Source organism: Papaver somniferum, chromosome 3, assembly GCF_003573695.1.
Source record: "Papaver somniferum cultivar HN1 chromosome 3, ASM357369v1, whole genome shotgun sequence".
NCBI lineage: Eukaryota > Viridiplantae > Streptophyta > Magnoliopsida > Ranunculales > Papaveraceae > Papaver > Papaver somniferum.
Window position 1 is genome coordinate 22,195,947 of NC_039360.1, and position 70,994 is coordinate 22,266,940.

The 70,994-nt window shown below is 35.8% G+C and overlaps 3 protein-coding genes, 1 long non-coding RNA gene, 9 other non-coding genes and 2 pseudogenes across 19 annotated transcripts; 3 read left to right on the forward strand and 12 right to left on the reverse strand.

Annotated features, from left to right (window-relative positions):
* The first annotated feature begins 14,005 nt into the window (after positions 1-14,005).
* On the forward strand, positions 14,006-16,309 carry LOC113355524 (probable beta-1,3-galactosyltransferase 8). 2 transcript variants are annotated; one of them, XM_026598395.1, is made up of 8 exons: positions 14,006-14,401; positions 14,592-14,656; positions 14,757-14,956; positions 15,050-15,307; positions 15,406-15,493; positions 15,597-15,722; positions 15,815-15,924; positions 16,009-16,309. In XM_026598395.1, the coding sequence occupies exons 1-8, from the start codon at positions 14,093-14,095 to the stop codon at positions 16,158-16,160; spliced, it is 1,308 nt and encodes a 435-aa protein (XP_026454180.1). In that variant the 5' UTR covers positions 14,006-14,092; the 3' UTR covers positions 16,161-16,309. The 2 variants fall into 2 exon arrangements, with proteins under 2 accessions (XP_026454180.1, XP_026454181.1); XM_026598396.1 differs by having other exon boundaries at positions 14,595-14,656.
* A 95-nt stretch (positions 16,310-16,404) lies between these two features.
* Positions 16,405-20,556, reverse strand: LOC113355525 (survival of motor neuron-related-splicing factor 30-like). Of its 3 annotated transcripts, XM_026598398.1 has the most exons (9): positions 20,355-20,442; positions 19,689-19,757; positions 19,304-19,377; positions 18,861-19,158; positions 18,590-18,672; positions 18,409-18,484; positions 17,310-17,495; positions 16,938-17,066; positions 16,405-16,795 (listed from the first exon to the last, which is right to left on the reverse strand). In XM_026598398.1, exons 4-9 carry the CDS (start codon positions 18,993-18,995, stop codon positions 16,634-16,636), a joined length of 771 nt encoding a protein of 256 aa, XP_026454183.1. In that variant the 5' UTR covers positions 18,996-19,158; positions 19,304-19,377; positions 19,689-19,757; positions 20,355-20,442; the 3' UTR covers positions 16,405-16,633. The 3 variants fall into 3 exon arrangements, with proteins under 3 accessions (XP_026454183.1, XP_026454182.1, XP_026454184.1); XM_026598397.1 differs by lacking the exon at positions 19,304-19,377 and having other exon boundaries at positions 18,861-18,989; positions 20,355-20,556; XM_026598399.1 differs by lacking the exons at positions 19,304-19,377; positions 20,355-20,442.
* Positions 20,557-21,147: 591 nt separating this feature from the next.
* LOC113362322 lies at positions 21,148-21,253 on the forward strand. The gene has a single exon (XR_003365697.1). It is a non-coding gene; the product is annotated as a U6 spliceosomal RNA (small nuclear RNA).
* A 2,498-nt stretch (positions 21,254-23,751) lies between these two features.
* LOC113362287 lies at positions 23,752-23,934 on the reverse strand (annotated as a pseudogene).
* A 3,244-nt stretch (positions 23,935-27,178) lies between these two features.
* Positions 27,179-27,293, reverse strand: LOC113362477. Its single transcript, XR_003365731.1, has one exon. It is a non-coding gene; the product is annotated as a small nucleolar RNA Z278 (small nucleolar RNA).
* A 376-nt stretch (positions 27,294-27,669) lies between these two features.
* On the reverse strand, positions 27,670-27,756 carry LOC113362532. Its single transcript, XR_003365780.1, has one exon. It is a non-coding gene; the product is annotated as a small nucleolar RNA snoR116 (small nucleolar RNA).
* Positions 27,757-27,815: 59 nt separating this feature from the next.
* LOC113362534 lies at positions 27,816-27,893 on the reverse strand. The gene has a single exon (XR_003365782.1). It is a non-coding gene; the product is annotated as a small nucleolar RNA snoR117 (small nucleolar RNA).
* Positions 27,894-28,492: 599 nt separating this feature from the next.
* LOC113362478 lies at positions 28,493-28,606 on the reverse strand. The gene has a single exon (XR_003365732.1). It is a non-coding gene; the product is annotated as a small nucleolar RNA Z278 (small nucleolar RNA).
* A 68-nt stretch (positions 28,607-28,674) lies between these two features.
* On the reverse strand, positions 28,675-28,764 carry LOC113362472. The gene has a single exon (XR_003365727.1). It is a non-coding gene; the product is annotated as a small nucleolar RNA Z223 (small nucleolar RNA).
* Positions 28,765-28,794: 30 nt separating this feature from the next.
* Positions 28,795-28,881, reverse strand: LOC113362526. Its single transcript, XR_003365776.1, has one exon. It is a non-coding gene; the product is annotated as a small nucleolar RNA U36a (small nucleolar RNA).
* A 253-nt stretch (positions 28,882-29,134) lies between these two features.
* Positions 29,135-29,221, reverse strand: LOC113362533. Its single transcript, XR_003365781.1, has one exon. It is a non-coding gene; the product is annotated as a small nucleolar RNA snoR116 (small nucleolar RNA).
* A 30-nt stretch (positions 29,222-29,251) lies between these two features.
* Positions 29,252-29,326, reverse strand: LOC113362535 (annotated as a pseudogene).
* A 1,114-nt stretch (positions 29,327-30,440) lies between these two features.
* Positions 30,441-30,506, reverse strand: LOC113362525. The gene has a single exon (XR_003365775.1). It is a non-coding gene; the product is annotated as a small nucleolar RNA U49 (small nucleolar RNA).
* A 1,815-nt stretch (positions 30,507-32,321) lies between these two features.
* On the reverse strand, positions 32,322-32,682 carry LOC113361015. Its single transcript, XR_003364911.1, has 3 exons — positions 32,633-32,682; positions 32,477-32,530; positions 32,322-32,385 (listed from the first exon to the last, which is right to left on the reverse strand). It is a non-coding gene; the product is annotated as an uncharacterized LOC113361015 (long non-coding RNA).
* A 28,917-nt stretch (positions 32,683-61,599) lies between these two features.
* On the forward strand, positions 61,600-65,327 carry LOC113355527 (uncharacterized protein ycf45-like). Of its 4 annotated transcripts, none has more exons than XM_026598400.1 (9): positions 61,600-61,928; positions 62,016-62,159; positions 62,246-62,466; positions 62,663-62,735; positions 63,014-63,298; positions 63,671-63,814; positions 64,068-64,118; positions 64,797-64,900; positions 64,994-65,327. In XM_026598400.1, exons 1-8 carry the CDS (start codon positions 61,686-61,688, stop codon positions 64,866-64,868), a joined length of 1,233 nt encoding a protein of 410 aa, XP_026454185.1. In that variant the 5' UTR covers positions 61,600-61,685; the 3' UTR covers positions 64,869-64,900; positions 64,994-65,327. The 4 variants fall into 4 exon arrangements, 3 of the variants coding, with proteins under 3 accessions (XP_026454185.1, XP_026454187.1, XP_026454186.1); XM_026598402.1 differs by having other exon boundaries at positions 62,019-62,159; XM_026598401.1 differs by having other exon boundaries at positions 65,082-65,252.
* The last annotated feature ends 5,667 nt before the right edge of the window (positions 65,328-70,994 follow it).

Below are 70,994 nucleotides of genomic sequence, written 5' to 3' on the forward strand. Positions count from 1 at the left end.
GATACATCGACTCTAGGTGTGGCATCCGCTTCCTCGGCTTGTTGTTCTTGTTCAATCGATGCGGGTACCTTCGTCAGCCTACCCTTTTTCTTTAGAACCGGCACTTCATCAACTTGTGGTGTGGATACGGAATCCGCCATTTGTTCTTGCTTGATAGCGGTAACTTCTTCGGCCTACCCTTTTTCTTTGGAACCGACACTTCATCGACTTGTGATGTGGATACGAAATCCTCTGTTTGTTGTTGACTTGATGGCGGTTCCTTCCTCAGCCTACGCCTTTTCTTTGGAACTTGCGCTTCCGCGAACCTTGATTCCGAAAGCTCACATCCGGTTGGATCTCGTTTCTTACTTGCCTCGAGTTCACATTCACGTTGCCTCATTACTTTTAATTCTATTCTTTCTTCTCCTTTCCATTTTGGTTTGTGGCCTACCGTTAGGATCTCCATTTCTTGGCTCTTCACTTTGTGTTGTCCATGGGAGAGTAATTATCCTTAGTTGTCTCAACAAGACTTGACGGCTAGCCTAGTTTCCATGTGAGTAAGCTTGGTAGAATTACTTTGCTTCGGGCGTATCCTATGGTGATTGTCCGGGATCTTCCGTAGGGGGAGGGGTGAAAGATAGTTGCTTCCAAAACGGATCGATAACCTCCATAGGTATCACTTCTTCATACCTCACTAGCATATGGCGACACGTAAGGCCCAATGAATACATGTCAGGACAAATACATACATCACCCGGTTTGCCGTAGTTTATCTCATTTTGCATTTCTTTCATCATATGTTTTATTGCCCAATGAGAGACGTTGAATTATATTCCTTGGAGCAACTTAAGATACGGAATAAATTGAGTCATCCTTTCCATTGAGATTTTCTCAAAAGCCTTCTTGATCCTATCGATATCACTCTTGAAGTATTGCTCAAAAGCCTCCGTGACCGTAACCACGTTTCCTTGGTTATACTGGATGAGATCTTTAAATCTCCCATGAGAGGACTCCGTTATGATAGTTGCTTCATTCCCGAAGTGTATATACCGGTTTTTCCATGCACGCACAAATTTTTCCTTGTACTTATCCAACCATTGCCTTCGACAATACGAGACGGCACTTGGATACACTTCGTTACATTTGGCAAAATAAACATGTTCAATCTTTTTCACATATATCCTCGGTAAGAGACCAATAAAATTTCTCCAAATCCTTTAGAAATTCCAACCACTTTTTATGATTTTCATCGTATTCTTTGTCCACTCGCTCTTTAATCTCTCCTCTTTCATCTTCTTCTATTTCGGGTGATAGTTTCTTCATGCGAACGTCTTCCTCTAGTTGAGCAATCATTATCTTCTTAAAATCTTCCTTAGAGGGTTCAAACAAAGCATGACAATAGTTTATCACATTTTGACCTATATGATACGTACACAGGAAATTTTTTGCATCCGGGAAGATGTCGGATATTGCATTCATTAATCTGTCATCGTTATCGGTTATAATGACCCTCGGAAGATGATTTTCCCAGAAGAGTAATTTCAATTGTCTTACTGCCCAATTATAATTGTAATCCCTTTCATTATCCATTAAACACCAAGCCATTGTGAATGATACCTTGTCCGATGTTTGCCCCACGATGTTGAACAACGGCATATTGTATTTGTTTGTCTTGTAGGTGCAATCCATCATAAGTACACTATAACATGTATGAGCCAATTTGGCAAGAAAAGGATGCAAAATGAATATTTGAAGAGGTTTGTTGTCCGGCCCTCTTTTAATGATACGCGTGTAGTTGTGATCCAAAGCTATTTTCTCAAATTCTTGCATAACGGTCCCACCTTCCCATTCTACCTTTATAATAGTTGCTTGTGCGCTATAAATTGTATTTAGAGAACAAACGTTCGTCCGATCCTTTTCCTTGAAGGTTCTGAGAATCACTCTTGGTTTGATACATGCTTTGGTCATTCTCTTTACATCCTCAAATTTATGAGGTTTTAGCTTTGCAACTAGGTAGTGACCAACAAAATCTTCCGGATCCCGGTGGTTATGGCGTCCGAACCACACTACACAATCCCATTCCTTCCCTTTTAAATAAAATGCAAGCTTAAATGGGCAGTTATCCTTCCTTGTATGAATCTTGTATACCCCATTAATCTTCTTTGGATATACATAACCCTTTCTATTGTGGCTATTCTTCTCCTTGTATACCCCACTTCTCTCGCAAGACATCTCAAAACGATTGTTTGAACCTTGGGTGTTCTTCACCAAAACACACATGTGCTTGAGAGCTGTCTCTTTAGCCCAAGCAATTGCTTCCTTTTTATCTGTTATTCCCTGCATAAGGACAAACACGGGAGAGTATAAGGTTCATTATAAACAATCCCCCCGTAAAGTTCAAAAAACTAGGTGAAAAGTATTGTTTGGTAACATACCGGTGGCATTTTAGTATTCGGACGTATCCGGACCAAGCGGTTTGGAATTTTTTTGATCAATCTATGTCACCATCTAAGGAATGAATGAAAATAAATTAAAATTACTTCCAAAAAAAATAAATTACTATGCCGGATACTAGTTTCGACATGCTCAACTAACATTCCGACATACAAATTTCTAAACAAACTATGCCGGAAACCAGTACCGGCATTCTCGAATATTGTTCCGGCATGCTCGAACTGCACCATAAATGAGGACCTCCTACCGGCATTTTATTTTTTTGGGGAACAATGCCGGAAGCACAGGTGCTGGCATGCTCGTTACATAAGGTTCCAAGCCGGAACCAACTGCCGGTTTGGTCGATAATTTATAAACCACGTCGGTATTCAACTTCAAATTTCTTTAACTTCTGGATGTTTTTATTGTGGTACCGGCATGGTAAAGTTAGGAGTGAACCATGCCGGTAGAATATTCCATAGAATATTCGGTGGTAGGTAAAAAGTTAAATATGTATCGGCATGGAATTTTTGGTCGAATACAATGCCGACAACAATTTCAAAATGGGGGATATTGTTTGCCGGATTAGATATTTTATGAATACTATACCGGTATTAGTGGTGTCGGCATGGTATTCATACTATTTCTATGCCGGCACATAGCTTTTTCAGAGAGAAAAATGGCGGATGCAAAGAAAAAAATCAAATTTTCAACCTCTTAGACGCTTTACCTGTGTATTGAGGATGCTTTTATGTTGAACTTGATTACTTTCTTGGGTTGGTTCTTCAAAAGACACTTCATGCTCACAAAAATCATGATCTAAGGGTGTTGGTTTATCATATAAGTCCAACTGTGAGTTGTTATCATTAACCGAAGATTGAAGATATGCTTCTTATTGCAGTTGATCTAAAGATTCAGTATCAGCAATCTCTCTTTACAATCATCCTCCATTTTCACAAAAAAAAGTTCTCTCTCAAATATTTTTTCCCTTCTTCTACTCTCACCTCACTCACCTAAATTCAAATAAAAATACATACTAATCACTTAACAAATACTTAAGATTTTTATTAATTTTAATAAACCAATAAATCTATTAGTGAGGGGTAGATTAGAAATTAAAAAAATAATTAGATAAGGGGTGATCCTGATTTGATATCTGGATCCAATTTTTGTCTTTTTCCTCTATCCCCCAATTAGTTTTGATATCCCCCAATTGTGTGTTCATAAAAATATTCATGCATGGCAAAAACAAATAATATATTCATATTATGTTAATATATTTTTATTTTGTGCATTGGTATCAACTAATTATGAAATATGTCTCATATGTTAATAAAACATGTAGATAACAAGAAACCATTGGCAGTCTAGATAATACCAACATTGTACTAGCATCCACAACTCTACTTTGAATGTCTCTTTCTATGTCTCTCATAAAATTTTCACGGAACTATTTATTTTTATTTTGGTAGCTACCCAAATAGAATTTTCGATAATGGTTGTTTATATTAGATTTTATTTACTTCAGATAGAATAATTTTTTTCGGTTTTAGCAACAACAAATGCAAATTCGTCGAGTCTCCTCCACCTTTTTTCATCAAAGAGGATCAAGTGCGACCTGAAATGATGTACCGTATATAACTGATATTATTGATCCTTTCACCACTCGTACAGAGAAGGAAATTATGTTGTCGACTATATGGAAAAAATAAAAGATTATTCCAAGATTAATGTTTTGCCAGAAAGCCAATGTGAATGGAGAAAAGATGATGTTCGGACACAAATCAAAGGCAGTGTGAGAAATGATGCTTACTTTGACGATGTGACAGATTATCTGTACAATGCGGATAGGGAAGTAGAAGATAGGCTTTATTTAAGGAAGATCGACCTTTTAGAAGATAATATCCGGGCAGTTTTAGCAAAAAAAATGAAAGTTTACATATGACGACTTAAACGGTAAAAAAAGGACTTTTTTGAAGGTAAAATTGAAACAAAAAGTTTCATCAAGTGCGTAAGTGATATAGGATTAGGATGTTTCCACATTGAATTACCGAGGGAGTGGCATAGCAATTCAACATATTGTCAATCAGAACATAAACAAAAGATCGACAGTGATGAGTTGGAGTTCGATAGACAAGAAAAAAACAGGGAAAAAAAGATAAAAGAAAGGGCCCTGAATAGAAGTCAACGCCCACCAAAACCATCTTCAAAACTAGATGAGATCCATTGTGGTGGTCCAGCTGCAACAATGAGTGCTTTCAACATCTGAAGATATTTTTATTTATAAGTTTCTTATCTTCTTTTGTAAGATCTTTTTTTTTCCATTCTTTTCATGTTTTTCATTGTTTTGTACCAATGCCTGAAAAAAATTCATAATATATCAAATATAAAAACTTACTATATGAATTGACTGCTTCAATATAATTCAATTCTTCACCTCAAATCAATATTCCATAATACAAAGATCACAAATAATAAGGCCTCATTAGCTACGCTAATTCCGTTAAGGAAAAGATTCTACTGACAAAGACCAAGGTTAATGTATGGGTGTTGCTGACATGGAAAGGAGACATATGATCCCATGAAAACAAAACCTTTGATAAAACAGATGAACTTTTATCTCCATAAGTAACAACCCCAGGAGGACAAGCTGAAAATGATGGGGTTATTAGAACCTGGATGCACTTTGAAACAAACTGGATTGAACTGTTTCGTTTTTCTCCAAATGATTCTCAACGAAATCCTTTGGACTTGTGTCATTGTTAACGAGGAGTATAATATATTTTCTTTTATAAATGACTGCCAAGTACTCTATTGGTACGATCAGAGCCATGTCAACGCTTTTGATAGTCTCAATAATATAGAAAGTACAATATTTGATGACGAATATAAAATACACCATGGTTGTGTTCTTCACACCCATATTCATTATTAGCAACAAAGTAATGAATCTATTTGGGGATGATGCGCTTGTGTCTGGGATGAACGGATCGGGAGATGAAACTGGTATACATTTATCATCTTCTTGTATTTTGTTGTTTCCAATCTATAGCTGAAATCTGTAGAAATCAATTTTGTAAATGCGCTTATATGTTATTAACTTATTCCAAAATAACTTAATAAGTAATAAAGTTATATTGTACATATATAATAATTTACTCCAAATTCACTTATAGTGGCGATTGATTCTACTTATTTCATGTTTCACATACAGATAGAGTCAATTCTATTGCTGGAGAACATCGGCTTGGAATATGAGGACTTTCTAACTGCAAGTATTCTTTATATGAAAACTAGCGAGGTTGGCCAATACTTCTGATTGACCTTCCATGTTGAATAAGATTTTATGAACTATGTCAATAATTTTAAGATGTATCATCTTATACTATGTGTTTTAGTGGTTCCCGGTACCTTAGTTTCTAACTTATCAAAATAAATTACAGATATTGCTCGGTTCTGGAATTTCTATGCGAAATCTAGGTTAAGGATATGATGCCAAATGAAATTACTCTTCAGAAGAAAGATCCTGGATTTCAAGATCCACCTTTAGAAGATATTGATTATAGTGCAAGTCACTTGGGTATGTAAACTAGTAATTTCCTTTTGTCTACCTTACTGGGTCTGTGTAGCATGTTCGACTTTGAATCATGCAGATAAAAAAAAAAATCTTAAAAAGTTAAAATTTTATTAAAAAAAAAGTACAAGATGGGAGGTGCCTATGCGCAACAAAAGAAGGCAAAAATCTGACCCAACACACAAGATGGGAAAAAAAATGTTTAACAACATAAGTGCAAGCCTAACACACACAGACTAACCAATACCCATAGTTTCTTTTTCTGTATAGGGGTAATTTTCCCTCTACCCAATTTATCATTGCTAGAAAGTTCTTGATTGCTTTCGAGGAACAAAAAGTATCTACAATACGTCCAAGGATTTTTATTTTATTTTTAACATCGGATTTTTTACTTCTACGAGTAATACCAAGCGATTAATTATTTTGTTCTTTAGTTACTGTTTTCCATCAAGAAACCTCCTCAACTGTCTTTACCTTTGTGACATCCATGACATCATTGTCGGTCTCGTATTCAGACTCTTCATTAAAATACTCAATGTATCTACTTCAGGTTATTCAATATATATTTTCTTTTTTAGGATACAAATTTCTTTCCTGTTAATATCTTACAAATTTCCTAACAGATCTTCACTAAATATAGCATCTCCACCATCAGTTTCTAACTCCAGAATGTTGAATGGGTTCAAGAGACAAATAACCAACAGGTACAAGATTAGACATTTCTTCCTTTCTACCCGATCTTTTTTATCTTCTTGTACATCATTTCTTAGATGAATTAGGAAACATCATTTACATTATACCCTCACCACCCAAATCATTCTCATTTGGAAACAAAATTGAGGCGCTAGATGACCCGTTGACCTCATATTCAATTATAAATGTTATGGGAAATGTTCCGGGAGCATCGACACCATCACCAGAATCCAATTTCTTATGTTCTAGAACCTATAACATAGATTCTTTATCCACTTGTGCAATCTTCCCAATATCATCCTCAACTCTCCCTTCACTTTAGGTAGCCAAATCTTCTTCAAAATCCATTCAAATGGCCGAAGGTGGAGCATGATTAGCATCTTAGAGTTTTACAATTGTACTCGATAGGAACTTGCAACTCTCCTAAACCAAAAGATACAAGGATAAATTCAGGATAATCAAAATCTATATATATTTCAACACATATCCTTGCAAAACGCATTCTTCTTCTCTTAATGGTGTAATGCGATCCCCAAAACACTTGTAATCCAAATGATGACTTTGAAACTCCATGAGTGAGTTGGAATATTGTACATATTTATCCATATAGGAATTGTTTTCATCTGCTTAACGGATTGTTCAACGAATTAATGCCGGACGAATAAGAAAAAAGTCTATTAGAGGTGAAAACAGAACTTCCATGGCTAGAACTCTGTTTTCATCCAAATCAAATTCAATAACCAAATTAGAGTTCCCATTAATAGTCATACATTTAAGATTCCGGATTTTCTTCAATGTTTACCAATAATTTCTAAAGAAGAACTTCTCTCCGCAAATACCAAACCAAAATTTGTTCACAAAACCTAGCTTTATCAGTGAAATCAATGGAAGAAATCACGGAAATTATGGTTTGAAGCTGATGAAAATGTAGTTTTTTCGCATAAAAGAGTCTTCTTTGTCCATCTTCTCTATTTTTAGTGCACTACTCGTTCGAACTCGTAATTTATGCTATCTCAAGCTTGTTGTAAATGATAGAGCATAAAAATAAGTTAAGTATTAGACTAGGATTAGATTATGGTAGTTGAGTATTATATATCATTTAATAACCCTCGAAGATTGAAAAGCGAAGAACAAATGAAGAAATTTAGAGAACTTCATTTAACATAAAGTCTATGAGATAAACGACCTCCATAGCAAGTACACTCAGTGTGCTGATGATCTCAATCAATCTCCCAACAAAAAACATGATCTCTTTGAAGTGTTGAATCTTTTTTTGACAACATCAATAAACTCATTCGAGAAATGAACCTAAATAGAGGAGAATTTAGTATACTTGAAGATATTGTCAGAGAAAATATTGCACGAGAAAAATAACTGTTTGAGACTCACTCCTCATAAATAGGTAACCTCCTTTTTGTTGAAATAAAGGATGAATATGATCACACCTTGGTTCATGATAAGTGTAGTTCCTTAAAAAACGAAAATAATGACTTAAAGTACAAACTTACATCGATATCTGATAGAATCTGTGATATTCCCTCAAAGACATTATCTGATAATGATAAAGTCACTCATGTTTCATATGATAAACAATGGCGAAATACATACAAAAAATCAGCAACAAAGAGAGCTTATAAAAAAGATCATGTGACAAATACCTCTTCTGGTATTTCGCAGTTTTGTTCACATTGTGGAAAAAAGGGTAATCTTGCATTGGATTGCTTTCATGGGAAGAAACATACCAACAATCTCCAAAAACTTTTGCAGTCAAGGAGGTAGTGCAAGAATTAATTTGCAGCAGCAATCTGATTCCAATGTGGGTTGAAATTAGCTGGGACGATTATGAAAGTGAAAGGGGAATTACAAGGAATCGATAATGGAATGCGATTGAATTTTTATTTTGAAGATTTTGATCTTGAGAATTAATGCATTATGTGGCACAATTTTTTTTAGACTGATATATTTATAAATATTTAAAATTCTAGTCTAATGATGTATCACAAAAAAAACCCGATATACTCTTTTGTACACTTGTATCGGATACGGAAGATACGATATCGGTACACAATATTAACTACTTTGGATGCAACTCATTGTGGCTTCCTGCGTATCCTTCTTCGTGCCTTGAAGGGATCAAGCACAGACCGTAGTTCATCAATGTTAGAACTATAAACTAAATCCCACTTGTGTTGCACGGACAAATCTAAGCAAAGCATAGCCCGTAAAGCCCAAAGGGTCTTCGGCAAATATGTTATAATAATGTGCATCATTGGGGCCATTTATTGCGAAACTATGCATTACCTATCTCAAGATATGCGAATTACTGTAACGTTCACCTTTCCTTCGTTTTGCACCATCCTGATCTGTTCTTGGTTTAGCAACACAAAGAAAATGATGCTTACGCATCAAGAACCTAACCCGAGTAATAAACAGGGCCAACGGATGCTTCCGCATCATTATAATGCTTCACAAGCCAAGCTTTATAGGGTACACCTCTGCTTAATGCACCTTAAACCAACGCCCTATATATATATGTCTTGTTGATTTTTACAGTTAAAAATTCTAGAGAGGATGAAAATGTACCAATTCCATATGCTTACGTGACAACAAGTTACGGAAATAGTACCATAGCGGTGCAATATTAATTCCCGAAAGATGCTCAACTTATGAATTGCACCATATGATCTAATTTCTCTCTTAGTCAGCATTTCCTAAAGGCACAACACAAGCGTGAGATGAAGCTTCATCTGATTCAATGACACATTTTTTGAGCATGCATCGTGCAAAAAGTGCGGGTGTCACACTATTTCCCCCTTTAAAGAAGTTTGTTCCGAACATTCAAAACAAAAACTATTGTTGACAATCTTTCTCGGTATAGATATTCTGAGCATATGCCTCATTCCATGATACTCAGAAACCACAATAGGTTCTGCAGTTCGTAGTAATCACTAAATAGGAATTTATGAGCATACTACCCATATCGCATACCTGGGAATCCCAAGAGAGTTCACAATGCTATTGAAAATATCGATTTAGATCCCCTAAGCATGTGTCCCCCACCACATACTCAAGATTTCCAAAAGGATATCTCAACACGGGATCTTAAGTGCGCGTCCCATACCATACTCCTAGAATCCCCAAAGTTCACAATTTGATAAGAGTCATCGAATATGACAAGTGATTCTTAACGCAAAACTTTGAGGATCAAAAATGTTAGAGCATTCGGATGAAAGCCTACCGTTACATCTAACAATCTTCCAGTTAGCTCCATCCTGTTAACGCAAATTGATACATATAACGGGTGGGGATGATCAGTCACATTGTCTACCTATCATTCTGAACGGTCCGGGTCACCAACTATCTGGTAGGTCCCATTTTCTTGGAAAAATCACAGTACTAAATGAGGTCCAACACGATTTGCAAAGTAACTGGCATAGCAGTTACATATTTTCTTCACGCGCAACAATTAGTCTACTCTTCCAACTTATCATTTTTTTCAAGAAAAAATTGTAGTCTCAATACAAATGAACACCAACGAGTCTATGACTCATAGTCCCTATTGTTATCTCGAAATTTTATCTAATACCAACTATAATGGACCGGAAAATTAGGCCTCTGGAACCACAACCAGCAGGCCGAAACTTCCCGATACGCCACTCGTAACTCAATAACCGGGACTTAATGCTTCTAGGCTCACCAGGAAAATATACTTCGATTTGTCATTGTAAACATGCTTCGAAATCATGATTCCTTAAGTGTATATTTTATATCGTTCCAACTTACCTTCGTTTTCTGAAGGGCGCAAGGTCATAAAAGCTAATGCTGATGCATTTTGTAGGCATCACTGATTTACGAGTCATGTTCAAGCATAAGGCATGGCTTGGAATTGCACATATGCTATTTCAGGCTTATTTACATCTTCCTTACTTCCGACCGGTATTGTTGAAAGAATGCACGATCTTGCTCGCTATGTTATTGATGATGCAAGTGGCTTTTGCAAGCTTCCCTCACTTTCATATCGGTTAGCTTGCTTTCCCGTCTATGTACAATTCACAATTGGTTCAATCCCCTACATCAAATGTCTTGATCGTAAGTATGAGCATCCACCGATTGGACTTCATCAAGTATGGCCAAAATAATCTCTTTCTTCCTATTGGTGATCCAGATGAGAGTTACCATAATATCACAATCACCTTGCAATTATATGATATGTGCGATAAAGTGATGGACCAAGGATGCCGCAACTTATTTCGGTTGCCTGCATATTCTTCTCTGTACTTGAAGGGATAAGGCACAGACTGTTCATCATCTCGGAACTGGAAACTCGATCCAACCCGTATCGTAAGGCCAAAGCCAAGCAAAGCCTAGTATATATAGGCCAAAATTCTTTTGCATATAATGCGTAAGAGTGTGCATCATTGGTGCCGTTTAGTTCGAAAGTATGCGTTTTCTAGATCGGGCTATGCGAATTATTGCAATTCACCTTTCCTTCTTTTTTCACCTTTCCGATGAATCTTGGTTTAGCAACACTTCGATGATGATGCCTAAGCATCATGAAGGTATCTCGAGTAAGAAACACATAAAGATGATTTCGTATCATATATGCTTTATCGGACAAACTTTATGACTTAAGGATGCATTTTTTCTTAATGCACCTTCAACCAACACCCTTTCCCTCTATGTTATATTGACTAAAAGTTTGGGTGAATATGGGCATGTACCAAGTCCACCTGCTTTCACAACAATGAGTTTCAAAAATTGCACCGTAGTGGTGCAATATCAATTTTTAGCCAATGCTCAACTTGCGAATTGCACCAAAGTGGTGGAATTTTTCTCTTGGCCAGCATCCAACTATCATAATGCACCATGATGGTGCAACTTCTGTTCTGGGTCAACATTCCCTGAACGCGCAACACAAGCTTGAGATGAAGGTTCATTTCATTCAATGATGCATCTTTGAGCATGCGTCATGCGGAAAGTGAATTAAGTCCGCTTGCCTAGGATTCGATCTTGGTGTTACAATATACTTATGTACATATTAAATCAATGTAAAGTTGAAGGTAACGAAGAACTTTTCTTGGTTAGTTTTATTTCCGTTCCTGATTGACAAGATCATCTCCCATCGACTAAACATAAGCTTTCCCGCAAATTGATAAAAGGTTGGCTTTTCTCCTGATTGATTTAGCTTTTCTTAAATATTTAGAACATTTAAATCCACTAATGTTATTTTCTTATGATTTAATAATTACAGCAGTCTCCACCAAATAATAATTTGTTCATCCGATTACAAGCTCACAACATTTAATTTGGAATTAGATGAAGTTGTTTGGTTTGTACAACCTGTAATTCAACGATTGGGCCTTCAAATCCTTCAAATCCATTTTTGTTACCGTTGCAGACAACATTACTTGTCAAGCTTCCACGAAGCAACTTGTGTAAAATTAAGAAAATAATGAGTTTTATTTTTATTCAGACTATGAATTTCTTTTATAATAGAAAAAAAATCGTGGTTTTAAAGTGGGCTTCATTTATTCATCGAGAAGAAGATATTTGTAAATCAGCCTGATAAAGTCTTTCAAATTCGTAAAATGCTAGCAAGCAACTCTTTAAAAGATGTACGGTGCTTCATTTATACTTGTTATTCATTTTTTTTTCTTAGCTGGGTGAATACTGTAGACCTCTAAAATTCTGAAAATCTTTAATTAGTCATTTATTTATTTTCTGTTTCATGTTTAATCCTCCCAATTTTAAACTTTAGTCCTCCTATTTCTTGAATATAGAGTTTACTCAATCTTGTATAGTTTTTTTTAGCCCCCTTACCACTGACCATATGATTCTTTTTTTTTAGGGGGATGTACATTGGTATATTTGCTAAAGACACTTTGTGCACCATTGATTGCATTATGAAAACAGCCTGAAATGTTTTTGTATTTTCTTACATCAATTAGTAATTGATTGTCAAGCTGCCACATGGAATTTGGTGTAAAGTAAAAGCTTGACTTACACACTCCCCTGCTATTACACTAAACAGATGTCAGCGACTTAAGCAAGGTCACAATAAAAACCTTGATAGGTAGTTTATTATCATGAAGTACCAAACCATACTGTTTTTTATGCACTGCACATGTTTGGTCTAGTTCTATAATGCTATAACAAGAATTTGGCCATTAAAGAGGTTCAAATGTGTAAATTAGTAGATGAAAAAGGGGCATTGCATTGTTAATAATAAATAAAGTTTGTTTCGCCATGAGAATACATGATTCACCTGTAAACCTTACTCTTTTCTTGATACAAGTTGAGGAAGAAAAAGAAACTGAGAGTAAATAGTAGTGATATTCAAGTGTTGATCATCAGAATTCATCATAGAATAGGCGGTGCGTATTTCTTTTATCTTAATCTTTAATTCGGGACTGTTGCTAAGTTTCGAACTCATATCAGTTCTTATCACTCCATTAAAGAGACATCTTTCTCGTAATTCTTGCTTTCTTAATTTCTTTTTGTTTCTTGGCTAGATGTAATAAAAATATAATTAATGCATTTGCCAATCTCAACCATTGAAGTTATGCAGTAGTACTACTCATTATAAGAAAGTGCAATGAACACTATCATATGAGGAAAATCGACCCAGCTAGTTTACACTATCTCTTCTGTTTTATGTCATGTCACATTTTTCATTTGTGCCCAACATAGAACAAAAAAAAAAATGAAAACCTATGTTAGGGTTGATACTTACATTTTAGAGTTGCTAGCTAGGCTTATCTTTATCAACTATGATTAACCTCCCTACTAAACTAACCAGTGCTCTAAACAGTAGGATGGTTTCTTGAGGGAAAGTAGAACTACCCATTCATAGAAATATTAGCTATGAATTTTAATTTCATTTTGATCTTGGCCGTTACCTCTACCGATTTTTCAATTATTTTAGGCTATGCTAACTTTTTTTTTCCAGTAGTTTTAATGCGTATGGTATACATTTCGAGGGATCGTATAGGTACCTAATAAGTAATCGTATTTAGGATTTCAGTTTTCAGACACGTATCGAATTATTATGACTACTCCAAGATAAATATAGCCTTCATTTTTTTTGCTTCTGCTTTTTCATGAATCACACATGTTATGTTTCAAGTAAAAACTTAATATAATAAAACGTATGATAAATAAAAATGCAAAAAAAAAAGTAAAAAAATTCATTAATGTCATTTTTAATGGCCTAGGACTGGTGAAAGCTATGTTTAACTGAACCATCATTTAATTTATTTATTTATTTTAAACCCTCAAAGCTATAAAAAGAGTTTCATTTCATTTCATTTAGTGTGCATCAAATGATATGTGCAGTTTTGAAACAAGTTATACGTTTTACAGACGCTATAAATTTACTCCTATTGTCTTCTGTTTCTCTCCTCTTGTCTTTTCATGAGGGCTGTGAGTATTGAGAAATTACTCCAGCTGGGAAAGACAACAGCATTGTTTGGATTCCGGCAGCAACCTTCGTCAACTAAGAAAATGCGAGGAAAAAATTTGCCAAGTAAAGTTGTTGTCATCCTATGCATTGCAAGTTTTCTTGCCGGTTCGCTTTTCACTAACCGGACAAACTGGAACCGGACATCATCTTCTGAGAGTAACAATGAGCATGGTGGTAACAGACATCCGATTGCAACTGTAGATCATCTGGAGAATAAGCAACTTTCACAAATCAAGACTGCAGATTGTGATCACAAAAGGGTAAGTTTTTTTTTTTTTCTTAGTAACCTGTGGCATTCAAATATGCGTTAGTGGTGTGTGTGCACCGTTGGATTGCAGCAGCATTCATTTCAATGGAAGAAATGAATGCTGCTGGAAGAAACTCCTATGTGTCCACTGGAGGAAAAAAAACGCCGTTCATGGTCTAATTGAAATTGTTCTTGAATATTAGAAGCTGGCTGAAGGAGATCCTGGAGATGTCATGGGAGAAGTGTCAAAGACCCATGATGCAATTCAGTAAGTCCATTCCTTTACTAAACTTTTACCATGTAACTTATATTTTTGATTGGGCTTATAGTTTACCATTTAAGTTACTGACATATAGTAATGTTGGTAGATCACTTGAAAAAACAATGTCAAAGCTGGAGATGGAATTGGCAGTGAACCGTATGTACCATAATAATGATCCTGCAACGCACGACGACGACGCTAGTAAAAACCATACACTGCAGAAAGCTTTTGTTGTCATCGGTATTAATACTGCATTTAGTAGCAGAAGGCGTAGAGACTCTATCCGCGAGACATGGATGCCCACAGGTACATAAACTTACCCAAAATGTTGCTGTAATTTCAATAGAACTGTCCATTACGCAATGTTTATTTACAAGCAATTTGGAAATGTTAATGAAGGAGAGAAATTGAAGAAATTGGAAAAGGAGAAAGGGATTGTCATCCGATTTGTCATAGGGCATAGTTCGACTCCAGGTGGTTATCTTGATAGAGCAATTGATGCTGAGGAAGCACAATACAAAGATTTTCTTAAACTTGAGCATGTAGAGGGTTACCATGAGCTGTCTGCTAAGACTAGGACTTACTTTTCCGTGGCATCTGCTATCTGGGATGCTGATTTCTACATGAAGGTGGACGACGATGTTCATGTCAATTTGGGTGCGTCTTTTTCCCCTATAATTCTTGCACTTCTATTTAGAAAGAAAAATCTTTTACATTTGCTTCCTTCTAGTGATTTATTTTTCTTTTTTGTATAGGTATGCTTGTCACTAGATTGGCAAAACACAGATCTAAACCAAGAGTGTATATTGGGTGCATGAAGTCTGGTCCAGTTCTATCTCAAAAGTAAGTTGGTTTCAAGGTTTGCCTTATATTTCGTAGGAACTAATTGCTAGAATTGGCCAGTGGCTTCTCTTCGCATAATATGTACTGCTGTTGGATGATGCAGGGGAGTGAAGTATCATGAACCAGAGTTCTGGAAATTCGGAGAAGAAGGGAATAAGTACTTCAGGCATGCAACTGGTCAAATCTATGCCATCTCCAAGGATCTTGCTGCATATATCTCTATCAATTCGTAAGCTTTATCTTTCTTCCTACCTACTAGTTTTGCATAGCAGAGAATATGCTTTTCCCCTGAGCCTGAGGGTTTGAATTACTCGAGTGCAGGCCTATACTGCATAAATTTGCAAATGAGGATGTTTCACTTGGCTCATGGCTCATCGGATTGGAAGTTAACCACGTTAATGATCGCTCTATGTGTTGCGGGACTCCTCCAGGTAATATTTTAAAAGCATTTGCAGCTATAACAACAATTGCAGATTTTAATGTTGAAATGAACGAACTCAACAAAATATTTGCAGAATGTGAATGGAAGTCGCTGTCTGGAAACGTTTGTGTTGCATCATTTGATTGGTCTTGCAGTGGAATATGCAAATCTGTAGACAGAATGAAAGATGTGCACACTGCATGTGGGGAAGGAGATGAAGCTGTGTGGAAGGTTGACGATCTTTAGATATCTGACTCTGATCAGAAAAGAAAAAAGAAAATTTTCTTCTCCCAAGTTATTTAGTTATCTTGTTCCTTTCATGTTGTATTTCTTAGATTTCATCTTCCAACCCCAATCGCATTTTAAGGTTTGTATTCTAATCAACTTTCAATATTGTTTACTCAGTATTTTTCCTGAGTATGCTTTTACTGGTATGTTCAACCTACAAGCCTGTCTGGATCTGGGTTAATGGTTTGACGACAAGTAAATAGAACGAAAACCTAGAATGATGGAATTATAATAAAAGTGAAACTAGAAGTACAGACTAATGATTCTACAATTACATAAACCATCTGCAAGCACACATTCATGTGTATATGTCGAGCACAAAGGTTGACATAAAACCGACTTGGTTTCACCATCCAAATTGTTCATGTGCAAGCAGAGGAATAATTTGAGAGGCAGAGAGAGAAGGTCGAAAGATGAACATCAACACTTCTTTACTCTTCTGTTTCGCCACCAGCCCCTTTTAGATGCAAGTGCTTCTCCCTCCTCTGGAAATCCGTTAATCCTTTACCGCTGCCAGTTACACCAACTTTTCCCTTTGGATCTTCTGGTGACTTGAAAATGCTTTCACGTTTGCGGCCAGTGAAGAAACCGGTCTGGAATATCATAAAAAAAATTGATAAACATAAGTTCCCGAAGGAAATATAAATCAAAGTAAACTTCAAGAGCAAGAGTTGTGTATTTGATGGAAAAGCCAGGAAATCACATGCAGGTGAAAAAGATAGTTGGGGCCCTAACCTTTTTAGCCTGCCCTTTAGTTGTCTGAAATTGCTGCCAAGCATTCTGGCGCTTATTCTGTGTGACTTCAAGCTGCTCAAACCTATTTTTTGACTTGAAGGCATGTATCTTCTTCCGCTTAGCAGCTTTCTGCAAAAAAGAATAAAAATATAATTAAACATAAGAGAAAAATCAAAACAAGTACAGCAGAATGTAGAATGCAAATGGGCACCTTCTCCGCTATCCATTATTTTAGATATGAAAAAAAAAAAAAAAAATTGGGCATGGAGATATTTTTTTTGTTATCAGGAGCCTTTCCCGAGGTGTCAAGACGCCATATAAAGTGACCAGAGCACAACTTTAAAGAAAGTGTATGTAACTAGAAGTTCTTACCACATTTTCAGAGTCATCAGGGTCTACTTTCAGTTTTGCTGGTAGGGCCTTCGATTGGTAGTCGACAGCAGCTGCTTGTGCAATTTTCCTTTTGAGGGCTTGCTTTGTAGCTTCAGCTTCTTTTTCAGCTTCAACCAAAGCATTGACAACCCCTTCTTGGATTGGCCTAACATTGTCAGGATCCACCTATTCACACCAATGAATGTCAGGAATATATCTCAGAAGCGATTAACTTAGGAAGAAAGATCATAACAAGGAATATTGGGAGGACAGAGAACATAAACATTTGAATACAGTATTTTATCAAAAACCATTTAAAGAGAAACATTTCAGATTTGTGTGGCTAATGAAGGAATATTTAGCTGATATCCTCCAATTCTACATGAACATACTACCCACATGCGCACACACTGGTGGGTCATCAGGGAATGTGTCCACAGATAGAAAGAGGAGGTCAAGGAGGCAGAACCTCAAAGGAAATCTACAGCAGGAATCAGGGATTTTTATTATGTCAATTACTGGTTCCTTGGTTTATCAAATAAGGGCACCTAGAACACCTTCTGGGTTCTAAACAGGTACCATATGCAATAATGCATGTAAAACCAAAAATGACTGGTTGCATTCACATGAAAGTTGAAACACTAATGGTATTCTTCGTCTTTCACTTAGTCAGTGAGATTGAGTTACGGAAAATATTGTTTAGACCAGTTGAAAGCTTGCTATATCAAAGCTTGTTTACTCAAAGCTTGCTTCTCTAGGCTTGCTATGTCATCAGATTATGGCACTAAAACCTACTTTGGAAGGAATCCCAGCTCAAAGACAGATAGCTAGAACACCTAGTTTGTGAATTCCGTGTTTATTTCAAGTAAGATGTTGCATGTTATTTTTCTATTAGATCAATCATATTTATGATAATCCAGGGGCGGGATTTTGGATATGTATTACTACACTAAGCAGATGACAGTTGTTAATACTACAATAACCTCAGTCTACTCTTCCCGTTTGCTAATAGAGTCCATTACTCCATTTTATCGTCTAATGAGAAAGCATAGTTTTCAGAAAACAGTATAATAAAAGAGTAGGGCCAGACAAACCATACCTCTTCTCTGTTACCCCATCCCTCGAAATGCACATAGTACCCATTTGGAGTCAGAGCTTCAACTGTTGCGTCATACCTGAACATTCAACTAATCAAACATACAGAAAGGAAGAACATGTAAAACAAATTAAAGAAATAACTAGAAAGATGAACAGTTTGAATTTCTCTAATAAGTACATACCATTCTCCATCGTCACTCCAAACAGCCTGTATTTTTGTGCCAACAGGAAACTTCTGAAATGATTCGGACAAGTGGTTTGATGCCTAGGTATACAAATGAGTGCAATAGGCATCAGTAGACAATAAAAGGGATTACAGCTGAAACATTACTTTAAGGACTGACAAGCTCTGAAATACTCAAAACAATCGAATTTTCAACCAACCCCAAATTATTTTTCTTTTTAACCAGATATCCACAAAGATTAAAAAACAACTTAACAAGTAAAAGCTACCTGTGTATACTCGGAAGCCCCTTCAGATTGGGGCAAACTGGGAGAAGCACCAGCATTGGTCCCACTATCAAGCCCAGTAAATTCACCTTGCTTAGCAGTTGCCAGGAGTTCCTCTGTCAGTGCAATTACCTGCATTAACAAAATGTCTTGCAAACTAAATCAAGAATGTACTGTTTGAAAAAATCAAGCATTTCATTGAATAAACCCCAATTTATATAAATTTCAAACTTATAATCTCAGCATGAATATCCGAATCTCGTGGAAGCAAGCAGGCAGACCATCACGACACATAGCACACCTGCACAGGAACCAAGATACGAGTGATGGGCATCCATGATTGTTCTAGATATTAAGTCTTCTTTCTTATTTTAACTGTCTCTACTGCTTCCATTCCGGACCAAATGACCAATCTTTTAATATAAGGCTATAAGCACTATCCTCACCTTTTTCAGATATAAACAAAAACAAATACCACCACGGATATTCCTCAGCCATTATGCAGCCAAATCATGCTGCCCTGCTTGAAGACATAATAATTTCTTGAAATACAGCAGAAAGGAGAAAAAAACAAAAGTAAGGGGAATACATCACGAGAGTGTAGGTCAGTTCTCCTAATAGGTGGTTTCCTAGAATGCCTGTGGCTAAGAAGATCTGAATTTCCAAATGAGCATCATCTCATATACCAGAAACAAATGTCACATATACTATAGTGTCGAAAATTCTCTTATTAGACTCGAGAACTCAACGACAGATTAGAGAAGCAAGAACAAAGAAAAAGAGAGACAGAAGGTTCAAAGGATCTACTAAATTAACATTGACAAAACTCACCTCTTGAAGCTCCTTTTCCATGTCTGCATATTCAGAATTCCCAGGGTCATCCACCAACAGCTCTCGAACCTTTCACATAAAAAAATAAAATAAAACAAAATCAGTAAAACACTACACTTGGAATACAAATTTTCTACTTTATAAACACACTACTGAAATAACACCAAAGATTGTGGTTCTCTTTTTTCCCCGGCCCTCCTACTTTCCTTATCCTCATAGTAATGGGAAGTGGTTTTCATCCCACAAAACAACTTAATCCTCATAACAAGATTGAACTGATATTGATATATTCATATACGTCTCTATCGCCCATTGAATTGAAACAAGACACTGCTATCAATTTAAGTTTATCAAACTTTAGACTAGTTTTTCCCCCAAAATTTCAATTGTTTTTAAATTGAACACAAAGTGTCACCATCAAAATTGTTAATCGTTAAATTTATTTAATTCTTTTTTTTTACATTGAACACTAAAGGGTATCTCCAAGAACTCTTAACAAAGCTCAATTCATAGGAGAAAACAAAACCCACTACTAACTCATCTGTTTCTTTCTAGGTAAAAATTGGTCAATTGGGATGAATACTGTCCCCAATTAACAATTGCAATGATTCTCCACAAGTAATCTATAAGTAAACCCTAATTTTAAACAAGAAAAAACGTACGAACCTGTTGGAGCTGTTCCTTGTAGGTAGAAAGATTGGAACCAAGTTCCTCAATGCTTAATTCTTCTTCGCCTTCCATTCTTCTTCAAGTTTCGTTCTTTGTTTCTGGTTCTGATGGTGGTTTAAGAGATTTTTATTGATTTTGATTGATTTATAAGTGAAAGGATTTTTGGAGTTGCGGAATTCCCCTCTTTCCAAAATCTAGTCTAGTATATAAAGGTCGGGTGTGGTTTTATACTCCGAACTCGATGGTTAAGGGCTACCCAGGCAACACTGGGCCTGGCCCTTATCAGAGACTACGGCTGAGTCGGTCGGTATTGTAGTCCGGCGGTTAAATGCACGTATTAACAGCAGCAGTATACGGTCGCAATTGAACAGATCGCGAATCGATGAATTAGTGGGAAAGCGCCATGGAGAGCAACAAAAGGCCATTGGTGACAGCAGGACTTGGCGAGATGAGTAGCAAAGGGAGTTGAAGTTGTCCCCTTACAACAGCCTACTGCACACAGACTATGTATTCACGTACCTAGTTGTTCTACTTCAGGAATTTATTCCACTATATTGTACTAAATTTTAAGTGAAAAATATCACCGTACACGGAACCACAAATCTATTCCCATGAATGTTGAGGCTTAGTTATAGAAATTTGTGACTAGAGAGATTCCAACTCTTAAATGCCCCGGAAAAGGAAACCAAAAAACTGTGAACTGTAGCTGTGTTTCGGCTCTGTGGGCGTTGATAGTCAGTTTAGTCCCACATTCCCTAGTTTATACAAAACAGAGATTGGTTCAGATAGGCTGAGCTTTCACTTAAGTTCCGATAAAATTGGAACGATACATAGAAGATTAGCATGGTCCCTACGCAAGGATGACACGCACAAATCGAGAAATGGTCCAAATTTTTTTTAATTTTTTTCATCTCTGGCGAGGCGGGCAGGATTACAGATTGTACTGTACTTTCCCTACTCAAACTAAAACAAGCTGGCCAATCCAGTTCCTTTAAAGTGAGATGTAATTGATCATGTAACTAAACTGCATACCTTTTCGACTATCGAAGAAGAGGAATGCTGAAGAGAATAATAAGAAGATCTCTTTAGGTATTTTTGAAACTTTGGTTTTGTTAAAATTTGTTTATTTATTGGCTTTTGTTTACATGATTTTTGAGGTTTAGGTTTGAGTTTTATGTTTCAGTTAGCTCTCAATCCATTCAAAGACATGGAATTTTAAGTAGATAGATGTGAATGATATGGTGATCATGTGTAATCCTGCAATGCTTTTTTTTTGTATAAGCTTAGTTTGGTTACTTAGAATTTGAAGATTAATTTCAGTTGGTCTTTTCACATTTTGCAACATAATTTCTTATTGTGTTGTGCTTTGATATCAGCTGCAGTTTGGAGCTTACCTTCATATATTATTTTTAAAATTGGAGGCTTACTCGCAAGCTTGCTGTTGTCTTTGGACTTTGCGAGAGAACTCCTGCTCCGTTCTCTACCACATTAATACCGGCATTTCCTTTTTCCTGTTGTGAGAAAATCGCCTAGGATGAGCGAAAGTCCCCTTATCAATGCCCCCGCAATTATTCCAGGCCGGCTTCACTAGCACCCATCTATTTCTCCATTAAGGTCTCAAATCATTTGATATCTAGTTCTTACCAGAAAGAATCACCCGACTGATACAACATTCTGCTTAGGCATGTTTTGAAAAATTGAGATGCTAACTAACTGGTGCAGGTTCCAGTTTTGAAAAGAGCACACAAATACAACATTCTGTAAGGTTTTTACTGAACGGGAGAATAGCGCTCAAATGCATCATGTCGGACCTGTTTCAAACTGCGTCACAAAGAAGAAGCCTGAATGTTTTTATTAGATACGGTGCGCACCAGGCCATTTGCAGAAATGCAACGCTTTATATTAGTTTTGGAGGGGGTGCACCAGGCCATTTGCAGTAGTGCAACGCAAAGGCGACGCGTGAGAACCTATTACGGTGATGCAAGTGACGCATAATGATGACGCGTTACAGAGTTGCAGGCCAAGTCAGTATAGCCGTAATGGCGCATCACCGAGCCATAATAGCGGTATACGGTATAGATTGTCAAGTGCCAAGAATGGCATAACCTCACAGGGCCAACGAAGTGCAAGTGCAGCACTTCATTGTAAAGACATTTGGCTAAGGGATGAAGCTATTGACCGACACAATGGAGCTTCATTAAGGTAAAGGCAAGACCATGCCAAAGTTGCAAGATGCAAGATGCAACATGCAACATGCGAGTTGGCATGTTGGCATGTCCATGGAATTGAGTTATCCCAAACTCGAGGACGATGCAAGCAAGTGGAATAGACTAAGAGTTAGTCTATGCATTAGTTCCAAGCAGGGCCAAAAGCTTGGACAAGTGCAAACAAGTTGGTAATGCAAGAGTGGCATTGTCATTGTCATGCAAGTTGGCATAGTGAAGCATACGACGCCAAGAGTAACTAGAGTGAGTTTAAGGAGTTGGCATTGGTGATGAAAGCATAAGGGTGGTACGAGCATGAGCTTAGAATTTGGCAGTGCCAAGGTGGCTGGCATCAGTTTAAGGCCAAGGTCCAGTATGGCGCAACAAGTGGCGCAATACAGTTCAAGTGACGGTTATGGGTTGGTTGAGAGCTTCACAAGCATGCCAAACACGCGAGACAAAGAGGGAACGGTTGTAAAGGGAGTTTATGATCGTGGGAGAAGGTTGCCAACTGCAAAAAGACAGGTGTTGAATGATTGGCGAGAGTTAGAGAAGAACTGGCCAGTTAGCACAGTTATTGGCGGTTATGCAACTGCTCCATGGGATAGATGGCTGTCCCTAGTGTGTGCATCAGTTGTGCACGGTTTTGGTAAGTAAAGTTGTTGGTACAAATACTCCTAAGGCAGGGGAAATTCGGCGGGCTAGCACATGAGAGTGTGAGACCCGAATTGAGAGTGTTTTTGTAAGGTTAAGGCTTGGTTCAAGGTGAACAAGTCTGTGCAAGTCCCTAAGTGGGCAAGTTTTGTATATCTTCCCTTTGATGCAATAAAATGAGATGATTGTGTCATGTTCTAAGTGTTTTTGATTGGCTGATTGTTGTTAGTAAAGTATTGCATGAATTGAATGTATTATGGGATACATTTGAGAAATTTAAGTAAAGAGAAAGAAAAGTACTAGCGGAACGAAGTTTAAGTAAAGAGAAAAAAAAGTACAAGCTTCCGAAGAGTTGGTTGTTTGCATTGGTGCAAACATTGGTGCAAATTTATAAGACTGAAGTGCAGGTGGGCGAAGTTTCATTCTCAGAACCACTGTACTGCCGGGTTACACTTTCCCGCAGAAAATACCGGGTTACACTTTCCCACAGAAAATATCTGGGGTGTTTGAAGATGCTATCTGGGGTGTTTGAAGGTGTCGAGTTACACTTTCACAGAAAATATCTAGGATGTTTGAAGGTGTGACAGGATTCCAACAGCTTGATGGGAACTCCCCCATGAAAAAAATAAATTTAATACCTTACTGATGGCTCACATATCAGTAAGGTATGTGAGCTCACATACTACACTTAATCTTAGCCAAAAGGCCGAGAAAGGTATTCTTCTCCAAGTCTCCAAGTTCAGCTTTTATAGGTCGAAGTATTCACAAGGTCTTTGAGCATAACCGCTGTGGGACAAAAGCTAAAACTCTAAAGCTGTTGATTCAGAGCTCCAAGAGTGAACCGAGATGAGTGAAAAGAGTTAAGCATAGATGTGATGGATGGGTTTGGTACAAGGTGATCAAATAGACCTGTGCATCAAGCTTTCCGTAGATGCCAGTGAACCAAAAAGTATAGTAATCAGTTATCAGGAACCAGGATGAAATCCAATGTAAAACATGTTTGCTGGCTGCACGAGAGGATTTGAAACACCTGAAGGGCTATTCCAAACCATACTGCCTTCGCAAAAGGATTATGCGAAAACTATATGATCCAAGTTCTCATCGGCAACACCAAACAAAGGGCATAAAGGATCTTCTGGAGGAATATACTTTATAGCTAGCCAAGAAGGATTTAGTGGGCAAAATATTACGAAGACATTTTCAGAATTTTTTTTGGGGAGAATGCAAGGCCAAAGTCTCAACCACTGCATTTTTCCTTAAAAGACTAAAAATGAAAAAAAGCTCTCTATGTTTTGAAGAGGGATTCTGATTTGCTATATTATTTTGGATGTTAATCTGTGAACAATTCTTGTAGTGCTTGAGCATCCCATGAGTTAAATGCATACAGAAGAGATATTGTTGGTCACAGAGGATGATGGTTTCCTAATTTGGTAATCTTTTCCAGAGACATCATCATATTATAAACAAGCATTGACAGTCAACTCCTAAAAACAGGACCGAAGTAAGATTCTACATAATTCAATTTCCAAATCCCTCAAAGAAAAACAAGAAACTAGGAAAAGTTCCTGCAAGTTAGAGAATAATCAGATGAACGGAGATATATATACCCTGAGAAGTCTAGCGGTACATTAGCTGAGAGATCTTCCCAGAGAAATGAATTACGGGTATATAAAGCCACACCAGGAAAAAAACATGACATATGAATGAAAGAGGTCAAAGAAATTCTGAAGCAGTATATAATTTTGTTGGATCCATGTTCAGCATCACATACGCCGCCTACTGGAGGTACTCTGCAGCCAAAGGATGCTCTCAGTTTCTCAGTTTTACGTTTCAACGAAATTCAGTTCAACAGCACATAATGACATGTGACATGACTAAACAGCTTCTAGTACTGAAACATATCATATTTTCTTTTTACAGTTTCCAGTGCAGAATTTTTCACCAAATATAATTTACAAACAGTAAAGATCATTCTTGAAATACGTTTTCCCAAAATTTCTTTATGAGCAGAGTGCAGAGTAATAAAGAACCTGTGCTAACAACAATATATCCTTGGTGAAACAAGAAAATTAAATTGAAGTTTTTAGTCAAGAACTTCAATGCAGAAAATGTGGCGCCGTTATTAGACTCCAGTCTCGTCAAATTCACCAGGCACCTCTACAGCACTACAATACCCACCACCAATTCACTTCCATGATTTACCTTGGTAACAACAATATATCCTTGGTGAAACAAGAAAATTAAATTGAAGTTTTTAGTCAAGAACTTCAATGCAGAAAATGTGGCGCCGTTATTAGACTCCAGTCTCGTCAAATTCACCAGGCACCTCTACAGCACTACAATACCCACCACCAATTCACTTCCATGTTTTACCTTGGTGACCTTAGTGATCCAGACCAACACAGCAAAACCCCTACCAAAATTTCAATATCAATCATGTTGGAGCCTACAAATCATAACATTAGGATTGGGGAAAAAAAATTGTATCAAAATCAAAATGAAGCCAATATCATGAACTTGTTCAAAAGCTGTAAATGAGCAACAACAGCATACATCTTCCCATAAGATTCTACATGATGATAAATACAGTTCCCTTTCCACACAGCAGAAATAAACAAAACAAGATTTGCAAACAGAATAAATAGAAATTTCTTGGTTTAATAATAGGAAGGAAGAAACAAATCAAACTGTTGAGTGATTTGCTCATGCCAAACAAGCACTCTGTGAGTTGTTTCAGTCTTTCATGTCCACCAGTTATCCGAACACATCAGATAACAGGGAGAATAGTTGAAAGTGGAAAATCAAAACTTGATACAGTTGTAAACTAAACAACTACCAAGATGTAGCCAAAAAAAAAATGTATTACAGGCCTCAGTTAGATCCTATATTCTCATAGGTATATAGCTTCCCCAAGGGGTTCACCCTGTAAAAAATCAAAATGAATCAGACATAAAAAGTAACACATTCTCATTAATTTCATACATGCATCTACAGAAAGATACACAAATCATATTTCAGCTCTCTATTAAGAATTTTGTGAAGCAGAACTGGCATGTAATGCATCTACAGAAAGATACACAAATCATATTTCAGCTCTCCATTAAGAATTTTGTGAAGCAGAACTGGCATGTAATGATGAATCTATGTAGATTATCTTTGTGTTCTATGAACAAGCTCAAGAAGTGTATAATATCATTTAAACAGTTGAAGAAAAACATAAATGCAATCTCATTCAAGAAAAGCTAAAATTCATGTTTCTGGTGATTTTGTTTCACCTTGTACATTAAAATTAAGATTATGAAAAGTTTCACAGTGTTCAGGAAAAGTTTCACCTTGATGAATTGCAGAATTATGTCACCAAGGGCATTACCATCTAGAAATATAACCAGTAAGATGGGAGGAATATCATCACGCACGGTGAATACAAACATCAAAATTAAAATAACTCCAATCCTGATTTATGCTGCTGGTGATTTTGTTCATACTCACAAAGCATGATCATATTTGCCTCTCACCTAATTTGGTACTTTTTTCCAGAGATATCATCATATCATATACAAGCACTCATAAACAGGACCAAAGTAAGATTCTACAAGTCCCTTCCACAATCTCAGAGAAAGAAAGTTAGAGCAAAATCGCAGACAAAGTAGAGATATAAATACCCTCAGATTCCCTTTCCAAATCATACACACAGCAAAAAGAAACGAAGCAATTACCAAGATGTAGCAAAAACTCAACAAAAAACAAAGGTATTTCAGAGAAAATCCTAAACAGGACCAAAGTAAGATTCTACAAGTCCCTTCCAGAAAAAGAAAGTTAGAGCAAAATCGCAGACAAAGTAGAGATATAAATACCCTCAGATTCCCTTTCCAACACAGCAAAAAGAAACAAAGCAATTACCAAGATGTAGCAAAAACTCAACAAAAAACAAAGGTATTTCAGGCCAAATCAGTATGAAATAATGCCTCAGTTAGATCCATTATTGTCACACGAATATAGTTTCCCCAAGGGGGTTCTCCCTGTAAACAGGGTCTCAGTTTCACTACATCTCTACTAATTGGATAACATCATCATAGGCTGCTCAATTAACACTCTCATAAATCTTTATATAAGTGCTTGTATAAAGATCCTTCAACCATCAACATCTCACGGTAATACTGGTTCTTGTGACAGCACTTAATGTATGATTTCTAATGTTGGAGTTTCAGTGCGTTGCTGGCACAAGAAGGCAATTTAGTGCAGAAATCTCAGCTCAAAATCAATATTGTCAACAATTCAGCACTGAAATCACTATTCTATATAAATTGGAAAATAGGCTCAATAAAATGAAAAAGGAAATCAGCGACTCTAATTCATTGCCTAATTTGTTACCATCGAACTGAAATCAGCGACTCTAATTTGTTGCCTTCAATTGAAAAATGAAAACTTGTAAAACAGAAGTTAAATTGGAAAATAGGCTCAGAAATCAGTAATTATTTTTACATCAACAAGCTTTTTAAAGCTCTCAAAGTTTGATGGTATAATTTTAGTCATCACAGCCTCCAATTCTTTGATGATAAAAGAAAAAATAAAATAAATATGTTAAACTGAAAAACAGATACAGCCTCAGAAAATTGTTAAAGACTCATCAATGAGTAGATCTCTCAGATGGTACGGACAATATCTAACATCATTGGCTAGACTGTTTCTATACAAAGAATGAAACGAAAACTAATAGCACAAACACGATGAAACGTAATATTTAACCAGATGGGGAAAACAGCAGCAGAAGGAGATCAAAAACAGTCTGAATTTCAATAGAAGTTTTTTGGTTTAATAGGAAGAAACGAAATCAAACTGCTGCGTTACGGCACTTCCTACCTAAGGATTACCATTCAATCACAAATCAGAATACAAACAAACACATTGGAAGTTGAAGGAGAAACCTTAACTAATACGAAGAAGAAGCTTTCGCTAGACAACACACACTCTATTGGTTGTTTCAGTTGTATGCCAACCACTTGCGGCACTTCCTACCTAAGGATTATCATTCAACCACAAATCCAAAAACAAACAAACACATTGAAAGTCGAAGGAGAAACCTTAACTAATACGAAGAAGAAGCTTTCGCTATTGTTTCAGTCGTATGCCAACCACTTGCCCGAATACACCAGTTAACAGGACATGGAGAATAGCCGGAAGTTGAAAACATGATACAGGAGTAAACTAAACAATTACCAAGATGTAGCAAAAACTCACGAAAAAAAGGTATTCCAGGCCAAATCAGTATGAAATAATGCCTCAGTTAGATCCATTATGCTCACACGAATATAGTTTCCCTAAGGGGTTCTCCCTGTAAACAGGGTCTCAGTTCCACCACATCTCTACTAATTGGATAACATCATCATAGGCTGCTCAATTAACACTCTCATAAATCTTTATAAAAGTTTCATACACACATCTATAAAAAGAAAAACAAAACTAGGCTCAGACATATTTCAGCTCTCTCTATCAATAATTTAATGAAGCAGAACTGGCATAAAGCTGTGTGATGATCATGACAGCATAAATTCAATCACATAACTAAATAAAATATCTAACGGCTCATATCAAGAAATTCAACCAATTTTACCTTTTTAGCTTCATGGATTACTCTCAGAAGCGCCGGTATTTTGTAATCATAGCCATTTGTGATCATAGACTAATACATAAACATGTACTCAGATGCAGCCTGAATTTTTAGAGGTAAAACCATCGCGAAATAAGACATCGAAATAAGCCAGCAGGATAATTTTTAATGAATGCATTCATGTTTCTTCTTCATGCAGAAACCTAGTTGTTGTCATTATTGTAATGAAGGGTATCAGCGACTCTAATTTGTTGCCTTCTGACTAATATTGAAAAGTAAAAACTTGCAAAACAGAAGTTAAATTGGAAAATAGGCTCAGAAATCAGTAATTATTTTTACATCAACAAGCTTTTTAAAGCTCTCAAAGTTTGATGGTATAATTATAGTCATCACAGCCTCTAATTCTTTGATGAACTGAAAAACAGATACAGCCTCAGATAATTGTTAAAGACTCATCAACGAGATCTCTCAGATGGTACGGACAATATCTAACATCGTTGGCACTGTTTCTTGTTTGATTATTCAGAACCAATAACCAAATAGAAAAAATATAATGAAACAAAAACTAATGGCAAACTGCTGTGCTACAGCACTTCCTACCTAAGGATTATCATTCAACCACAAATCAAAATAGGAACAAACAATATTAAAAGTCAAAGGAGAAACCTAGATCTTACACAAATTCAGATTCAATAGTTCAAATGCAGCCAGAAATTTTAGATGTAAAACCATCGAAATCGAAGCCGGCAGGATAGTTGAACACCAAGACAGCAGTTTGATCAAACTAAAATTTCACAAAATTAAGACCTGCAGAATATGTCACCAAGGCATTAAGCCTTGGCAAAAGATGGTGTTCTTCAAAATTCTCCATGTAAATGGTTAACTAAATTATTGAATAAATGTATGTCTCATGGCCAGTCCCAAGAGGTAATGGCCACAACGCAGCTCCCCAAGGCAATGGAATATGAGACCACCTGATATGGAGATCTTTCGACCATCAACATCTCAGGTTTTTTTTACGACGTTTACAAATGGATTTTACAAACATAAAAGGTTTGCTCCAATCTATGAAAGAGAGAATTTTTGCCAAAATCTCCCCCGCCGATACAAATCCCTAAACACTTAACTAAAAATCAGATACACCAGAAACATACACATTAAGATGGGAGGAATACAATCACGCGCAGTGAATACAAACATCAATTTGCAATAACTCCAATCCTGATCTATGCTGCTGCTGCTGATTTTGTTCACACTCACAAAGCATGACAGTATATCCTCTCACCTAATTTGGTACACTTTTCCAGAGATATCATCATAAAACAATAAAACCCTAAACAGGATCAAAGCATGATTCTAAAGGAATTCTATTTACAAATCATAGTAAAAGAAAATTAGAGAAAAAAATTAGAAGATAAATACCCTCAGATTCCCTTTCCAAATCACACACAGCAGGAAAAAATCGAAACAACCACCACCGCCAATACTAATCTAAGGAGATCGAACTTGCAATTGATCTGAAATCGAAAGAATTCTCTGGAAATTCAGATTCAAACAGATCAAAATCAGTACGAATTATCAATAGAAGTTTCTTGGTTTAATAGGAAGAAACGAAATCAAACTGCTGCGTTTAAGAGTGTCATACGGCACTTCCTATCTTTTGGGTTCGCTTCCTCATTGGGATTAATCAATCAACTAATGAAAAACATCGAAGACAAAAAAAAAAAAAAAAACATCAAGCGGTAACGAAAAGAAATAAATTAGGTTTTGTAGAGTCGGAAGGGAGGAGAGGGGAACTGATGATGTTGGTAGATGAAGGAAAGGGGAATTTATATGAGACTAACAACCCTAAAATTGGGGTCTTTTCGTCCTGTTCAGGGCCTTTGCCCTTTGGGCCACTTTAGCAACATTCCAAATGAAAATTTGCCATTTGGTCCTAGGCCCAAATAAATAGTTATAGTAGGGTCCTTCCAGAAAAAAAATTATCTATAGTCCATAGTAATTTAATTGGGGAAATTAGGCTCAGGCCCAACCCATGGATAACCCATAATATGAGGCCCTTAATTAAAAAAAGTTTAAATCTAGGCCCCGAGTTTTTAAAAGACCTTGATACCCTTATGCATATTGTCAAGCCCATAATTAAATAAAATTTAAATCTAGGCCCAAAATTATTAAATCTAGGCCCGAAATTATTAAAATACAGTGTGAAGGTGTAAACAGAAGTTACACATGCATATGGCATGTGTAACCAGAAGTTACACATCCTTATGATATGTGTAATGCAAAGTTACACTTGTATATATATGCAAATAAATAGACATCAAAAAAAAACACAAAAAAAAGTTATTACTTTAATATTCATTTACAATAATTTCTTAGCATGTGTAACTAGAAGTTACACACGCATTTGTTTAGTGTAATTGAGAGTTACATATGTGTCTATCTAGTGTAACTGAGAGTTACACATGCATCTGACTTGTGTATTCAGCGTCAACTCCAGTTCCAGCGAGACCATTACCACGTTTAAGCAATTAGCTTTTATGAAGTTATCTAAAACCTGAAATATAACAACAAGCAATCAGTATTTATACGATTAAAATGAACAGTACATAAAACAATGTATATTTCAGTTTCACAAGCATCTGACTAGTGTAGCTAGCGGTTACACATGCATCTGAATTGTGTAACTGAGAGTTACACATGCATATAACATGTGTAACTAGGAGATACACATTCATCTGGCTAGTGTAGCTAGCAGTTACACATGCATATGACTAGTGTAACTAGGAGTTACACATACATATTGATATGTGTACCCAAAATCAGTATGTGTAAGTAAAAGTTACACATCTAATTAACATGTGTAACTTGCAGATACACATGCATCTGAATTATGTAACTAGGAGTTACACATGCATCTGACTTAGATATGTCAACATAAAATCAGCAAATCCATCTCTAAATGAATAACACTAGCAAAAACGAGAGGTGACTATCAAGCAATTACCAGTCATAAAATAATACAGTTAACCTTGCAAGTGAATGAGAAGCTCTTAATTAAGATATCACTGCTTCAGCAGAAAGACGTTGTTAGCACTGTATTAACAGAAAGACGTTTTACAGCGCTAGTCTAGATGTACCTAAGCCATTTTCATATTATCGATGACGAAGGACATTTTAAGCAACAGAAAGTAAAGCTTCAGACAGTAAGATACATACATATTGATAAGTGTAACTGGGAGTTACAGATGCATCTAAGTAGTGTAGACGCAAGTTACACATGCAATTTGGATGTGTAGACGAAAGTTACACATGTTCATAATCGTCAAAATGAGAAACACAATCACATTGAAATATTAATCAAAAAACACCATCACTGACTTCAAATATTAATCACATTGAACTTGGTTAGAGAAACTGATAGTGTAATTTTTTATATGAATCATCTAACAGGAAGTGTAACATATTTGATGCGGGGGGAGGGATGAGAGCACTAACCTTCACCCTCGCCTGCTGGAGCATAAGCTGATCGTCTGGATCGCGCTTGCTGGTGTGGTGTGGGCTGGTAATAGCAAACAGGAAAACAAGTGAATTACTTGTTTGTTACAAAATAAGAACTATATCGGAACAGTAACTTAGAAACATAAAGATACCTGTAATTTTGGTCGGAGTGCCTCGAGTGGTCCTTTAGGCTTTGCTTTTCCTTGCTGTTCAATCAGACAATAACATATATCACACATTGAAGCAGGTAGCACGACAAACAATTAGTAACTAAAATTATGTGGGAAGTGATAACTAGTATAAATTACCTTTCCAAGAGCCCAATTAGCAGAATCAAAGAATGCACGCTCATGATCCTGGAAAAAACAATAACACTCGTCGATTAATTACAGCCTAAAAAGTAGAAAAACTAGGTAGCGACTATTAATCATAAGAACTGTAGAAATAGATTGTTACCTTGGATATCAAAGGAGTTTTATTGGATAAAATTCCTCCATATTTCTTCTTGAGTAATTCTTCCTGAAGACATATTTTTAATGTTAAGTTTCTAACATTTTTAAATTAGGACTGTACCATAAGGAATCCAACTTTGGTACTCCACAGAAAATCATCAAACATAATCATGCAAAGTAAGCTCTAAACTGGCTTGGAAAATAACTCTTTCCAGAAATGCAAATAAACAAATATTCAGTTAGTACCTCTTGCTGAGGTGATGGCATGGGATGTTCTTCTATTCCGTGTTCATGCATTGGGTTATTTTCAGGCGAGTCTTCGTTAACTTGGTCTTTGCTTGTATCCTCTACATGTTCCTGCTTCTGGGCATCCTCTGCATTTGTGCTTGACATTTTGTTAGCTTGGTCTTCTGCAAAAATATTTAAAAATAAAGTAAGCCTCTAAATACATAAAACAGATTTTATTATTTTCCTCTGACACAGCTCCCTTGGCGATGAACAATAAGGGTTGCACTTGACAGCTAATGATAGAAAACAAAACTACAACAAGAAGAAGGCACTCATTTCACCTTGCAAATAAAGACTCGACTCAAAAAAGAAGTAATTACTAGTTTTAGACAGTTCTGCTATTGATTAGACAACTTCTGAGAAAAGACAATGTACTTGAAATGGTAAAGACAAGAGTGAATAAGACACACAGTAGCACAATTGTTTGATGCTTCCAGTAAGTAGTACTTATTTCAAAACCTCCACTCTACTTACTTAAAACGGAGATAGGGTAAAGGTAAGCAGAATGACACATCATGCAAGAAGGAAGTTCAAAAACATCAATATAGATCAAAAGTAAATAAGTTAAAATTATTTAACCTTTCCAATAAGAACAGACTTAGCCTTATTAAAGTTTCCACCAAGATTCTCATACTCTGGTGCAAGCTTCTTACAGTGCCCACACCTACCCAAAACCAAAATTTAAATAGTTTAAATGAACAGATAAAACCAATTTTTACGAATACTACACACTTGAAACGTAAAAAAAATAAATATACTTAGCAGGTACACATGCAATGGCTTGTGTAAACTGTAGTTACGCATTCATATTGCTTGTGTAATAAGAAGTCACATATCCACATGGCTAGTGTAATCTGCAGTTACACATCCATATGCTTAGCAGTACTCAAATTCATGACTTTAAAGATACATAATTATTAATTATTGTTTCCTATTGGCAGGTAAATTTTGAAAGAATTACCCAAACTACTTGTTAAGATTGTGTGCAACAACAATTCCAGTCTTGCCTCCTCTATATCTCTTGCTGAAGTCAATCCTTGACACGTTCTAGAAATGCAACTGGAACTTGTCTTCTGGCAGCTTCGCTGCGACCACGCAGTAGGCTAAAAAATTCAGAAAACATAAGAAACCAACAAGATTAAAGAGATATATCAATCAAAAAAATTTAAGAAGATAATGAATTATATGAGTTCATTACACTTCGATATCAATTCACAGATGTATGACGAGAGCTTCTGTTGCTATGAGCGAGTTCAGGTTGCAGAGATCTCAGCTCGTACTTGTTGTGAATCGACAACATCTTGTTATTACTAGATACTCGGTAAAAGATTGAATTGACAATGAAACTCAAAGTAGATTTTTCTTCTATTAGATACATAGTTCTAGCCGTGATACTAAATTTCATTTGTTGTTATAATTTGAACAAATTTAAAAAAATAAACATTAAACTTTATGAAATTTATCAAGAATAGAACAAGTTGACAAAATTAAGATTAGATGAAACTCAAATCAAATCGAGGGGTAATAAAGGCGATGATTAATTGATATCGAATCTCAAATCAGTTATTAGATTGTAGCTAGAAATTGATAGATACTACGATTTCGATGAAGAACATATCTGAAAATTTTGTTCAAGATTCTTTAAAATATTTACATGAAAATGATCTAAGCGAGTAGATGATTGTAAATCTAAGATCTGATTTTGACTCAGATAAGTCAATTGAAACGAATTTGAAGATTTAGATTTTGGAAATCCTAAATTACTTTTCTGAAATTGCTTTTCTAAATCAATCAACTAAAATCACTTAATCAAAGTACTACGACAAGAGAAAATGAAATTAACTTACCTTATACTTCGTTTGCTGATGATCCGTGTGTTGAGGTTGCAGAGATTTGAAGTTCGCCAATGAATTTTTCTAAAACCTAGATTCAAACGAAGAATCAATCAAATCGTCTGAGCCTGATTTGTGAAGTAACTGATGATAAGTTGTTAAATTTATAGATTTAGGTTCGTTGATTGATTCTACACTGATATGATTCTGCTCTACATCTGCTTAACACTGATATGATTCTTCTCAGATTTAGGTTCGTTGTTTTCTTCGGTTTGACGAAGGAACTCTAATTTATTTCAGAGCAGAGACGAGAGAGAGAAGTGAGAGAACACGAAAATGAAAATGAATCTGGAAATGAAACATATAGCCTATTTCGTTAGGTATATATACTAAGGGGTATTTTTGGTATTACGAATTTTTTCCAAACCCTAAACTTTATTAACAAGCCCTGAAATCTAAAGTTCTGGGCCTAAAAATATTAAAAAGTGAAAGTATGGAGTTGATAGGGGAGGATCCATTTAGTGGGGCTTCTATATATTTAACCCATATAGTAGGGGATTCTAGTATTTTTCACAATTTAATATTGCCCAATTACCCCGTTACCCTTGGTCTTTCGTACGTGTGCTAACAAAAAGACTAAAAATTTAGTTCTCTCTCCAGAAACACAATGTTTCTCTCGGTTTCTTCTTCTTCCTTTTGCTCGTTCTCTTCTCTTTTGTTCGTTGGTAATTGCAGTGAAGATCCAAGATCGAAAATCAGTGGTTTCCCATATTAAATTCAAATACTACTGAAATCATCAAAATCCTGATTTTCAGTAAAAAAATTACAAAAATCTATTGAATTGATGACCTAAACTTTTCAATTTCAAGCAATAAATAAGAAAATCTACACAACAATGGTGACAACAAGAAGAAAATCAACAGAAAACTAAAGGAGGAGTGATAGAAGATGGTTTTGAAGATTCAGCAGCAGAAAAAAAAATATTAAAGTTTGATCCAGAGGTACATATATGATGTACTGGAAAAAAAATCTTAGTTTGATTTGTTATTATTCATAAATTCGTCAGTTACTTTACTTTGACATGCAGTCGATTTTTACAGTGTGAATTGTTCATATACGTTGTACTAAAAATTTTTGTGACTTTCATATATTCATCACTTATTCGGTACATTTATGATTTATATTGTTTACTGCAAGGAAAATTCGAGAGCAACTGCACGGCACTGCAAAACTTAAGTGAAACTTTTTCAGTACATATTTTTTATACTGCTTTGATTTGATTTGACTTAGGAATGTCAAATAAATAAGAAAATGACCATTTAACAAGACCAAGAAGTAAAACAAAAACATAAAAAGAAAAAGAAATAACATAAACTTTTGGACAACTAGATTCGCACTTTCCTCCTCCAAGTTACAAAATTTACCATTGACATTAGTTACTGGAATCCTGTTTTTTCAAGAATCCTCACAGTAATCTGGACATGCCTCCCATAACATAAAACAAACCTTAGTGGAATATGCTTAGTGCCACGAGTTTCCAGCTTTCCCTACCACCCTTCCAGCTTTCCCTACCTCCCAACGAGCCATTGCTAGCCGAAACACTCCCTACTGCTCCACTTCCGTTGAACCTTTTCCTCCCAAAGCACTAACAGCCTCATCATAAGAAATGTCGAAAATGTCAGATCCAATTCAACCTGTCCTCTTCGAGTCTACACCAACACTGTCAGCAGCGACCTCATCATTCTGAGGCACCACTCAAAATCCAGGGAATTGAATGAGGCACAATTGTTAGTACAACATATATGTACTGTTTAATGACTACTCTGCGAAGTAGCTTGAGAGATTCCACTGTAGTGCTAGTGGCTGCATGGGCTTCATGAGTAGTGTATTCGTAATGTAAAGAATCTGTGTTTAATTGGGGCACATAATATGTATTTATAAAATTGGTGCAGCAAATATGTACTCAAAACAAGAGTATATTCTGTCTGCACTAGAAAATGATGACAATATGTTGGAATCTTGCAATCAGCATCCTAGTTAGCTATCAACAGTGGTTCCGCAAACTAAATTACCATGGTATACAAGGGGCAACACACCCTTGATCCCCTTTTCGATTGCCAGTTGCATAAAATGCTAAAAAAAAATTAAGAATACATCAGCACACTTAACTACCCTCAGTAACAACCTATGTGTTACACCTTCATGCAAATTTACAGCTAGTTTGGAACTAATCACTGATTGCTAATCATTACCTGACCATCAGAACCAACAAAAAAATACTTTATTATGAATAGGAGAAGGTGCCAAAGCATTGACATTACCCTTGTGGCAAAGAATGTGTCTGGAAAGGAATTTCTTGTTCACCGTCCCAATATTGTACACTACCAGTACTATCTCGACTAACCACGGTACCGTACTTAGAAGAAAAAAGACAATGATTAACGACTGCAAATCGAAACAAGACAAAATCAGTAGATGAAATTAAACAACTTCTGCCAAAGCTTTTTGTTCCTGCAATACAAACGAAATGGAAATATTAAACAGTCTAGATTTGGAACACAAGTTAAATCAGTCTTACTGGTAACCACACAAGTTATTGAAGTAACACTCAATGCAAAGTAAAACTTTGGAATTCATCTAGTGTAAATGAAAGATCCGTAGTGCGATTACAAATCCACAACGCCTAACACCAGCTACCCAAATAGCAAAAAACGAAATGCCAAATCCGACAAAATTAGTAATTAAGAGTACAACCTCAGTCAGATTGTCTAAACTATTTGTTTTGGCTCCTCCAATATATTTGAGAAATAACACAGAACAACATTTATACGGTGATTTTTCTTGAGTGTGGCGATTATACACTGAGAAGTATCGCAGTACATCATTTATACACTTATTTTCTCAGGAGTGCAACGCTTATACACTGTGATTTTCTATTAAACTATGGGCCAAAGGAGGTAATCTCCGTAGCTCACCAAATACGACAATTGCCAATTATATACTCTATATTTATACTGCAGAGAGACCAGAAATGCTTACACCCATGTAATTCACAATTTTTATTTTTATGAAGATGAAGATGAAAATTGTATTCGTAATTTCTTGTTTGCAAGGTGGCTTGGCAAGTTACTTTCTCAATTATTACATGCATATGCACCATCGGCTAATGGACATGTTATCGAGAACTTAAAGAAATGCTTCTAAAAAGAGTATTTAGTTATGTGCAAGTGTAATCAAAATAAGAACATGTGGCAGATACAGTAGGAACAAATGGAAATTGATTTTTAGGAGTACGTCATTTATGTACTATGAAAAATTTTTATTCCCCGATTCATAGAATGCCAGCAAATCTACAAAATTTCATAGTAACATTATTGGTATGTTCACACAACATAACCTATGCGTAATGCAATGAAAGGAAATTCTTCATTGCACAACGGTCAGTACATATTAGCTACACTCATACTTTCATTGGATTTTAAACATCATAACAGGGATTACATTCTAAAATACAACTAATTCCATCTAAAACCTTTGCATAATGCTAAGATAACAATTTTTCCTTTCACAACTGTGTCAGTACATGTTTGCTACACTCATATTTCAGTGGATTTTAAGTATCATAACAGGGATAACATTTGAAAAGATAACTAATTCCATCTAACACCTATGCATAATGCGGCACAAACACAAATCAGGCTAATGTAAATTTCATTTTGGCAAATGGTGCACTTGTCTTCACAGCAGAGAGATGAGTCTGTAGTAAATCATGGTGTACTGTAATTTACATAATAAGAGAGAATATATTTACATATCTTGTAGATGTTTGCTTTAGATCTCTTGTTTTTTCATCAAATGCTTGTAAAGTCTAGTAGCACCACCACCTTTTGAATACAAAATGAACAACACCATCAACACCATCAATGAAACGGAATAGCAAAAATTTAAGTGAAGTCGTGGCGAAAATCTCAAAGATCTAATTTAACAAAACCAAAAATTACCAAAAATCAAAAAATAAACTCAAGATAATCCTCTAAATATGAAATCAAAAACAACAATATTAGAAGCACTACTGTCAGCTAAATCATTGACAAGGACCACTACTCAGTCATTGGCTTAAACTACTCCTGACAGTAATGAAATATGTACCTGTGTATGAAGGCTTTGCCACATATAAAGTTAGGAAGTACGAAGTACATCGTTTAAGCAACGATTTTCTCTTGAGTGTAGAGTTTATAACTTGATAAATAGCACAATATAGCAATTATACACTGGGATTTTGTCAGCGGTGCAACATATATACACCTTGACTTTTCAGCAGTGCAACATATATATACATTGTGTCTTTTTAGCAGTGCAGTGTATATACACTGTGACTATCGAATGTAAGCTAAACGAGGTTTAGGATTGTGGAAACATTGGCATTAACATATGCACAAGGTTAAACTAGTACTCCATAACATTTCTCTTTCACGAAATGACTACCATTCTAATCAAATTTCTAAATATTGTAATTATGGGCGAACCTGTGTATGAAAGCTTGTTCTATACAAGTTTAGTAAACATTGAGCTGCTGCTGCACTTTCATATCCATGTAGAATGCATTTATGCAGGAGCTACAAAGACTATCTCTCCATGCCTGTAAAAAAAGAAAAAAATGCAACATCAGAAACATCTTAAATCTAAAAATTAAAGTACAGTTGTTATGCATTGTTAAAAAATCCAGTACAGTTGCTATGTAGTGTATGTTCTACTCTAGTCTCAAACATACTGCATTGGGTAGTAGTGTGAAGACGGGTATGCAGTAAGAAGAAAAATTACTTCAATAAAAAATCTAGTATAGTTGTTATGCACTGCTCAAAAATGCAGTACAGTTGTTATGTATTGTATATGTTTTAATCTATAATTTTGAACATACAGCATTGGGTAGTAATGTGGAGATTACCAGCCTCTGATTTTTCAGTAAACCAAATATACTCGCATCAAAAATTAACTCGCATGATGGGTACTATACTCACATCAAAAATTAACAACAATTTCAAAGCCAAAAGCACAAACATATACAACCAACAAAAACATAGGAATATATCAGAACCGAAACACTTTCAATTCAGTATTTCATATGTACTGCTAGATCATATAAATTAACTGAGTATAACTATGAACACAACAGAATTATAAGCAATTATTTTCAGTATTCCATATATGTACTTCTGATTCGTAAACTAAAAATCAACTGCATGTCAAAAATAACTTATAAACCTATGAATCTAACAAAATTAAAACAACTCCATTCCAGTATTGGATACAGGTACTTCAGCATCAAACAAAAAAAGTAATAAAACAATTAATATAACAAAATTAAACCAGTTTTTTTTCTTCAGTATACCGTTTATGTACTGCTGAATCAAATAATCTGTAACAACAAACAATCATGATTTTAACAAAAAAAAGAAACAAAAAACAAAATTATGACTATATTACTGAATAATCTAAACAATAACAATTTTTGTTCCCAAATCAACACATCAATTCTTCCTATAACGTTTCAGTGACCAAAGTGAGATCCATTAATCCACTACCAAACGTAACAGATCATTACATCGAACCAATTCACGGATCAGCAATCAAACATCCAAAATTAGATCTATTTTACCAGACTGTAACTAGTAGATCGAATCCAACAAATCACTCATTTCAGTAAAAACCAATTAATTGATGATAAAAAGAACTCGAACAGCAAAGAAGAATATACTGAAAATATCAAAACCCTAAGAAAATAATAAAAAGAAGACTAAATTAAGAATCTCCCCATTTTTAGGGTGTTAGAAATGATCAATCGAAGGAGATACAAAGGAATACATCTAGGGAACAAAATCTTGCGCGGATAAACTGATTAATCGATCAAAGACCTCGTAAGAATCTTCATCACAAGTCGCCAGAGCTCTTCAAATCGAGAGAGACAATAGAGAAAATGAAAAATGATGAATTGTGAATTGGTCTGTAAAGTAAAAAGGTTATTTCTGGTATTTTTAAATTACACATAAATGTTGCTGCACGTGTACAGGACCTGGGATTAAAAAGTTGGGTCCATTTTTCTGTTTTCTTTTTATTATGGACCTCTGGTTACTGGGCTTTAGTGAGCGGACCTGCCACTAACCAATACTAGGATATTAGTACCTATAGGTAATTCCTACTATACAATGTCAAAAAAAACAAAAAATATCATTTGTCATGGTTTCACCTATTTGCCATCTATATTTTTCCTATTTGCCACCCTTTCAAAATTCATAAAGTAATTCTACTTTTTAATTCTATATTTTCCTATTTGCCACCTATAAAAGCCAAATTAAATTTGACTAACTATTATTATTCTTATCTATCTATCTTCTTCTTCATTAACCTCAATTTTTATTCAAAACCATTAAAGAACTATTAATCTTAGTTAGAATTTTGTGAAATCTACACCAAAAGCTTATTATTTGTTTGTTTTTTCTTTTATCATCTAATTCGTTGAGAAATAAGAAAATAATCTGGTACCATTATCATGGAAGATTCCGCTATTGCAAATCCAAGGAAAAATATTATTGTGTTAATGGATATTACTTAGTCTGCCAATGAATTATGGAAATATGGAATTGATTGATTAAATGAATTTTAGGTAACATAATCAAAACTCTAAAGTGGGAGAACGATCATAATCGTCAAGAAAATAATTGCCTACGGCAGTCACATTCGTCCATCTCAGTGATTTATAGTGTAGAAGAAAATAATTACAGTTTCGTCTACACAATTCCAGAACAATGTAGGATTAACATTTGTCCCTTCATCAAAACAAAAAATGAAGATTTTTTTTGTCGGCTTTTAAATCCAACTAAAGTACAAGTTCCTCATCAGTTACATAATTAAACATGAGACTATTACTGTTCATACCAGTCATCGTTCCTAATTTGACAACATATCGTTTTTGGATTTTTTGGTCACTCGATTAAGAAATTACAGAGGAAAAATAATTGAAAGACGTGGTGGTGGTGGGGGCGGCTTGATATTTTTAGATATTTTGGTTTTAGGGTTTCTAGATGTGGGATGGACAAAAAAAAAGGATGTAAAATACAAAGTTAATATATATGAAGGTAGTATTTAGGATATTTTACAATTTATTTAGGTGGTAAATAGGATAAATAGAAGTGGTAATTAATGTGAGCGGAAAATAGGAAAATGATGGGGTAGCAAATAGGTGAAACTTTTTCCATACACGGTGACATAGGATGAAAAAGTTACGGGGAAACAAACATATCGAATATCAAAGACTATAGGAGGGTATGCATATGAGGTATGTGTTAGAACCTTCTCTTCTGATATAATGCTCACTCAAACTAGATCAAAGTATCGACGGGATCTTTAGAACTGTTGTTAGATCTAAAGACGTTTTATGATAATCCATTGTTAACAGAATCCGTTCTGTGTGTGATTGATCACAAAAAGATTCAAGTGTTGTTGTGCAGGTTTTTGAAGGCAATAGAAGATTTGAAGACGGAGAAGATTTCTTATTAGTTTTCGTATCTTGTGGATCTGGTGCAGAAACCTTGATCGGATGGGATCCAACTAGAATCAATTTATCTTTGTTAGACTTGATTGATTAGTTGCGTAAGATCAACATCACTCTATAGTTTCTCTTTGAGATTTATATTGAGTGATTGCGAATCTAGAAATTGTTTATTTCGGTATTCAATACTTATATTGATCTAACCTGAAAAATAAGTTTATTAGATTAAATGGAAGAGTCTTTGTCAAACTCAAATCACAAGTTTGAATAGAGTTGACTACATATAGTCTGCTTGGTCTCAACTATACGAAGTTGGTATTAGACTTGGTATAGCGGCTTAATTCTGAGAGTACTTAAAACTGGACTAGATCCCGTTTTCTTTTTTTTTTTGCATTTGTGGTTTCCTCCTTAACAAAATCTTGTTGTGCCATTTACTTTACTTTTCTGCATTATAATTGTTTTACCATAATTAAAGTAAATTGCACTTGTACGTTAATACCGTAACATTTGATATTTGATCTTATAGAGTTTCGATTATTACCGAACCTATTATCAAGTGCACACTTTGTCGCATATCGTCTCGATCTTGTATCCATAGTCAATCACACAAGTAACCATGTTGTTGTATTGTCTTGATCTCGTATCCATAGACGATCACACAAAGTGTGAACTGAATATGTTGTATTGTCTCAACTCTGTCCATAGACGATCACATTCGGTAGAGGACTTATAGATTGATAAATAAAACATTGTGGTGTATTTGGGTACCCTCGTCTTTTCATGTTTCTTCTGCTTCTTTTTGTTTTCTCATCATCAATACCCAAAGTTCTGCAAACACAAGTTTTAATTTCTCTTTAGATTTTTCGTCCGACATAGTCGAGATTAGAAAAAAAATTGACCGACAAAGATAATGATATAAATCAAGAGAAGATAATGATATATGCTAACGACAAAACAAGCTAGAAAACCTAAAGATAAGAAAAATTAGGGAGGATCAAAGAATTTTGATCTCTGATTTACAATGATATCGTCAAGAACAATATACATAAAACAATTTAAAGACTTTGTTTAAAAGAATATCACCTGAAGCTACACCTAAACCTCAAGTGAAGGAAAAGAAGCCGAGGAAGAAACCTTCACCAAAAGGAAAGCATATTCCTAAAGGAAATAATTTGTTGCCTAAGAAGAAGAATGGTACACTTTGGGGGTGAGGCGCCCGATAAATCTGCGGTCTTATTTGGTTATCCATATTCTTGGGCTGCTAAGGTTTGCGAAAGCAGGGTAATAATCTCAAAATTTCTCTTATTTTGTATGATTTTATTCACCTTTATATATTAATTATTTGGTATAATTTAGAAATTTAACAAATTTACTGTTTATACATTCTTTGTAGGATCATGAAATTGCGGTAAAGAAAATCAAACATCAAAAGGCTGCTCATTAGCCGTTAGGTGAAGAATGTAAAGCAGTTCGTGATCTTGTATGGGATACATGGTTAGGTAGTGGAATTCTGTACCATCAACATGAGTTTGATTCTATTGTTGCAAGTGCCTTTAGAGAGCGATATTGGCTAGAAACCGATACTTTTCATTTCCCATTCGGCGAGATGACAATAACGTTGGATGATGTGAAGCAAATCTTGGACTTAGACATTGAAGGAAAAGATGTTTCTGAAGGTTTTGACAAAAACATGAGTTGGACAAATATTTATGCCCTTGTCAAAGACACACTTGGACGGGAGCCTGCTGAGACGAAGAAACAGTTTAAGTGGGCTGGTGGAGATAAATCAAATGAAGCAAGTGGTAGGCTCGAAAACCTATAATAATATACTGCAAGTGCACAGCGTCTAACTAGTAGACAATGGCAAGTACAGGTCGTTCCCACGAGGAGCGTGAAATACTCTACCAACTAATACCCAAAAAAATTAAGTAATCAAATATGATGCTTTTGAGAGTTTTCAGAAATTCGGACAAAATGATAGCAAAATAATAAAAATGTAACCAAAGATGTGAAAGTGTTAAGGTTTCGGGAATCCGTTGTAGGAAAGTTATTTATATTCAATCACAAAAATCTCTAATTTACTCATGTAAAATAGCAAACCTAGCTACTGGTACACGGAAGATATTTCATTAAGAATCGTTGACAAGAATTATCATTTTCAAAATGGTAGTTTGTTGTCACCTTAATGTAGAATTCTTAAGCACTAGATATACATGGCATTCATAGTCAAATGAAATTCATAATTCAATTATTCCAAAGGTTCAATGAGTTCTTCTACTAATCTAACTATGAACTATACATGACATAGAACATGAAAAATATAGCTAGAAGGTGAAACATTGAAAGAGAATCACAAACATTATCATTAAGTTCAATTGGTAGCAACTTTATTCAAGAACATAAAATAAATCACCTACAACTTCATCCGTTCACCCTAACATGGATTAGCTAGACATGGTTTTCTCAAAAAAAAACATAAATCAATATAAATAAATCAAACTCTAGCTAATAAAAACGAAGAATAGAAAACAAAACTTCAAAACCCTTCTCTAGTTGCGGCACTATGGCCGACCCCCCCCCCCCCCATTTTCATTTTGAAACAACACATAAATATAACCCATAGATGAATTCACGTCGTCGCCACAACACCTCCCAGTAGAAGTCTTCCACATGTCATGAAATACAATCCGCGCAATAATATTGTGCCGCATGTCATAATATGACGAAACATTGTAAAGTATCAGCAAATCTCCACTTTCCATAGTATATGAAACCACTAAGGAAATGAATTAATTTCATTTAAAAAGCATGATATTTTCTTGCATGTGCTGGGCCCACCTGTATTTGCACAAATGACGTCATTTGGTCTCAAACATTCCTTCAGATTCTTTATATATATATATATATATATATATATATATATAGCAAGAGAACTTATGTAAGGACAAGATATGTTAATCTTTCCTTTTTCTTCATTTGCACTTCATTTGCACGTGGTCATGGAGGTGATATTCTTCCATTCTTATGCTAACAATAATAAAGTCACTCTTGACCAATCTTAGGTGGCATTAGTGTACTGACGTCGACTCGCTTCACCATGCATTAATTGAAGAGCAAATTAAAACTTGTCTGCCCATTGTGACCTCGGCTGTGAAATAATTCTATGCTGCTGATATATATGGAGATACCAGACCAACATAATAAGTGCTGCTGATATATAGAAATACCAGGCTAGCATAATAAGTGATGCTGATATATAGAAATACCAGGCCAACATATTTGATCATTGTGGTTGCTGATACATGGAAATACCAGGCCAACCCCATTTCATCATTGTGGTTGCTGATACATGGAAATACCAGGTCAACCACGTTTCATCATTGTGATGCTGATATATGGAAATACCATGCCAACCACATTTCATCATTGTGGTTGCTGATATATGGAAATACCAGGCCAACCACATTTTGCAATTTTCGTCGCAAAAACCATTAAGTCTCACATTTTGATGTTTATTCGCTGGATGATCGAATTCACTTGTACTTTCTATAAAAGCACTAAAATAGTATTAGTAACTAAAATATTGTATCTAGCTATTATAAATATGGGTATAAAATGTAGCATTTACATGCTTATCAACACCCCCACACTTATTTTTTTGCTAGTCCTCGAGCAAAACAGAGATATTATGCAATTGATTATTTTTTTTTTTATTCTTAAGAAAAGTGAAAACCTGCAAAAATATGAATAATTACCCACTCCCCCAGACTTAAACATTACATTATCCTCAATGTAATTGAGTCATCCAACGTAGAAATTAAGATGGGAAATACAAAAAAAAAAAGAGATAGAGTAGAGGGAACAAATCTGATGGGTTGACTCCCATGAAGCGAAATGTATTTGTTTCCCTAATTTCCAATAGCATGTAGTCTCAAACAAGGTGAGGTTGGTACCCCATAGTAGACATCCAATCATATATATAGAGTCTGAAAAGTTGAGGATCATCCCAACTAATCCGGTCAGCTGAAGATATGCCCCTGTAAACACTATAAACCTCCAAAACGGTATGTAAATTCATTCTCGATCGAAAAATGTAAGTGATATTCAAATAATGCATAGATGGGATAAGTAAATCATTCCCATACGCAACAAATTCAGATTGTTTGACAGTTTTTATTGGCGGAACACGCTCTAAATCAGGTTCTAAATCAGCTGAAATAATTTCCGCGGAACGAGAGTTCGACGGAGCAATAATATCACGACTCATAGACCCATTATCATCTAAAACGGTTTCATTATTAATATCATCAAGACAAAAAAAATTCAGAACTTAATGGCTTAAGGGTCAAGGTCGGATCTTTCTCGACTGATGGAACTAGTCGAGACTCGGACAAAACTAGAGGTTCTAGTTTGGGGTTCCATTTATTAATGTCTAGCAATGGTGTGCAGTCTAATAAGGCATTGACTTCACAAATAACACTATTATCATCAAAATCATACCCAAAATGAGCTAAGCAAACCTCTAGTGGATCTTCCAAGTGGCTTTTGCAAAATCTTTGCGACTGCATCTTTTCGCCTGTAGCACTTCAGACTAAGGTACCTGGAAAATATCCAAACAAACTGCGTAAAAAGAACTAAAAGAAAAAGAAAAAAAAATTATATGCAAAAAATAAAAATAAAATATATATGCAAAAATTGATATCAATCAGAGTGTATTATGCAACCACTCCCAGGCAGCGGTGCCAAAAACTTGGTAGGCTCAGAAACCTACAATAATATACTGCAAGTGCACATTGTCTAACTAGTAGACAATGGCAAGTACAGGTCGTTCCCACGAGGAGTGTGAAATACTCTACCAACTAATACCAAAAAAAACTAAGTAATCAAATATGATGTTTTTGAGAGTTTTCAGAAATTCGGACAAAATGATAGCAAAATAATAAAAATGTAACCAAAGATGTGAAAGTGTTAAGGTTTCGGGAATCCGTTGTAGGAAAGTTATTTATATTCAATCACAAAAATCTCTAATTTACTCATGTAAAATAGCAAACCTAGCTACTGGTACACGGAAGATATTTCATTAAGAATCGTTGACAAGAATTATCATTTTCAAAATGGTAGTTTGTTGTCACCTTAATGTAGAATTCTTAAGCACTAGATATACATGGCATAAATAGTCAAATGAAATTCATAATTCAATTATTCCAAAGGTTCAATGAATTCTTCTACTAATCTAACTATGAACTATACATGGCATAGAACATGAAAAATATAGCTAGAAGGTGAAACATTGAAAGAGAATCACAAACATTATCATTAAGTTCAATTGGTAGAAACTTTATTCAAGAACATAAAATAAATCACCTACAACTTCATCCGTTCACCCTAACATGGATTAGCTAGACATGGTTTTCTCAAAAAAACATAAATCAATATAAATAAACCAAACTCTAGCTAATAAAAACGAAGAATAGAAAACAAAACTTCAAAACCCTTCTCTAGTTGCGGCACTATGGCCGACCCCCCCTATTTTCATTTTGAAACAACACATAAATATAACCCACAGATGAATTCACGTCGTCGCCACATCACCTCCCAGTACAAGTCTGCCACATGTCATAAAATACAATACGCGCAATAATATTGTGCCGCGTGTCATAATATGACGAAACATTGTAAAGTATCAACAAATCTCCACTTTCCATAGTATATGAAACCACCAAGGAAATTAATTAATTTCATTTAAAAAGCATGATATTTTCTTGCATGTGCTGGGCCCACCTGTATTTGCACAAATGACGTCATTTGGTCTCAAACATTCCTTCAGATTCTTTATATATATATATATATATATATATATATAGCAAGAGAACTTATGTAAGGACAAGATATGTTAATCTTTCCTTTTTCTTCATTTGCACGTGGTCATGGAGGTGATATTCTTCCATTCTTATGCTAACAATAATAAAGTCACTCTTGACCAATCTTAGGTGGCATTAGTGTACTGACGTCGACTCGCTTCACCATGCATTAATTGAAGAGCAAATTAAAACTTGTCTGCCCATTGTGACCTCGACTGTGAAATAATTCTGTGCTGCTGATATATATGGAGATACCAGGCCAACATAATAAGTGTTGTTGATATATAGAAACACCAGGCTAGCATAATAAGTGTTTCTGATATATAGAAATACCAGGCCAACATATTTGATCATTGTGGTTGCTGATACATGAAAATACCAGGCCAACCCCATTTCATCTTTGTGGTTGCTGATACATGGAAATACCAGGCCAACCACGTTTCATCATTGTGATGCTGATATATGGAAATACCAGGCCAACCACATTTCATCATTGTGGTTGCTGATATATGGAAATACCAGGCAAACCACATTTTGTAATTTTCGTCGCAAACACCATTAAGTCTCACATTTTGATGTTTATTCGCTGGATGATCGAATTCACTTGTACTTTCTATAAAAGCACTAAAATAGTATTAGTAACTAAAATATTGTATCCTAGCTATTATAAATATGGGTATAAAATGTACCATTTACATGCTTATCAGCAAGAGAAGGTCCAGATATACCTGTCAGAAAGATATTATTGAAGAATCTGAAAGATATGTTTGGAGGAACACTTGATGCTGAAATAGTACGTAAGGAGGTGATGGATGAAATAAGAACTCGTCGTACAACCACCGCGTACCTATTGTATTTTCTTGGTACCATATTCTTTCCTGATAACTCATAGAATCGAGTAAATGCTCACTATCTACAATGGTTAAAATATATCCAGGGGACCCAAAAGTATGCTTGGGGCACCACCACCCTCGCTTATTTACTTGATAGTTTTCGAAAATCTTCCAGGGCTGGATCCACTGAACTTGCTGGGAATGTTGGTCTTTTTCAGGTAATTTATATAGTTTCGGTTTTGTTATATATATCTTTTCATTTTTTTGTTTTATGTATATATTTTTTATGTTTATATATAATTTGTTAGGCATGAGTATATGACCACTTTCCGAGCATGAGACCTTCTACATCTTGGCCAGATGATGAAATTGGTCCTACAGGAAAAAAAATTGTATTCACTGGTACCCAAGTAAATCACAAAGAAGAGAAGATAACTGCTTTAAGGTTGAAAACGGATACCCTCGCTGTTGAAGATGTGATATTTGATCCTTACATAAATCTAAAGAAAGATAAGTTTGGAGAAGAGATTGATCATCCTGTTTTTTTTTTAAGTCTGGAATCCTACAACGGGCCTTTGTTTCATCCTCTAGGGTACGTAATGGCCAATCTAGGTCGAGTTCTCCGCTAATATGGTTATGTGCAAGAAAAAGTCACTCAAGAATCACTCAAATTGTGTGCTAATGCTTCCTCCGTAAAAAAGTGCCAGTGTCATGCTCAACTACAGCCCAGTGCCAAGTATTGATGTTTGGAACGACCGCAATAATGTACAATACCAAATCCATATGAAGGAGATCATTCCTACTCTAGGCACAAAGGAAGCCGAAGAAGGTTATTTGGAATGGTATTACCATATTGGTTATCCTCATGTGGTCAATAATGATCCGGAAGCGGCGGTATATATTTAAAGGGCTCAAGAAAAGAAGATGCGTGAAGCCGAGAAGAAAAGTGCATTTGATGTGGATTGGACGGCGCTATATTTAAAGACGGTAAGTAAAGTTATTATTTTTCATGACGCCATTTTACATCCCTACTAATATGTTTCATGACGCTATATTTGTTTGTACTAATATGTTTTATTTTTATATGTAAAATAGAAAAAGAAATGCCTTCACTTGGCAATAACATTGACTCCATGCATCAAAAAAGGTGAGGCCCTCAAAAGTGCACAAATAAAGGTTTTACAACAACAAATCAGAGACTTGCCTGATCCAAACAAGGATTATGAGAACTTAGAGAGGGGAACGAAGAGAAGTAGAGATGTGGGTACTAGTCAACGTCATACATCGCCTAGTAGTTCTGAATCCAATGAAGAGGATCTGCATGCTCGTGGTCGTGGTCATGGTGGTCGTGACGGTCCTCGTACTCGAGGTGGTAACAAAAGAGGTCGTGGTCGTAATTGTAACGAGTAGACATTCTCCTCCTTAAACTCTATCTTGTAGAAGACTATTTAGTTTCCTTTGGTTATTTGTGTTGTAGAAGACTATTTAGTTTCCTTTGGTTTTTTAGTTTCCTTTCATTGTTTGTGTGGTTTAGGACGAATTATGGTACTTAGTATTAATGAGCAAGTTTTATTGCTTAGATTATATTTTCGATTTTTATTAAGAGGCTTATAAGAAAATAAATCAAAGCTAGAAAAGAACAACTAAGAAAAAAAATCGAGTTACGGTTGGGTTTTCATGCCCACGAAACAAACCGTAACTCAAAAATCTATCAGCAAGAAGGATTACGATTGGGTTTTGGAATGTTCAAACCTTACCGTAAATTTTCCTGGATACTCTTTTTCCCCATGTCTAATACATTCATATCATTTGATTTATGTTTGAGTGAATGGACAAAATTTTCTTAATATTAGGTAGAATGAATGAAGAAGTCTTAAAAATGAGATTTATGTAGCTAATTTTCAAGTGAATCACAAAGTTAGGAAAGCTATTCAGAAAGAATTATGGTTCGGTTAGTATAGGCCAAACCCCAACCGTAACTCTGACAGGAATGATCTAATCAGACTTACAGTTTGGTTTCCGTGCACACCAACCCAACCGTACGTCTGATACTACCGAAGTTTTAATATTTTGCATACTTATGGTTTGTTCCCTGAGCACACCAATCCAACCGTAACTCTGATAAACCTCATTTTTCTTGAATTCCCAGACTTACGGCCTGGTTCATGTGCTCTCTACCGTAGCCGTAACTTCCCCATTTTTCGTTCCACATTCTTTGGAACCTTTTCTTTTATCTCCCCCAGCTTTTGTTCCTCATTGTTTGGAACGTTTTATTTTAACAACTTCGCTTTTTTCTAGTTGTTTGGAATGAAAGACCAGACCTTTTCCTTTAAAATCAACTTTGCTTGTTGAACTTTCTTGAGAGGGAGGATCAAGATCTTTTTCCTGTACATTTCGATGACTTGGTTCTCCTTTTTCTTGTACATTTCAATGACTTGGTTCTCCTTTTTCCATTTGACCTCTTCTTCGTTTGTTTCTACCTTGAGCATCCTCCTCCATCTCATCCTCCACTTCATAGGATTTTTGCAACAACTCAAAACCCGAAGGATCTCTTTTCTTTGATTATTCCAACAATTACCTTGCCGTTTTCCTTACTACACTTCTCTTTTGTTTCACATAAGGCCTCCCCTTTCTCTTTCTCTTAGGTGGTTCCTTCATATCGTTCCTAGTTTGTGGGTATACGGAGTTACTCAAGTTACTCAACCATATTTGCCTTTTCCTCCGTATTAATGTATCATATTTCGCGCTAACGCTTTTCCGACGTCGGTATCGGCTAATGTTTCTCCAAAATCTTGATAAACTATTGTTTCATGGAATGATAATTGTTGCCAAAAGGGATCAACATCTTGAATCGGAATAACTTTGTTTGTAATTGGCTATGACATGCCGACATGGGAGGCCCAAACTTGTCATGTTAGGACAAACACACTCTCTTCCGTCAAAGTTACCCAAATCAAAGTGTTTCTCTTCTTTCATGATAAAATCAATTGCACGATGCGACACTTTATGAGTAATTCCATGAATCCAGGGATTGTCTTTCCATTTAATGTGTTTACTAGATCGGTTTATTTTCAAAATTCTCCTTAACTCTATCGAGATCACGAAGGAAATAGATGTGCATGGCTTGGAATACCGACAAATCCACCATCACCACTATGAAGCTTCTTCTTCAACCGATTGTGAGACGATTCTACCGTACTTGTAGTTTGGTTGCCGAAGTGTCTATATTGGTTCGTGAATGCGGCCACGAACTTTTCTTTGTGCGGATCCAACCAATTATCCACCAAATATTTCACCATAATTGGATAACTTCTCAAACTAGCCAATACCATACGAGATCATTCTTCATAATCTTCCACGGTGAGAGAATATGCCATGGCTTCCCAATCCTCATGGAAACTAGCCCATCTTAGTTCCGCCAACTCGTCATCCTTATTAAATTTCTCTTTGGCTTCCTTTTGTTGATCAACCTGTAGTTCCTTTATTCTCTTTATTTAACTTTTCTTTGTTGGAAGAATGATGGTCTTACATTTAGTTTCAATGTTATTCCATAGGTGGAACGTGCAAAGAAGGTGATGAGCATCCGGGAAAATGCTCGCTATTGCATTTAACAATGCTTGTTCCTTGTCGGTGACAATCACCTTTGGAGTATATGCCTCCACGTAGAATAACTTCACTTGTTTTACTTCCCACACATAATTCTCTTCAAGCTCATTTTCCAAGAAGCAAAACACGAAACTAAACGGAGAGTTGGTGGAAGTTTGTCCAACAATGTTCAATACCGACGTCTCATACTTGTTGGTCTTGTACGTGCAATCCATTAAAATTACTTGATTGGAGCATCACACCAACTTTATAAACTCGGGATGAGCCAATATGAGATTATTTATTTGTTTATCCCCATCTTCATCATGGAAAACCAAATAATTGTACTTTTCTCCCAAATGCCTTAATTGTTGCATTTGATTTCTATTTTCCCGTTGCTGATTTTTCAATTTTGTTTTGGCGTTGTAGATGGTTGGCAAAGTAGAAACATTCAGTGGGTTTAGGCTCTTTATATGACCAAGTATATCAATGGGTTTCATACGGTTTTCGGTCATCGAAATTACAATCAGTTTTTCTTCATCATTAAGCCGCGCCGCATAAGGATGGGATAACAAAGTATCTGGTATTAGGTGGTTATGACGACCGCATACAACTTTCTCCAAATACCACACCTTACTTTGTTATTTTTAAATTGAAGCTTGAACGGGCATTTAGTCTTCTCAGTGAAAGTAGTATTCTTCCTCTTCGTCTTTGCTTTATATTCGGTACCCTTTTTCACATGACTTTTATTTTATCCACTACACTCGCAAACCATTTGAAAGTGGCGGTCATTTGTTGGTCCATTTTACAAACTATAACACACATAATTAACTTGCCACGTTCTCTAGCCCATTCCTTTGCCTCATCTTTCGTTTTCCATGTCTGCATGGTCCAAAAACTCGAAGTTAGTCAAAAAAACATAGTGATATGGTCCAAATGAATGAGCAACATATCTTTCCATTAGTTTAAAAAAAGAAAAAAACACCTACCAAGTCATTCAAATAGTGATGGGAAGAATCTTCAGTTATAATTTCGTTTGCATCAGGTTGATAAGGCATTGGGCTAGGTGGAAGCACGATCTATCAACCAAAATGTCACAACATTATTCCAAAAGAAGAAGGAAAACTACACTTACGGTTGGGTTCTAAGAGCCACGGACCCAATCGTAAGTGGTATTCCCAGCCGTAATACTGAATTTCCAACCGTAGGAACAAAATCTAAATCACAGGAATATTTACGGTTGGTAAAGAAAGATTCGAACCTAGCCGTAAAGGAAGTTACGGTTTGGAATTGTATAAAACCCAACCGTAAAAAGTGCAATAAATACCAATGCACATAACGGGTTACGGTTGGGTTAGTAGTGCCATTTTCCAAACCGTAATACCTCTTTTGTCCTATTGAAAATCAGTTACCTTTTGGAGTTCATCCAAACCTAACCGTAAATAGGGCTTACGGTTGGAAACGAAGCTCAAACCCAACCGTAATATTCCATGTAAGTCGAAAAATGTGATTTTTTTTTACGTACTTTAGCTAATTTTATGCGAAATTGAACTCATGGGAGATAGTTTAGAGGCACACCTGTTGATTTTCAACCACTGGTTCTTCACTTTGTCGATTTATTTCTTCAATTAGTTGAGATTCATCATCACTTTGTGTTAAACCCTCTCTACCATCTAACAAATCATCTATCTCTTGGTCTCCAACATGAGGTATGTAAAACTTATTTTCTCTATCATACAAAGATTCACCTACCTCGAATTGGTAACTTATTTCGTTCATATTGGTTGAGTGAATCAAAATCTAGGTTTTGAAAGAAATCTCCAAAAAATTTCTTTTTTTTCTTCTCTCAGTTTTTCTTCCCACAAAAACTTTGTCCCGGAATTCACCAAGTGTATAACAAAATTCATTAAATTAATTATTATGTAATTAAATTAAATTAAAATTGAATAAATAAGGGTTGTTTAGTCATTACAAAATTGTTTGAGATAATGGGTTTTTAATATTATTTATGGGTGACCCGTTTTTGTCCTATTAGGTGACGCCCCTCTATTGGAATGTGATGCCCCAATAATAATAACTTTCTTAAAGAAAACACAAAAAAAAAGTTTTTTTTTTTTTTTTGATACTAGTAGAAGATTTTATTGATTAAACTCTTCCAGAGAGAACATGATCATCCTCAATCCACTTAACAATGTCTGGAGGAAAATTCGAGACAAAAGAGAAACTACTAGTTTCAAGTCTAGCTTTTCTTGCTAACTCATGAGCCACACTATTACTTAATCTATTAACTAACTTGCAAATCCAAAATTCATGATTTGAAAATTTGTTTTTAACTGAAACAAAAAGGTGATGATTGATCCAGTGCATTTGTGGGTCTTCCATATGTATAGAGTTCACCAAGTTCTCGCAGTCCGTCTCAATTATCACTTTATCGAATCCATATTCTTCTATCCATTCTACAGCTTTGATCAAGGCTTTACATTCAAAATGTATGTTGGGTGCAATAATCAAAAACAAAGAAAAATCAAATAAGCAAAAGTTATTGATACTTAGCTCCTTTATAATGGAAGTGATTGCTTTGACGAAACGAACAAGCTCCCCGTATCTCCGCAACATCAACAAGGAAAAACTTTGGAAAATAGAGTGAGTCACGTGTTCAACACGCTGTCCTTAAGACATTAGCGCCCGGCTACACTCAAGAGTGATGCTATAGCCCTCACAGGACGGATATCTCCAGGATAAAACACCCTAATACACCTACTACTAGCATATGTAGTAGATGCTCAACTTGAGCTTGGCAACTCCGAAAAAACCGTTAAGGAAAATCGCGAATGCTTAAAAAACGCTATAAAATATTTTCCCTTAGGGTCCCTCTAAAATATAGAGCAACCCCTTTTCCATGATTTTACAAAAGTAGTGAATTTCTTTATATAATGGAATAAAACAATTTAAGAAGAGGAATTCCCCGATGTGGGACTAAAAATCTTATATAGTCTCTTAAAACAACTAAAAAATGGAAACTCCACAATGTGGGACTAATAAGTTTTTCATTCACAAACAAAACAACAAATTAATTTTATTTAGTTAAACACATTAAAATAATAATTAATAAATATTGTTCCAACATGTTCTGCTCCAACCTCAGGTTTCATTTCTTCTTCCAAGCTAGAAGCTTTCACCGCTAGAGCATGCCCTGCATGATCACAAAAAAAGAAGATGAGCAGTTCAAATTTGGTCAACACCATATATACTGTACTAGCTGTAAACCAACAAAACCCATTCATGAGATAAACATGACATAACTTGTAAACACCACATACCTGGTTTTGAGCCCTTTTCTTGGTTGGCTGTGCTCAGCGTAAGGTTGAGATGTTGGGAATAACCGAAGAGGTTATCTTATTTCCAAATTAATTACACATTACTTTTTGAAGAGACCAAGTACAATGTGGTAATTTAATCTTTCCGGCTGATCCTGTTGATTCAAACTTTCAACGCTGGTTATGGGGTTGAGGATGATCTTATGACCATGCTTTTACTTTTTATACATCTTTTTGTTGTTGTTGCTGCAATCACCTTTATAGGTTACAAATTCAAATGGGAATCAGATGTATCTTTCATGGTCTACTGGAACTCAAGAGGTTGAATAAATGCTGTAGTTGAAATTTGTGTAAGATGAAAAGCCCCTGAAATTTATCGGACATATTTCTTAGTACACGGTTGCAGACTTGTGTCAATGGAGGGTGGATAGCAATTGATCCATCTCTGAGGTTTAACTTTTATTATACCAGCTCCTAATTTGTTAGGAAACAATGTAAACCATGTCACTCCAGGCTCAGTATCAAGCACCAAAATGTTGTGCAACTGTAACAGTGGTTCTATAACACCAGGTGCCGTGACATCAATTGTCAGGTAACCGGAAATTTCATTCTCATGCATGTCTCCGGACTCCTGTGAATTTGAATCTATTTTGATTTTTAGCAATCAAACTTACTTTCATTATCTCGGTCGTGAGTGAGAATATTGGGTCCCATTTGAAGAAAATAAATGCACTTCTCAAGGGGTATCTACTCCAAATAAACTAGACTCGAGTTTCAAAATCCAAATAAAAGCTAATCTGCCAGCTTCTTCACTGAGAAAAGCCGATGCTGTAGTCCGTAGAAATTTGACACTTTGTAGCTGAACCCACTACAGACGCTCATTATCTGTAAGAAATCTTGAATCAATCAGGGGGATCAGGTTCTAAAGCTGGGAACCATTTTGAGGCCTTTGACAATTTCTGAAGCCAAATTTAGACTATTAGTCTTAAAGCTGGAGAGAAATTGGGCATACCTCAAGATTGGTACTTCATATCCTGCAACAGCAAGTTGAGAACATTGGTTAAACCAAGACTCAGCTAATGGGAAATTCTTTTTACTATAGCCGAAAAAACTGATCATTGAAATGCAATATAATCAAAATGCTTCTGTGTGCGATACCGTTAATTAGGGGTTATCTTTTAGAAAATGATGTTACATACAGTTTAATGCGCCAAAGAAAATTGTCAGAGTATATGACCAACATACACTTTTAAGTGCACCCATCTTCTAAGAAAATCATCAAATAAATTGATCAACAAGTAAAAAAGATAAGATGCTATCATGGTGCTTACAAGCAGATATTAGAAACAAGGTCAAGTGGTCAACTGGATTTTTTTGATTATACTACTGAAGTTTCTCATGTTAATAGAAGTATCATTTCTTGTGCTGACATATTAGCCAAATATGCTAGAAAGACCAAGGTCCACATGTATAAGACCTAATTATCAATCTATAGCAAACAGCAAATTATGAACTGCTTAAGAACTACTGATTTAAATATTATTTCTTGAGGTATAATGTTAAAAACTCTCGGAACATGCTAAGTTGTTTATGCTAGAAGCATCCACTGCACATTTTCAAACCAGTCGATAGCATATACATACTTGAGGATTAGATATTGTTTTCAAACCCCATATATAAATTCAAACTACTTCACTCAAGAAATAAAGAAACATCCGCAAAGAAAAACAAAAATGGATAGAAAACTAGCATTCAAATAAGAGACATGTACAGCTAATAATATTAAATCAACAGAAGCAGAGGTAAATCAAGAGCCAATCAAGGTACACTACCATGACTATACAACAAGAGTTAGCATCTCAAATCCCCAATACATTTAAGACTCTAACAGGAGTAAATGTGCTATTCAGATATATAATGTAGGAATCAGAAATGCTTTAAACTAAGTCTGACGTCAACATGGCTTGAGACTTGTGTAAGTGCACTTAGGTTATTCGATCTAAGTTGTCTAGCTACACTAATTTGTAAGAGACTATCTCTTTGTTGTCACTTTGAAGCTGAATCTCCTGAATTTGTAACTCCATAGCCCACTCCACAGCTCCTTTGACTGCTAATGCTTCTGCACATTCTGCACTGGTGGTGAATCCTGAAAAAAATTCTAATCTCAACAATCTTATTATCAAACTAGACCAGTTCCAAAGGAACCATCTAATTCTTCGAATGAAGCATCCACTTGAAACTCATTCATTTTGGTTCTTTCTTGCGTTCTTCTTTGTTGTATGTTCCTGCACTTTTCATTAGACTGATTATCAACTGGATATAAGTCCCAATCCTTCAGAGATTTTTTAATCATTATGATGCATTTAGTAGGATTCGGTTCGACTTTATTGAAAATAACAGAATTTTCTGTAGTTCTAGATATGCCAACATATAACACTATATACTTCCTTCCATTTTTTATAGGGATCCTCAAACCAAGATTTGACCCACTCTTTGAACTCACCATTATTCTTAGGTATCTGCAAACCCAGACCAAACCAAACTGCTCTTGTAAAATGGCAAGCAGAAAAAACATGACAAGATGTTTCATTATGATTATCATTACAAAGTACACAGATTGGATCAATATGCTGAAGGATTCCATGCATTTTTGCATTAATAGGAAGAACATCCGCCACCATTTCCCAAATAAATATATTAATCCTACGTAAAAGCTTCATATGCCAAATATGCAACCAGAATTTCTCAAACGGCGTATTTGTTTCATTAGAAAGAATTTTATAAGCAGATTTTCTAGTGAACTCACCATTTTTAGTCCCTGTCCATCTCAGCCTGTCAGATTTCCGAGTATTCAAATAAATAGACTTGATATTTCTAACTATCTCACGAGAAAAAATATTATCAATCGACATACTATCCCAATTACCGTTACCATCTATAAGATCAGAAACCATTTTACAGTCACCCAACTGCCCATCGATCAGAATTCCAACACTGGGAATCCAATTATCAGTAAGTATGTTAATGGATCTTCCATCTCCAACTTCCCATATACTATTTTGTCTGACCACCTCTAGACCTTTTCGAATGCTGGACCAGACCCAAGAAACCTTAGAAGATCTATGTTTATGAAGAGGATGAGTTCTAGGGAAGTATTTTCCTTTAAGAATCTGCGCCCAAAGATCATTTGGATTATCCAACAAACGCCAAGCTAACTTAGTTAACAAAGAAGTATTAACTCTATGTGGATTTCTAATACCAAGGCCGCCATTAGATTTGGAGGTGCAGATTTTTCTCCAAGCTCTAGTATACACACCTTTCCTAGGATTATCTTTATTCCACCAAAAATCCCATTGGAGACCGTTATACTTATCTAATATGTTTTTGGACAATTCTAATACTTGCATTTGGTAACTAGGGTACGCAGAAAGAGTGGATTTGATTAAAACAGTCCTGCCCGCTTGAGATAGTAGTTTAGCTTTCCACCCATGCAGAAATTTATATGCTCTTTCAAGCAAAGGTTCAAAATTGTGTGCTCTTCGTCTATCAAAAAACAGCGGAACTCCTAAATATTTTTCATCCTTAGAAATCCTCTTAACCTTCAACATTTTAGCAAGTATCTTGCAATGTTTACTATGGACATACTTGCTAAAGTAAACTCCAGACTCGTGATAATTAATTGTCTGCCCAGACGAAATGCTGAAAATGTCTAATATTTGAAGCAAATTTCTTACCTCAACAATATCAGCTTTACAAAAGATGAAACAATCATGCGCAAATAATAAATGAGATATAATTGGGCAATTTTTATTAATCCTAACACCAGAAATTCTTTTAGTACTCTGGGTATGCTGAAAAAGCCTGGACAAACCTTCTAATGCAACGATAAACAAATATGGAGATAGAGGATCTCCTTGTCTGAGCCCCTAGAAGGATGAAAAGATAAACCAGGAATCCCGTTCAATAACATCTTATTATTGACAGTCGAAATACATTTCAGAATTAAATCACACCATTTCTGGCTGAACCCAAACTTTTTAAGAACATGAATAAAGAAACTCCATTCCATTTTATCGAATGCTTTCGAGAGATCTAATTTTAAAGCTAGAAAATCATTTTTATTTTCATTAGTTCGCATACTATGAAGAACTTCCTGCGCAATAATAATGTTATCTACGATCTGTCTTTTAGTAAAGAAAGCAGACTGGTTAGGTGATACAATTTTATCTAACACAGTCTTTAGCCTTGTTGCCAAAATCTTAGAGATAAGTTTATAGAGTGCATTACTAAGACCTATTGGCCTAAAGTCAGCTGGTGTAACTGGGTTTTCAACTTTGGGAATCAGAAAAATGAAAGTATCATTTAATCCCTCTGGCAATTTCGCAGTTTCAAAAAAGTTGATTACCATTTTCATGACTGCATTTCCAATCATTCCCCAATGAGTTTGAAAGAAGCCTGGAAAGTAACCATCAGGTCCTAGTGAACCCCATGGATTCATATCAAATAACACTTCTTTAATTTCTTCAAATGAAGGAATTCTAGTTAAGCTTACGTTTTCTTCATTAGAAATGACATTTGGGATAATACTATCAAAAACAGAATTGATGCTATTGTTACCAGTGGAGCTAATCTTAGCAAAGTGATCCTTGAGTAGTTTATCTAGCTGATCTTTCCCTTCAATACACAGACCAGACTCTTTCCTAAGGCTGAGTATACTGGAGGAGGGAATGTAGTAGTTGAGCAGTGTTGACACGTCACGTTGAAGAGAGGACCGAGTGCAGCGATGCGGGAGGGAATTTTCATATAGGTGAGGATCAAATCCTTGCCTACAAGAGTTTTATTTATATAAAATACTACTAGTGGGCCCAAAACCTGATATTCATATATTTTATTAATTTTTTTTATTATAATAAAACTGTAAGCGATGGTTAATCCCTCGCTTTTTTCTTTTTTCTATAACGTTTCCTGCTTTCGAGCAGAGAGAAAATCAACCTCTGAAAATTAGTGGCTCAGCGTAATCCTCACGTGGCTATCATCCCCTCCTATCCCTCCACTACACTCAGCCTAAGAGTATGAATTGAATTATGTCTCCTCCTAGTGGATACCACTATATGAAAATATTCGGTACATCTATCATGCTCTTTTAAGAATTTATCTCTATTATTCTCTTGCCAACAGATATTTTCTATCTTGTCCCACGTTGCCAATTCATTTTCTAATTGAGCTCAAGAATTTTGGAATTAAACCGTTAATGTATGCTTAAAGGATAAGAAGTATATTCAAGTCCATCGTATATTCAGCTCTGGTCTCAGATTCTCAGTGTCTGAAATATAGTCAAGTCCATTGTATGTATGGCTCAGACAATGCGAAAAACAAAATGATTTTGTGTCATATCATATGTACATTTTGTCATCCCAATGATTCCAATTTTTGCTGCATTTTAGGTCCACCGAATCGGTAGTTGAATAGGCAACAAATCGTTCGTATTATCCGATCCATTTATAGGGGCGGGAATATAAAATATGCCTCTAGGACTCTCTCTAACATGCGCTACCAGATAAGAACAGCTCTGCTCTTCCCTCACCGATTCCGGTCCAAATTCCGTTTAATGGGCGCGGAAGATTAAAAAAAACGCGGGAGTTTAGTCATGAAAGCATTGTCATCATCATCACTGCTGGGTTCTTATTGCTCTTCTATCAATTCCAATTTTTTTTTCGGCTTTTCCAGCCACTACTCGTTCATTCGTAATCAATCCATTCACAAGAATAAGAGGAAGGACTATTTTCCTGGAAATCAACTTCAAATAAACAGTCTTAATGCTGTTGTTAAAGGAGGAGAATCAGTTGATGGATTTGTTGTTGTAGATGACGATCTTCAAGCACTATTTGAGGTAATCAATCAATCAATCATTTCTGTTCTATTCTATCTCGTTTGGCTCATCTCCCTCTTCTACTTATGATTTTCCACCTTTAATTAGCAGATTTTACCTAAAGATTTGCGAAATAATCTACAAAATGATCCAAAAAGAGGACAACTTATAGAAGTTATATTAGATTTAGGTCGTTATCCTGAAGCACGGTTTCTTGGTGAATCTGGTGGACATTATTTGAGGAATACTGAGGTAATAATAATTCCATTAGTAAACATTAGTTAGCATTTATAAAGTGATTAATTAGGGTTGTGTTTAATTTTGATTTTATTGGTCAGGTATCGATGAAAGAGTTGGAAGAAGCTCAAAGTGTTGTAGGTGAATTTGGAGGGGATAATAGGGCAGGTATTGAAGGTACATTGCACAGGATATCTGCAATTAGGAGTCGGAAAGGGTTGATTGTTGGTTTAACTTGTAGAGTTGGAAGAGCAATTAGTGGTCACATTGATATGGTTCATGATCTTCTTCAGTATGGAGAGAGCATCTTGTTTCTTGGGAGGTAAACGGATTTTTTGACTGTTAGATTGTCGAGTAGTTTTGTCTTTGTAGTCTAGTATGAACCTTTTCTTCGTACTACTCGATAGGCTGTCTGATATCTTGAACTGTCATAATCAAGCAATTCAGTACCAATACACACCTATCGATGCGTGGAATGTATTACTACGTGCCAACAGACTTCCCTTTTGGTATTGCAGGCCTGGAGTAGGCAAGACTACTGTCATGCGTGAGATGGCTCGTGTATTGGCAGATGAACTTCACAAACGAGTGGTATGTAGAGTTTCGTTTTCTCTGAATGAATGGTATCTACGTCATCAGGGGTGTCAATTAGCGGCCATTTACCGCTGAACAGAACTGGACCACCATTATTAATGCTTATTTCAAATATTTTAGTATTGATTGGATTGGAAAAATTGATATATTAAATAATTTTGACTAGCGGTTAGCCTATTTGACATCCCTATTACGTATTGCATTATGAGCACTTTCATCAATCTGTTTCCGGTTCTCCCACATCTGAACTTGATAACTTATTAAATTGTATATAGGTGATTGTTGACACCAGCAATGAGATAGGAGGGGATGGTGATATTCCCCATTCAGCAATTGGAGGTGCACGAAGAATGCAGGTTCCAGAACCATCCATGCAGCACAAAGTCATGATTGAGGCAGTAGAGAATCACATGCCTGAGGTGATCCTTGTTGATGAAATCGGTACTGAAGCAGAATCCCTTGCTTGCCGTTCTATTGCGGAAAGAGGGGTGATGCTCATTGGCACTGCCCACGGGGAGGTTCTCGTGAATATAATTAAAAATCATATTCTCTGCGATCTGGTTAGTTTTTCTTTCTTAAAAGCTTCCGATCTTAAGGTATAAAAACTATTCCTCTCAGCCGTGCTCCTCTTTTATAAGCTCAGTCTAAGGAACACACATGGTAATTGTGGACTTTGTCTTGATCCATTAAGAACTAGATTTTGAGTTTTCCCTTCTATAGGGAACATGTATAGCATCTTCAAGAGCCCGAGCGTTTTCTTCTTTGTGCTATGAATAATTTAGATCTTGTTACTCACATAAACTTCTTTTTACCTTCTTTAGATCTAAAGTACTACATTTCTTTCCTGAAGAATTCTGTCAGTATTGTCTCAAATATAAGTTTAATTTTTGATTGTTGTGAACTGATGATGTTACCTTGTAGAAAATATCCAGATTGGAGGAGTGGAAACTGTTACTTTAGGAGATGATGAAGCACGAGCTAGACGTTGTCAGAAAACTATTCTTGAAAGGAAAGGTCCTCCAACATTTCCTTTCCTGATTGAGATGAGGGAAAGGAACTACTGGGTAACACATCGGGTATGTTTACCAATTTTATTCCAGATTGTTTTCCAGATATCTAGAAAGAATGTAATTATGGCAATCAATCCACATAACAAAACAAGATAATTGAGAGAGGTACAACTGCCTTGTAGGAAATTCTGGCACCCTGACATGAAAATATTAATTAGGCTGACAGCATTCTGTTCAGGTTAATGTGTTTCCAACCCACAAAGCGTTCACATGGAAGGAGTGTTGTTCTCTTATTATCTTTCTTGGATCCTTTTTGCAGACAGAAAGGAGTGTTGATATGTTACTGCATGGAAAAAAGCCACTGGTTGAGGTAATACTTCTTTTTAGTGATAGATAATAACTGATTATTGTTTTACAGAAACAAGAAAACAGTTTAGTTAGGAAAGGGATATTGGAGAGTCATTCTGAAGTGAGTCACATAGTGAACTTTGTATCCATGCCTTTTTTAGCTTCTGAACTTTACCTAGTCCAAGTATTTGGCTGATGACATCAGTTTGCCAAGTTCATTGATATTTATGGATTTCCTGACATTTGACCGTGATTACTCTCAATAAAATTTCCTTTTGAAATTCTGAAAAGTTGTTTTCTTTTGCAAACCGAATTTTTGAACTTCTTAAATTATTTATCTGATTCTGAACCTAAGTTTGGATTTGAAAGGATAAATAATATTCATCGGTGGCTCGCAAAATAGCTCTTAAAACATGTTCACATCTCAATCCATGCTATGGATCTCCGACCTGATTTTGTTTGTGTTGTGGCTAACTGGCGACAGCTTTAGTTCTAGCTGCACTGAAATTTGGTTATCTTGTAAACAAACCCACTTACACTGTCCACCATTTTGCTTTGGACATGTCTAGTCATTCCTCACAAATGAGAATGCTAATTCATCTAGTCCCTGATTTGGGGGTACACCAAATTGGGCACTTGTTTGGGGCTGTGCACCAGGGTTCCTACGTTAAGCACAACTGATATTTCTCTTTGCTGTCAGGTTAGAAAGAGGGATGATCAGTTCAAGGTTGTGATAGAGAGATGGAAAGCATATGATGGAGATGGGATTTAAAAAGCATGTATCATCTATCAACATTAACTAAGGTAAGTTAATACAGTTTTGTTGAACTTTATATCATTTTGTGTAATTTTAATTGTAAACAATAGAGTATGATAATATTTATTCTTATTTTAAAGAACGGATTAAAAAGATGTACAACATCGAAAGTTGAAGCAGTTGAACAATTTTAAGAATGGTACTTCTCAACTGAAAACTTACTCGCAGAAGCAGGCACCACTGGCTAGTTTCTTTGATAGTATCTGATGCAGGGCTTACTACAATTCCAGAAGATTCCACTTAGAGGTTTGGCTTCCATGGTTTCCTAGTTTCAGTCTTTCTTATTTTTAGGATTCTTTTAGATTTCCTTTTAGTTTTCTGTTTCCTAGTTTAGTTATTCTTCAAGCCTATATAAAGGCTAGATTAAGTCTTGTAAGATCTATCTATTACTCAATCAAATTATTAAACACAAAACTTATCTTTCTCTTCTTGCTTGAATTCTCTTCTCTTCTTGCTTATAGCAATCTAGTATTGCTTTCTTTTACCTTGTTCCACATTAGTTGGTATCACCCGCTTAGTTTTAGGTTTTTCATCCTATCACTTGATCCTTTACTTCGCTTCCGCAACACCTTTTCATTCCTTTTAAGTACACAAAAAAAAAAAATGACTGCTCAACCAGTTACTCTAGCAGCAATCGAAGCTCTCATCAAATCTCATACCGAGATTTTGGCAAAAAACATTACTGAAACTCTTGAGAAGTCCATGGAGGAAAAATTAGGGTTAAGAGATAACAAGCTTGAAGCAATGCAGAATCAGCTTTTCAAGGTTGCAAAACACATAAATATAGATTTGGATATGCCTGAGCTTGTAGACTTAGAAGAATAAACTAAAAACGATACACTTCAGTTTTTACAGAATGATGAAGTACCCAAAGATGTATTGCGTACTTTAAACATTAAGAAACCGTATGAAGGGTTCATAGGTCATTCAAAGAAGAAGCTAGTTTCTCCTACACTCGACAGTGATGATGAAGATGAACGTGAGAACGATCTAGAGAAGAATTGGATTGAAGAACGACGTTTAAAAACTGGTCACAACCCTTACAGTTCTTTACCCGAATATAAGCTAAAAGTTGATATTCCCAACTTCTCTGGAAATTTTCGTATTGAAGAACTAACTGATTGGTTCTTTGAGGTAGAAGCTTTTTTTGAATTTATGGAAGTCCCTGAAGATTCTAAAGTCAAACTTGTGACTTACAAGCTCAAAGGAGGAGCTGCAGCCTGGTGGGATAAGATCTGTGATGATCGTAGAAACGCTAACAAACCGAAAATACGTACTTGGACACGTATGAAAACTTTGATCAGGGATAAGTTCTTACCTAGAGACTTTATGCAACAACTTTTCATCAAATTGCAGAACATTCAGCAGGGGGCACACGCTGTTGAAGAATATGTGTCAGATTTTTATAATTTGGTGGCACGAAATCAACTCAAAGAATCTGAAGAACAGTTAGTTGCAAGATTCATTGAGGGGCTGAATAGATTAATACAAAATGGTATGACTCATTCAGTTTTTACTATGGTCGAAGCGGTGCAGCAATCTATTAAGATAGAAAATCGCCTTCTTCGTTCTTTTAGGACTTATCCATCCAGACAAGGGCGTTATCAAAATAATTCCAGGGGTACCAATTCATCTCAAAACTTTTCTCCAGATACTGTTTTGACTATTCCCAGGCCTCCTTATGATGATGTTAGCCATTCACATCGACAACTTATCCATATTGTGCCTTATACTCCACCTCTGGCTACACCTATCTTAGCCAATCCAGTTGATCTTCAGCCGGGTCAGCAGTCTCACTCTCTGCAACCAACTCCTCCTACTACAGGGAATCGGTTTCATAACAGGCAACAACAATTTCCACTGCAACAGAGAAATACTAATACTTATGCAAAATTTCGTGGAGATAAGTGCAATAAATGCCAGCAATCGGGGCACACGTCTAGTGATTGTCGGAAATTCAATGCTTTGATTGGTGAACCTCAGTTCATTAATGAAGTCACTGGTGCGCTTAATGAGTTCGAAGATGAAGACTCACCTGGTGATAACGATGAGTTTGTTGGGATGATTCGTCCATTATTTCTTACTCAACAATGCAAGTCTCAGAGACACTATATCTTTAAATCCAGATGTTATATTGGGGGTAAAATCTGCAAGATGATAATTGATAGTGGCAGTGTGGATAATTATATTGTTGATCACGTAGTTAAGAAGCTTGAACTACCAGTAACTTCTCATCCAGAACCTTACACTGTAGGATGGGTTAATGCCTCTAGCACACAGAAGATTACTCTTCAGTGTTATGTGTCATTCTCTTTTGAGGGTTATGAAGACACAGTTCTATGTGATGTCATTAATATGACGACAACCCATCTTCTTCTTGGCAGACCTTGGCAATACGATCTTCACGCGGTTCACAATGGATTCGAGAATACTTACACTTTTGTTCATAATGGGAAAACCAAGGTTCTTAGTCCATCCAATTCCACTTCAAACTCTTGTGCGCAGACTGATGCTGTCGTAGCCACTGTTATTCGTTCTTTGCACCCACAACATTCTTTACATTCCCATGAAGATTCTAAGCCTATGATTGAGTTGCCTGCAAAGGTAAAGCCCTTATTATTTCAATATAATGTTTTATTTCCAAATGAACTACCAACTGCATTACCTCCTTTACGGAATATTCAACACTGCATCGATTTTATTCCTGGAGCCTCTTTACCAAACCAAGCACACTATCGCTTGAGTCCTGCTGAGCATGAGATATTACAGGGACAGGTAAATGATTTGCTTACAAAGGGTTTGATACGACCTAACAACAGTCCTTGTGCCAGTCCTGCCTTCTTGGTTAGTAAAAAAGACAATGGATGGAGGATGTGTATCGATTGCAGAGCATTAAATCGCATCACCATTCCTTATAGATTTTCGATCCCGCGTATTGATGATATGATTGATTTACTGTCGGGCTCTATTATTTTTACTAAGTTGGATTTACGCAGTGGTTACCACCAAATACGCATTCGAGGTGGAGATGAGTGGAAAACAGCATTCAAGACACGTGAAGGTTTATATGAATGGTTGGTCATGCCATTTGGGTTACCTAATGCACCTAGTACTTCTATGCGACTTATGAATCAGGTTATCCAACCCTTTCTCAGTAAATTTGTTATTGTCTATTTTGATGACATACTAATTTTTAGTCGCAGTGAGCCAGAACACCTCCAACATCTTTCACAAGTGTTTCAAGTTCTTGCTGACAACTCTTTATATGTTAATTTGAAGAAGTGTACCTTCATGGCTTCTTCAGTAACATTTTTGGGATATGTGATTTCTACTGATGGTATTCATGTCGATCCTTCTAAAGTTCAAGCAATTGAAGATTGGCCAGTTCCTACTTCTATTCGTGATGTTCGTAGTTTTCATGGTTTGGCTTCTTTCTATCGAAGATTTGTGAAGAACTTTAGCTCTATTTCTGCACCTTTGACTGACTGTCTCAAGAAGGAGAAGTTTGAGTGGACGGAAGCAATGGATAAAAGCTTTATTCTTCTTAAAGAAAATCTTTGTACGGCACCAATTCTTGCACTTCCGAATTTCAACAAGCCTTTTGAAATAGATTGTGATGCATCTGTTGTTGGTATTGGTGTAGTATTATCACAGGAGGGTCATCCAATTGCATATTACAGTGAGAAGAATTCAGATGCACAAAAGAAATGGTCTACATATGAATTAGAGTTATTGGCTCTTGTTCAATCTCTTAAGCAGTGGCATACTTATCTTCTACATAGGGAATTTGTTGTCAACACTGACAACCATGCTTTGAAGTTTTTGAATACTTCTGCTAAAGTTAACAGAATGCATGATCGATGGCTTTCCACACTCAACAAATACACTTTCTCCGTGAGACATAAAAGTGGCAAATTGAATCAAGTTGCTGATGCCTTAAGTAGAAGAAGTCATCTATTAACAACAATTCGTAATGAGAGTTACGCATTTGACTATATCAAAGACATTTATCCAGAAGATGAAGATTTTAGCAAACTATGGGATCAATGCAGTTCTCAAACTCATGGGGTTGATGATTTTCTTATACAAGAAGGTTTTCTTTTTAAAGGGAATCGATTATGTATTCCTCAAGGGTCTTTACGTTTACATCTTATGCGAGAATTACATGACAGTGGTCTTTTTGGTCATTTTGGGAGAGATAAAACCATTGCCCTGATTGAAGAAAGATATTTCTGGCCATCTTTGAAACGTGATGTACAAAAGTTCGTACAAAAATGCATGGTCTGTCAGAGAGCAAAGGGTACAATTAAAAATACCGGGTTGTATACTCCTTTACCAGTTCCTGATGCACCTTGGGTTGATATAAGTATGGATTTTATACTTGGTTTACCTCGTACTGCTAGAGGTAATGATTATGTTATGGTCGTAGTTGATCGTTACTAAAATGACTCACTTCGTAGCTTGTAAGAAATCAACTGACGCTTCTAATGTTGCTTCTTTGTTCTTTAAAGAAGTAGTAAGATTGCATGGGGTTCCAAAGTCTATCACTTCTGACAGAGATACAAAATTTTTGAGTTATTTCTGGAAAAGTTTATGGATGCGCTTAGGCACAGTTTTACAATTCAGCACAACTTCACATCCGCAAACTGATGGACAGACTGAGGTTGTTAATAGATCACTTGGGAATTTGATTAGAGCTAAGTGCCTGGATAATAGTAAGCAGTGGGATGTGTTATTGCCACATATGGAATTCTCTTTCAACACTTCTGTGAATCGTTCTACTGGGAAAACTCTATTTGAGATTTTGTACTCTAAAGTACCTAATCATACTCTTGATTTGGTAGCTTTACCCACCACACAAAGTACAAACACTGCAGCCGACTCTTTTGTAGACAAAGCAACTGAATTACATAATGAAGTAAAATCTAAACTGGAGAAGTCCAATTCTAAATATAAAGAGGATGCTGATAAACACAAGAGGTTTAAAACCTTCAAGGAAGGGGAGCTTGTGATGATACATCTAAGAAAAGAGAGATTTCCAGTGGGTACTTATAACAAAACCAAGATGAAGAAATATGGTCCTTTCAAGGTTTTAAAGAAGATCAATGATAATGCTTATGTTATTGATCTACCAAATGATTGGAATATCTCCAACACATTTAATGTTCAAGAGATTTTTACGTTTCAAGGTGACAATAAACTTCTGGTTTGTTTGGACAACTCGAGGACGAGCTTTACTCTAGAAGGGGGGACTGATGCAGGGCTTACTACAATTCCAGAAGATTCCGCTTAGAGGTTTGGTTTCCATGGTTTTCTAGTTTCATTCTTTCTTATTTTTAGGATTCTTTTAGATTTCCTTTTAGTTTTCTGTTTCCTAGTTTAGTTATTCTTCAAGCCTGTATAAAGGCTAGATTAAGTCTTGTAAGATCTATCTATTACTCAATCAAATTATTAAACACAAAACTTATCTTTCTCTTCTTGCTTGAATTCTCTTCTCTTCTTGCTTATAGCAATCTAGTATTGCTTTCTTTTACCTTGTTCTACATTAGTATCATGTTGAGTACTCGTGAGTATCTTGTCGAGCGCCCGGAATCTATATCCAGGGAAGGCTAACTGGGTGTCATTCCGTTGGTAAAGTGCAGTCTCTGATAAGCACCGTAGGCAACCTTTTTCAAGTCATTCAGTTTTCTAGAACAAAATCCTTCATTAGTTATGGTGGGTTGATCTAAAATCGGGTTTGTTTAATATAGGCAGTTGCTGGATGGCTCAAATTTGAGGGAAAGAAGATGATGATATATCTGTTTTTGTAAATGCATTGTAATCTGTATCTGTAATATTATAGATTGATCTGTATTCTCGTAGTGTTTGTGGTAATTTATGCCACTGTTGTAACCACACTTATCTCTTCCCTGTTGAATTCAATGCATCTTCATCATAATGTTAATCTCTAGCATATTAATTGAAAACTAAACTGCAGTAACTAGCATTTTTGTTCCCAGTATCCGTGGTTCTTTTTTCTTTTCATTTCAGAGTTTCAGTATCCTTGGCTCCTCGCTTATATGTGCTTAAGATATTGGTAAC

What these genes read in the sequence shown, in the direction of transcription:
- LOC113355524 (XM_026598395.1), top strand. Translation starts at nt 14,093, where the DNA reads ATGAGGGCTGTGAGTATTGAGAAATTACTCCAGCTGGGAAAGACAACA. An exon ending in CGAGACATGGATGCCCACAG is followed by an intron (nt 14,957 to 15,049) that starts GTACATAAACTT and finishes ATGTTAATGAAG; the next exon opens with GAGAGAAATTGAAGAAATTG. An exon ending in CGATGTTCATGTCAATTTGG is followed by an intron (nt 15,308 to 15,405) that starts GTGCGTCTTTTT and finishes TTTTTTGTATAG; the next exon opens with GTATGCTTGTCACTAGATTG.
- LOC113355525 (XM_026598397.1), bottom strand. Translation starts at nt 20,429, where the DNA reads ATGGAAGGCGAAGAAGAATTAAGCATTGAGGAACTTGGTTCCAATCTT. An exon ending in TGGAAAAGGAGCTTCAAGAG is followed by an intron (nt 18,990 to 19,688) that starts GTGAGTTTTGTC and finishes TTGTTAATGCAG; the next exon opens with GTAATTGCACTGACAGAGGA. An exon ending in CTAAAGGGCAGGCTAAAAAG is followed by an intron (nt 16,796 to 16,937) that starts GTTAGGGCCCCA and finishes ATGATATTCCAG; the next exon opens with ACCGGTTTCTTCACTGGCCG.
- LOC113355527 (XM_026598400.1), top strand. Translation starts at nt 61,686, where the DNA reads ATGAAAGCATTGTCATCATCATCACTGCTGGGTTCTTATTGCTCTTCT. An exon ending in ATCATATTCTCTGCGATCTG is followed by an intron (nt 63,299 to 63,670) that starts GTTAGTTTTTCT and finishes GAAAATATCCAG; the next exon opens with ATTGGAGGAGTGGAAACTGT. An exon ending in GAAAAAAGCCACTGGTTGAG is followed by an intron (nt 64,119 to 64,796) that starts GTAATACTTCTT and finishes CTTTGCTGTCAG; the next exon opens with GTTAGAAAGAGGGATGATCA.